This window comes from Mytilus californianus, unplaced genomic scaffold (assembly GCF_021869535.1).
Source record: "Mytilus californianus isolate M0D057914Y unplaced genomic scaffold, xbMytCali1.0.p SCAF_4, whole genome shotgun sequence".
Lineage (NCBI taxonomy): Eukaryota > Metazoa > Mollusca > Bivalvia > Mytilida > Mytilidae > Mytilus > Mytilus californianus.
This window is the reverse complement of record NW_026262690.1, coordinates 102,712,444-102,770,649: the sequence shown is the minus strand read 5'-3', so window position 1 is coordinate 102,770,649 and position 58,206 is coordinate 102,712,444. Positions and strand designations below refer to the sequence as shown.

The 58,206-nt window shown below is 32.4% G+C and overlaps 1 protein-coding gene across 3 annotated transcripts; it reads left to right on the top strand.

The window, feature by feature from the left end:
• Positions 1-24,632: 24,632 nt before the first annotated feature.
• LOC127698959 (kielin/chordin-like protein) lies at positions 24,633-55,837 on the top strand. Of its 3 annotated transcripts, XM_052202739.1 has the most exons (12): positions 24,633-24,650; positions 33,810-33,873; positions 45,184-45,284; positions 46,320-46,413; positions 46,767-46,939; positions 47,698-47,794; positions 48,086-48,130; positions 49,235-49,329; positions 51,174-51,381; positions 52,179-52,445; positions 53,099-53,215; positions 55,243-55,837. In XM_052202739.1, exons 2-12 carry the CDS (start codon positions 33,813-33,815, stop codon positions 55,395-55,397), a joined length of 1,413 nt encoding a protein of 470 aa, XP_052058699.1. In that variant the 5' UTR covers positions 24,633-24,650; positions 33,810-33,812; the 3' UTR covers positions 55,398-55,837. The 3 variants fall into 3 exon arrangements, with proteins under 3 accessions (XP_052058699.1, XP_052058700.1, XP_052058701.1); XM_052202740.1 differs by lacking the exon at positions 24,633-24,650 and having other exon boundaries at positions 33,562-33,873; positions 46,791-46,939; XM_052202741.1 differs by lacking the exons at positions 24,633-24,650; positions 48,086-48,130 and having other exon boundaries at positions 33,562-33,873.
• Positions 55,838-58,206: the final 2,369 nt, after the last annotated feature.

Sequence of the window (58,206 nt, the reverse complement as noted above, 5' to 3'; positions counted from 1 at the left end):
TCCTTGCCGATTCATAAGAAGGGTTTAGTCAGTGCGGATAATAACCCTACACATAACTCGTTAATACATGCGTAATCAGTGGCAGCAGCTAATATAAAATCGAGGGAATAAGTGAGATAACGATATTTTAACAATTAAAATTAAAAATCAATACACGGTATCTTCAGTTTTGATATAAACTGCAGTTATTTTGGCCGAAAATTTTGGGGAAAGAGTGGGGGGGGGGGGGGGTCAAAATATAATCTTTGGTCAATCTTCGAGAGTTTGATCAATAGTCGCCTTATTGCCGTAACCGCTCCTATCTCACTTATTGATCTCTTTATTTTTACTTTTGTAGGAGAACTTTGCACTTTCACCCCTGTTAATGGCCAAATATGAATACAACCTGTATTTTATTCTATTTTAAGGATAATTAAAAAAAAGATCAGCATACAATTGGTGTTGGACTTATCTGAATATTCTTACCTTTGTGTTATATAACATGTTTACTGTTTAGCCTTGTGATAACATGTATAATTCATATGTACTTTTATTCCTATCAAAATATAGTTGTATCCATAAGCGACGGAACGAAAAATAAAGGGACTTTGAGGGTTTGGGGAGCAGAAACTATGTTTGGGTCACATGTTACAGCCATAAAGTAAAAAATAGTTGTGTTGATAAGTTACCCTTCCCTTTTTCAAACCGAAAAACTGACTATCCATTGTATGACCCGCAACATATGTCTACATTCAATGTTAAACGTGATTGGTATAAATGTCTTGGCATATTTATAGTCTGGAGTTGTCTCGCTTCTCTCTTCCGCTTCACAATTTTTTAACAGTAATTACTTCTCTCTTATTTGAAGTTTTCTATGTATTTGATCCTTTCCATGTTTTTGTTCATTGTGCCGCCAGTAAGCATACTATATGTAGCCAATTCGTCCCTCTGATTATTTATATATCAAAGTTAACAAACAAACTAAATAATAAAACCTACCATAATATTGTAATTAAAAGTAAAGAGTCATCACCCGTTACTAAGTACTGTAACTATTTCTAAAAATGACGATAGGAAGGTGTCAAATTGAAATTTTGGTCCCTCTCTCTATCGGCGACAGACTGATTGTAGAGTTTATTGGTACTTATATGTATATAGCTGCTTAATCAAATAACCATGATAAAAAAAGTTCTATACAAAATTTTTACGTATGTTTAATTCTTCCGTATACTATAGAATTTATTGTATCTTTAAAACAAATAAAATTGTAAATTGTAATCCATATAACATATGAAAAAAATTCAAAAGAAATAATTGTCTCTGACTTAAAAAGTAAAATAAGTTCAAAGTGTGATGCTAATCACCTTCGTATATACTTTCAATACTTACCTTTATTTTACAAAGCTGTTTTTAAGGTATCTTGGCTGATATGCATAAAACTACTTTAGTTAAGATTTGTTCCGAACGAACGGATTTTTCTACATGTCCTACGATAAATTAGTACTACGATTGGATATCTTTACTTAAGTGGTTTTATGCATATCAGCCCAGATACCATTTATCATTGATTTATCAACGTTTCTGGGTATTCCTCAAAATATCTTAAATTGCGCTGTTAATGTCTATAGCGTTTGTTATTATGTAAATTCCACGTAAACGTCTTGATCTTAAAAAAGGATATCTTAAAACATATAATGTATCTTATTATTTTTATTTTAAAGATATCTTTATAAACTTAATAAGATATCTTAAAAATCTAAGTAAGATATCTTATAAACTAATTCAGATATCTGATATATTAAATAAGATATCTTATAAACTAATTCAGATATCTGATATATTAATTTAAAATAAGATATCTTATAAACTAATTCAGATATCTGATATATTACATAAGATATCTTATTAAGTAAGTGAAATCCATTTTAAACTATAAGCTATTTAATAAACTAATAGCCTTTTATAGCTGACTATGCGGTATGGGGTTTGCTCATTGTTGAAAGTTGTACGGTGATCTATAGTTGTTAACTTCTATGTCATTTGGTCTTTGTTGGAGAGTTGTCTCAATGGTAGTCATACCACATCTTCTTGTTTTCATAATAGAAATATCTTTAAATTTATCAGATATTGTATAAACTAATAGAGATATCTTATAATGTATTAGATACCGCATACATTAAAAGAGATATCTTATAAACCAAATAAGATATCTGATATATTGAATCAGATATCTTATAAGTAAGATGTCGTATAAACTAATAGAGATATCTTAATTACTTAACAAGATATCTTAATCTATTAAGTCAGATATCTTATAAAACTAATTAAGTTTATAAAATATATTATATATTAACAAAGATATTTTATAAGCTAAATAAGATATATATGGCAAGCCAGCCGTCTTTATATTTATTCAATTTCAAGAAATCTTAGAAAGTAAAAAGATATATGATGAAGTATATAAGATATCTTGTATTCTACATGAGACATCTTATTTGATTTGAAGTTAATAAGTTATTAACCTCATAAGATATCTCATTAACTTAAAAAGATATCTTTTAAACTAAACAACTATCTTGTATAGTTTATACAATGTCTACAAAAGTATATAAAATATCATATTTACTTTATAAGATATCTTATAAGCAATACGAGATATCTTATATAATTGATTTATAAGATATCTAATAAGGTTTATAAGATATCTTATTTAATTATAAATATATCTCATTTAGCTTTTAAGATATCTCTATCATTTTTATAAGATATCTTATTTGATGTGTAGTGATATGTAGTGATGTCTTATATATCATATATATGTATATATCATATAAGATATCTTATTCAATACCTCAGATATCTTATTCAATATATAAGATATCGTATTCAATATACAAGATATCTTATTCAAAACATCAGATATCGTATTCAATATATAAGATATCTGATAAAGTATGTAATATATCTTTTAAACTTCAAATATATATAAGATATCTTAAAAGAATACAAGATATTTATAAGATATCTTATTTAGTTTATAAGAAATCTTATTCAATTACAAAAAATGTCTTATTTAGTTTATAAGCTATCTTATCAAGTTAATAAGATTTTCATTAAGTGGTCAAGATCTCTTTAAAAGAACAAATATATAAGATATCTTATATAGTTTATTAGATATCATTTTAACTTGATAAGATATCTTATAACCATAATAAGATATCTTATTAACTAAATATGATATCTTTATAGACTGTTTAGTAAAATATCTTATTTAATATACAAGATATCTTATTTAATTTATAAGATATCTTATTTAATTTATAAGACATCTTATTTTATTATCAAATATCTTATTTACTCATAAGACATCTTATTCAATTTATAAGATATCACTATTACTTTATAAGCTGTCTTATTTAGTTTTAAAGATATCTTGAAAATGGAATAAATATAAAAACGGCTTACCATAGATATACGATAAATTAATCCTATAAGATATCATGTACAGCTTAAAAGATATTTTTTAAGGATAATAAGATAGCTAATTAAGTAAATAAGATATCTTATAAACTTTAAAAAGATATCTTGTAAACTGTAAAAAGATATCTTATATACTTTTAAAGATATTTTTTAAATTACACGATATATCTCATAAAAAGTATTTGTTTAAAAGATATCTTTAAAAATATAGAATATATCTTATTAACCTCATAATACGTCTTATTTAGTTTAAAATTAAAAGATATCTTATAAAGTTAATTAGACATCTTATAAAGTTAATAAGATATCTTAGAAAGTATATAAGACATCATATTAACATTCAAATAAGATATCTCATTGAGAATACAAGATATATTTTATACCTTATAAGATACCTTTTTAACTTAAGACATCTTGTTAACTTTATATTGATTGATTGATTGGTGATTGCTTTATGCCTCATCAGCATATCAACGTTATAAAATATCTTATTAACTTTACAAGATAATTTGAAATTGAATAAATTGAAAAATGGCTTGCCGTACCTTTCAATCATGGAACATGTAAAATTGACTCCTTTTTAAAAACAGTCATTAAAGATCATTAGTTAGTTTTCTCGATTGAATTGTTTTACATTTGTCATTTCGGGGCCTTTCATAGCTTACTATGCGGTATGCGTTTTGTTCATCGTTGAAGGCCGTACAGTGACCTATAGTTGTTATCGTCTATGTCATTTGGTCTCTGGTGGAGAGTTGTCTCATTGGCAGTCATATCATATCCATCTTCTTATTTTTGTATTACAACTGAGAGCAGAAGTCTATTAATTTTAATGTGTTCATTTATTATCAATTGAAATATTAATATATTTTGTAAAATTTTGTTGTTTTAATTTTTGTCACAAAAATATTATGTTTATATGACAATAAAGTTTATAATGATTAATCCGATTTGAGTGACTTTTTTATGTCTCTAGATTTTAATATTTCGAGCAACGAAGTGGTAGAGGGGCTATTGTTACGAGGCTGTCCGAACGGCCGTTACACGCTTGTTAAAGCTTGTGTTGCGTTTCTCAACAAATATTCACCACATTTGATGTACACATTCAATATAGGGAGGACTAGAAGCCTATCAGTTTTAAAAGTCAAAGGACAAGGTCACAATGGTATTTTTAGATACGAGAGGGGAATGCTCCTCTAAATGGTGCCCATGTAAATGAGTTTCCTGAATGGATCGGAAACAATTTGGAATTATATTCCCGTTCCTGTGTAGCAATACTCAATCAATACATGTGAATGGAGTTTATATCTCTCACTTCATACTGTACTGGAGATCTTGTTGCCATTGTAGAGTCTTCAATAGGGCCACACTGCTGACTCAAACAGTGGTTTGTAGTTCCACAATTGAGGTTATTTCTTGGTAAGTGTTCTTATCACGAACAGATTGACCGTTTATCGGAATGATGCCCAACAATTCGCACTACTTCTATAATTGGTAGCGATAGTCCACTATATCTCACAGAAGACTGTGTTTTCCCTGGGAAATAAAACAGATCCAAATGGCCACCCTTTGATGATCTTTGGTAACACCATTTATAATAATTCATATCAATCGTAAACTGCAAACTTGAAACGTAACTGTCAAAAATTTTATCGTATTGCTACTATCCGAATACGGAAATATTTTGATCATCAAAATAGGTTAAGTAAAAATCTATAAGGTAATGAGTACAATCAGAGACATATATATGTATATTTGTATATATGTCTCTGGTACAATACGGAGACATCCAAAGCCAAAATTAACAGACTTTGTAGTAGAGACAAGTGCCGCTCGTGTCAATAGACACAAAACATTGTTTGGTTAAACATTTACTGCCAATTTTTTCTTTCGGTTTCTGAATTAAATCACGGAAGCTAACCGCTCAAAAAAGACGAAACAAATACTGAGGCCCATTTTTTTCTTCATATTCAATTCAAAAATTAAAGTTACTTTTTATCAGCAAAATACTTTACAACCAAAACAAGGAAAAGGCACTTGTGGTAAGTATAACAGACATGCAGATAAACGTTTTATCAAACCATTAAACCAGCCATATTATTCATTTACAATAATTACTATTTTTGAGAGGACCCCCTTACTTTTTACCTGTCGTTGTCAACTGCAGGTTTAGACAGTTATTGAAAAGGTCGTAGTTGTTTCCTTCGTTTACATGTATTTGTAACAATTTAACCTTCATACCATTAAGAATAATGCTATCACATGCCTTATGAAAATCTATAAATTAAGGCGACAGTAGTTTACATATGTTTAAAACTCGTAAATCGATTAAGAAGAGATAAATAAATCAAGGAAACAAACAAAAACCGAGGGAATCGCATGAACTCCAAAAAGAACGTCACTTTTCTTCACAATTTGGGGTTCGTTAAGGTATGGAAAATACGTTTTATTTTTATGTTAACATTTTCATAACTATAATAGCTGCAGTATAAAAACAATAATATGTAAATGTAAATAAAATATCAACTTTTTTTGTATTCGGCACAAATCAGTTAAAGATCTCGATAAACCTCGCCCTTCCCGAGTTTCTATGCCTCATACAAAAAAACTTGATATTTTTTTACATTGACTTAATATTGTATATATATATGCATCACCCGCCATGCAAATCCACACTCAGTCGAAATATCACGATCCGGAATTGTACACAATCAGTTATATTGCTGATCAGACGATAGTAGTGGTATCTAAAGATCTAAGATTGCGAAAACTTATCGATAGTGAATTGAGACACGTTACATAGTATCGGTCAACAAATTCGTAACGATATCCATAAAACTTATGTAGTGTCGATTTCAGTCGTTATTCCTCATAACTTTGTTGAAACAGTTTTTGTGTAAGGAGCACACATCTGCTTACGAAGTCCGCATAGCATGAACATGCACGAGCGTAACGGCTTAACATAGACATTTTAAAGCCATACGACGGAGCAGAGAATATTTTACTGCTTAGAAATGGGAAGTTGACATTTGAAAAGTTGAAATCATCACTTTTGTCATAAACTATAGTTGGAAGTCGTCCGTCTGTGTCAATATTGAGGATAAGCCAAGATATGAAAAAAATAAAATCACAAAAATACTGAACTCCGAGGAAAATTCAATCGGAAAGTTCCTAATCACATGGCAAAATCAAATGACAAAACACATCAAACGAATGGACAACTGACATATTCCTGACTTGGTACAGGCATTTTCTACTTTTCTAGTATCCTTAATATCAAGTTCAATGCTTCGGCTGTGAGCGTTCCTGATGAAGGTAAATCCAGAAAAGCGCTTCGGACGCCGAAATTTATAAATTGTTGGTTTCATTTTTTTTAATGGGATATATGAGATGTAAGCACTCAAGGTCAATGAACAGTAAATTGGCAGCGCTATGTCACAATGTTGGCAAATTTTGCATACAACTTTGGCTCGTTCAACTATACTGACTGAAAATCTTTTATTTTCTGAAATTTCTTTCAAAACAGGTGAACACAAAATCAGCGAGAAATGTTCTTAAACTTGTCTTAAAATCATCAAATCTCTAATTTCAAATCCATAATTTTTTCTTAAAAAATTATATGTTGTTGATACATAAATAATCAAAATGGTCACCGACTTCGTTTTTTTATGTATTAACTAATCTGTTATCTAGTTGGTAGTGAAAAACCTAAAAAGAAAAATCCACGTTCAACGGCCTACAACACGATGACGTTCTGCTTATTTCAACCAATCGTATCCCCCTTAAAACATCACTTTGAATGATAGAACCCGTTCACACTTGGACATTTATATCGATTTAAACTGAACGGTTCACTTTAGATCGATTTAAGGGCCAATGTGAACGCGTTGAATCGATCTTGAATCGGTCTAAACTAAAACACCAAAATAGGTAGTTTAGTTTGAATCGATCTAAAGTGAACCGATCTTACTTTGAATGTGAACGCAGAGATCGGTTTAAACTAGTACGATTGAATCGAAAATAATGTATGCGCATGTATAGCGGCACAACTATATCAATGGTTTGTTGTTTAACCCATATTTCTCTGTTAACAGACCTTTGTGTAAATGCACGTAAAAACAAACTGAAAACAACGTTGTCTTCGCCGTAGCATAAATTTGCGAAATCTGTGTCTTCTTTTTTTAGTTGATTTTTTCTTTTCAGGAACCTCAGTATTTCGTCGTGTTGTAACTTTGTTGCTACAGTTTTTTGTTTCAAAATCAAAGAAAACTGCAAGAACACCAGTATCAAAATTTGAACTAGTGATTCAAGAGAAACAATAACTTCATCCATTTTTTTTTCAAGTGTGTTTAACAGTGTATCAACACATCAATTTGATAAATTAGTTCTATTTATACACAATGTTTTCAGTTTTACGGGTAATAATTAAGGTCAGATCAATTGCATTTTTAATAGTAGTGTGAACGCACTGGTTCAGATTAGACCGATAGAGATCGTTATGATTAAAGATAATGTGAACGCTAACTGGTTTTATTTAGATCGATTCAAATTAGATCGATAAAAGAAAAATGCTAGTGTGAACGGGGTCTTATATACCGAAAAAACGAAGTCGGTGCCCCTTTTATTATTCCATATCATCAAAACGGAAATGTATGTACCGACATCCGAATTAGTTCATTTACTGTAACTTGACCTTAAGCCTATTATTCAAAATGCTATTGAATAATTTTCCTACATTACATGTCGTCGTTATACCTCTGTTATTTTTTTAATCACAAGGTACATTTCTTTTAAATTAGGATAATGTAAATAAAGGCAACAGTAGTATACCGCTGTAACCCTCATCCCGTGTTCGGGGTAAATACCATTAGAGAGAATCAATAATAAGGTAAAAGTTGGGTCAATCCCGAGCACTTCATTAGATATTAGACCTAGGATTTACATGATTTAAGTTAGAATATTGCATTTGATGTCTCCTTTTTAGTCAATATTAAGTCAACAAATATTTAGACTACAAAAACACTTGTCCATTGTCGAAGACCGAACGTTTGATCTGTAGATAATATTATTGTTTTTTTTGTTTGATCGTTGTTACATAAATATAAAAAAGCCCTCCGTTTTAAGTCTTGTTTCAAGTGCATTAGACTATGCATAAACTACATAAGGTATACGTCAATGAGACAGCAACCCGACGACTTGAATAATCAAAAGACACCTGGAGTCTATTCTGGCATTTATTTATGTATTTCCGATTTCCGCAATACTTTCACAAATTTATGTTTGGTAATTTATGGTAAAGCATTAAATGATTTGGCAAACAAACTGTTTGCATGTCCAATCATTCATTCGCTTTTTGTCAATTATTTGCAAATATCATTCCCATCCTAGCTTTAATAATTCCAATGTTTCACCTTAATATATTACTACTATAATGACAATGCAATTTTATGAAGTACTGCTTGGCAACATGTCATAAATAACTACTAGCATATTGACAACCAATTGTGTCTGTTTCAAGAGTGTACTTATGTCATCTAAAGAATTTGTACAAACATAAATGCATTAATACTTTATTAGACATTCTACACTTTAGTCAAGTGTTTAGAATAATGTTTATCCGTGTTTCACTTACTTTAGGTAAACAAAAATGCCATAGAAGTGTTAAAATGATAAACTATTACCTCCGTTTGTACTATTTTGTGTTTGTTTTGCATAATAACATGTCTGTCAAATTGGTAACAACCTTTCATTGGCGGCATGTCAAATCCAATCAGTCGGCAGCCATCTTCACCAGGGAGGTTTGTTTGTTACTTACAAAATGTCACATAGATCACGAACAAGATCCTTTAAGAGGCAAAACAGATAATACATTTTGATAGAAATGAGATTTTTATGGAAAACATTTTGTTCATACTCGAAAATTTTGCAAAATGTTAACAAAACAATTTTGAGAGAGCGTAAGTTCATTATCAACAGTTTAATAAACTACTATCAAATAAAACTATTTATGGTATTATGATTGATCAAATGTTTTATATAATTAATATATTGTACCATGATATTTAATGATTTCCTATGGAATTGTTCTTCCTGCAGCAATGTTATAAAAGGGTCATTTCCCGAAAAAAAAAATAAAAAAAAATTAAAAGTTATCTTTTTGATATTTCTGTTTTGCTAAGGATCAGTACACCAACTGGTTAAGAATTTAAGCGCAACTCAGAAATGTTCTTTTTTGCATGCTCCAAGGAAAAGGCGAAACAAAATCCTACGAGAAACAAATAAAATTTGTGGTGTCTATCCAGCCAACAATAAAACTTTATCAATTAAAGGAAAAGTTATGTACATCACAGTGGGACAGCAAGCAAACAGCAAAATCTCATAAAAGCACCAAGAGTCAAAATACTGTTTCATCAAAAGACAAAGTATATATACCTTATAGCAAACAGCAGTAAATCTCCCAGAGTCTATACATGTATAAGTTGTGTATAAGTTTAACAGACCTTGATTTGTGATCAATAGCAAATTCTTCAAAGTATAAAACACTAGAAAAATAAACAAATAAATATAAGAAGATGTGATATGAGTGCCAATGAGACAACTCTCCATCCAAGTCACAATTTGTAAACGTAAATCATTATAGGTAAAAGTACGGCTTTCAACACGGAGCCTTGGTTCACACCGAACAGCAAGCTATAAAGGGACCCAAAAATTGACAAGTGTAAAACCATTCAGACAACTAAGACCAGTTTAAAGAAATGCACATTAACGTGTTTCGTGATTAAAGGAGTAGTTTTAGCATTCAGAAAAACAGTGAGCTCTGTTATACCGACATTAGAGGATTGCTTGCTCCATCTGAAAGCAAACTTGATTCCTTAAATTGCTAATATAGAGAGCATAACTTCCGTTGTACTTTCGAGGATATTTCGTATAAAGAAACTTCGTGATCAGTGCAGAAAACTTGTACGACTAGTGTTGCACAATTTACTTTGACAAACAGAAAAGAAATGAAATTAAATATTTTAATTTATTTTTTGTTGTTGTTTTGTTTAACATTTAAAATATAAAAATGAACAATGGACGTATTTCTTCGTGGTGTAAATAAGTGATTTCTAAAGTCCAAGGGCAATGAATTCACAACAACTGTGTATTTATAACCTACAATAGGTATATCAAAAAACCTACAAAAGTATATTAAACAAAAAAAAGGATAATTGAAGACCGTTTCATATACTTCCATGCTTTATAGGAAATTACCTAAAGCCGGATGCAGAATACTGCTCTCCATCAACTTTCCGCTTGTGGAACCATATTTCATCGAAGAATCCCTATATATTTTTAATAGAACTTAGTAAATGTTTTGACCAATTTATGGTATCCGTATTCCTGTTACAAGAGAAATGTTGCGTTATTGAAATCTGATTCGTCACAGCAAACATATCGCATATGAGAAATACACAATGTTTAAAACTGATTCATTGAGGGGCAAATTTATATCAGAAATAACAAGTTTATTGTTGTCTATTTCAGTTTGAAATGATCACAAAAAATATCTATATCATTGTTAAAAAAGGACAACGATCACGTTAAATGTTGGATTTAGTAAGTAAGAGTAAATTCACACGGATAATTTTGAAAGGTATATTTTTTTCAAAATATGGATTATTTACAGAGAATAAGACGTTTAATTATCTGCAGATTTTGTTGAAAGTAGTAATTATTTACTGTTTCATAGGATTTTAATGAAATCTAGAGAAAGACAGTAACTCATATTATTATTTAAACAAGAATGTGTCCATAGTACACGCATGCCAACTCGCACTATCATTTTCTATGTTCAGTGGACCGTGAAATTGGGGTCAAAACTCTAATTTGGTATTAAAATTAGAAAGATCATATCATAGGGAACATGTGTACTAAGTTTCAAGTTGATTTGACTTTAACTTCATCAAAAACTACCTTGACCAAAAACTTTAACCTAAAGCGGGACAGACGAACAGACGGACGAACGGACGGACGCACAGACCAGAAAACATAATGCCCCTACTACTATCGTAGGTGGGACATAAAAAAAAAAACCGTGATAAGAGGGCACACAAAGTGCCTATTTGAATACCAATAATATGACGGTATACCAAACACCAACACCTGATGCGATACAATGTTATCCAGGGAAAGACTACTTACCTCTTCAAAAACAACATCGGGAAGTTTGGTGACATAATTATATATTGTAGGAAGTCTAAATAGTATATACTTAAAACTTTTATCAACAAACTTATATTTATCCATAAAGCCAAGATATTATTCAGCGCTATTAATTGATGCGTCTTCAAGATAGATTTGATACAATGTTGCAACGTTAAACCTGTTTTGCACAGTTTTGCATCAGTGGACACCAGAACAATAATCTGGCATAGTTTATTTGAAAAGATAATGGGTTTATAATGACCGTATTCATGCTTTTGGATAAATAACCAGAGTTTCCCCAAAAAGTATGTGAAAATTTAGATTTTAGGCATCTGAAAGTATTCATCTTTTGGTTACTTGAATTAAAGTACAAGAAATAAGAAATGATGTTATAGGTCAAAGTATACACACCTGAAACTGCAATACTGTGAATTTTAGTATGATTAAAGGACGATTTAAAAATCATCCTGGTGTGAAATTAATTTATTAAAATAACCCTATCCCTTTCTTGTGGTAGTATCTCTTGGAGAAGAGACAAAAAGACAATGTGTTCAAAGCAGACAAACTTGTCCTCAAAGGAATACTGGCAGAGAATCTTTCGTCTTCCTGAAATAGTTAATACTGCTATTTACATTATCTTTGTCACAAAATGATAAGGCGTTCCACAGCAGAAAATTGGTCAGCAAAACAAACATACGAGTGATTGAGCATGTACTGGATACAGTACCAAAGAGAATCTTGCAAGGTTTATTACATATCATTTAGCTTTTATGTCCAGTCTTTGTCAAGACTTGTTCATCTTTAATTATTTTCTTCAGTAGAGATAGATCGAATTTCACTAAGGATAGAGATTACCATCTACTCGTAGAATTTTTCGAAGTGAACTGAAATTTGTTTTCTTACGTCACAATGCATATTTACATCTCCTGAAGTACTGCACGCGGGTGATCCAAAGATCGGATAAAGATTACCATATACACGTCGGATTTCTCGGAGTGAACTGGAATTTGTTTTCGGACGTAAAATATCAAACACTCAATGCATACTTCGTTGATAAAATTGTCTTTGTCTGATACGATGTCACTGTGTAAAAGTGGTTAAAAAGACACCCCGTCTTGCTGTCCTTTCAGGGATTCATAAACGCAGTCACAATCTGCGATGCACAATGAGCACACTGGTTTCTAACCCTTTCAATAAGACAGGGGTTGTGGATGACTTATCTTGTCTTAATGAAAATACGTTGTTGTACTAGTAGACACACCATTAAACAAAGCAGATTTTATTTGCAAATTTCATTACCTGGAATGTCTAACTAAAAAACTTGGACTTAACAGAAACACTAGGAATCCCATATTTACCCTACACCATTCACGAAAGAGGAGATTTTAGAAAATTACAAATCACATCTTTTTCCTATCGTATTTACATTAGAAAGGACGATGAAAGTCTCCCCTCTCGTCTTTATACTGGGTATGTTTAATTCACAAATCATAAAGAACGATTTAATGCCGGGTTGTCAAGATGTTCGAGTAAACATCTTTCTAAAACAGAGGCGAAATATACCAAAGGGATATTTAAACTCATAAGTAGAAATAAACTGACAACGCTGTGGCTAAAAATAGAAAAAGGCCCCAACAGACAAACAACAGTACACAAAACACAACATAGAAAACTAAAGACTGAGCAACACGATAAAGGCAACAGTCACATACCGCTGTTCAAAAGTCATAAATCGATTGAGGGAAAACAAATCCGGGCTACAAACTAAATCCGATGGAAACACATCAACTGTAAGAGGAAAACAACGGAACAACAGAAACACTGAAGTGCAACAAAAACAAACGCCAACATACATAGAAACGAACTATTTGATAACAACTGCCATATTCCTGACTTGGTACAGGATATTTTAAGAAAAAATGGTGGGTTGAACCTGGTTTTATAGCTAGCCAAACCTCCCACTTGTTAAAAAATATCGCTAAAATGAGGACACTACGTGGCTGAAATACAACACAAACAAACACAAGAACACTGATAAAATATATAAAAACTAGGGGTGATCTCAGGTGCTCCGGAATGGTAAGCAGATCCTGCTCTACATTTCGCATCAGTCGTGTTGCTCATGTTAGTACAAACCCGGTAATAAGTCTAATTCGGTAGGTCACATTTGGGGAAAAGGGGACGGGATTGTAGGTACGATAATTGGAACATATCCGCTGTCATCAGTGAAACGGATATTCCATAACGGTCAACCAACTAGTGATGGCGTCCGTAAAATTTTTGAAGTGATGATTTCAACTTCACCACTTGGAACTCTTGGTTTAATAGCTTCCTTGTCAGCACCAACCCTCTATCAAGGAAATCATGATAGGAAATACAAGCCCTGGAATGTTACACTTTTCACAACTAGTACACTTGCTCAATTGAAAAATCAGCTATATCGTCTAAATAGACAAGGGTTTTTTTCTACAAAAATTGGAATCATAGATTCAAATTCCTTTAAAAATCTTACTTTGTGAAGAACCACATTCTTCCAATAATAAATACACCGAAGATGATATCATCAAAATGCTGGACTTCTTGATCGACAACATGTTTGTAGAGTTTGTTGGATGACGACTTCAAACTAGAATCTATGACACACTGATGATTTCAACTTTGCAATTACCAACCTCCCATTTCTCAGCAGTTTGAACCATCGTAGGGTGTTTACATATCTCAATATATACGCTACGCTCGTGTATATTCATACTATACGGATTTCATTATCAGGGATGTGCTCTTAACACAAAACTGCGTCAACAAAGTTATGAGGAAGAACTACTAATATCGACATTACATAAGTTTATCGGTCACCCACACGTTTTGGTTAACCGATACGATCGGTCTCTGTTCAATTCATTATGGACATGTTTTCGTGGTATTTGATCTTCAAATATCAGAATATTGGTCTAATCTGTTATTTTCCGATTGCAACTTTTAGACTGAGTGTGGATTCACATCTCGGTTTATACATGCATATCAGGAACCGCTTATCCTGTCCACGCGCTCCTTTTTGAGTTCATGCGATTCCCTCAGTATTTGTTACCTTCATTTATATCTTCGTAACACTACTGTTGCCTATATTTAGACTGGATAATTTGAAAGCCAGCTGACTATATTTTATGCTTAACTAATCATTGTTGCTGTCTGCAGTATGAGTAGGTTTTCCATACACCTATGCTTTAAAAAAGTTCCAAAATATTATTCTCTTTTCCTCCAAAAAAATCTTTAGCTATGTTTCATACTTTCAAGGCTGTCTCTGAAATCTGTTTGCTAAGTGCTGAATATTTTCCGTTCTTGACACAACCCTTAATTGCTTCATAAATGGTAATATTTCACCGGAATTCATTTATTATTTTTATTTTTTGCCAAGTTTTCTCGACCCCCTCCCCCCCCCCCCCCCCCCCTATTATATCCATCCATATAGAATAAAAAATATCAAGTTTGTGTTCAATCTCTGTTTCATTCTAGTATCAGTATACAGGGCTTCTATATGGTTGAGTTTTTACTTTCTCATGTTCTAAGTACTAACGATAATTTAAATTAAAAGAGTGCAAAACTGGCTTTAAAATTCAAGAACATTGTTTGTTTTCATGGATGCTCACTGTAAAAGAGATGATTATTTCATAAAAAATCTATGTAAAAATGATAAAATGATAATACATGTTACATGTATATAGAAATGCATCATTATCTACTGGTAATTTCCCGATACCAATGATTCTTGATTAAACCGATAGTGTTACATGCAAATTGCAGTAGGGGTATATTCGCTTTCAAACGCATGCTTTGGCCTTTGTTTATGGTCATTTTCAATAATTTATTACATTTTATTAAAATATAAGCCCTGAACAGTATTTTCATAGAAATGTTAAAAAATAGGGTAAACAATAAAAACAAAAATAACATAGATACTATTTAGAACATATAAGACAAACAATAAACATCATACACAATGACGATACATCCCTACATACATAAATACTACACAAAAAAACGGTAAAAAAAATAATATCACTATAATACAGCAGTTATAAAAGCATACATCCATCAGCATACTTTCACAAAATTTACAAAATTAAAGCACAAAATAAAGCACTAAAACAATCTGCATGTACAGGATTGTAATTAACTACAATTCTAAGGAGCAATTAATTTTGTAAACTGTTCCAAATTGGTGTCTGATCTAAAGTTTGACAGCTCATTCCTGAAGTTTGAAGCAAATAGAATGGATATAAACTCATCAAAGATGGTGTACGCCATACCTTGTATATCTCACACGAGGTATACCTACTGTTTGAAAATAACTGAAAGAATAATAATGTTTTATGATATTTCCAAGACTATGTAGAAGCTCTCCGTACTTTCAATGACGACTGACATTATAGACAGAATGTTTTCATATGCATAGGTGTATACAGTACAATATTGTCAACTTTGATAATCTGTTATCTTAATTCTGAATAACTTTTTCATAAAAAAATAGATTTGGTTGTTTGTAACTTCAGATATTCATCTAGCAAATATTTAGGTGGGGTTCTTTGTTGTTAGTACGCACAAGACTTACTTTAAGACGACCCCTAGCTGAATTCGAATTGTCGATAGCGCAACATGTATGCACTGAAGAACACAATAACCAACTATAGAGGACAAAGAAATCTAACAAATACTGTGATAAGTTACTCGAACATCTCAGTGCAATATACAGAAAAATTAGAAAACCACAGTGCACATCAAGTTGAATGTTAGATAAGTTGGCAGGAACTACTGTATGAATAGGTTATATAATTCGAGAAGACTGCATGAAAATTTCAATAAACAAACCGGCCGAAAAAGAGAAAATGAAGTAGTACACATACGAGAAGATACCTCAAAAATAAGTACGCCACAACTGCGGTTAAAAATAAAGAGCTATGACATGGGTTCCCTATACACATCGGGTAGTTAAGGGGTCATAATGCAAATACAAATTGATAACTATGACCATAATGTGTTGTTTGTAAATATTTGTGTTGAAAAACGCATGAACCCCTTTCACATTGAAACCAGAAACAAAAATAACAATAATTATGCATGTCAAGGAATTGAAACCACTCACTATACAATTAATTACAAATCGAGAGTTGCAGATCACGCGTTTAAGCTAAAAACAAAGCAGGAAATTTCTTCATAGAGGTCTGACAAAAAAAAAACGCAATTGGGTTAATAGTGGTGATAATGGTTGGTTGGTGGGATTATCAGATGCAAATTCTAAACTGGATACTATAACAGTAATTTTGATTCTTTTAAACATTCGGACGTAAGACGGACGCAAAATTACCCTTTAGGTCAGGTGAGATAATAAATGGCTACGAATACGCCGAGTGAATCATGATACAACTGTATCATGTCAACAGCGGAACGTTAAATTAAAAGCAACTGTGGATACAGTTTTATGCTTGACACAGTGTTTTATGAAAATAATCGATTTTTGTTCCCTTTTGAGAGAGTTTTGAAAAGTTAGTTGGAAGGTCCTAAGAGCCCTGGTTAAGATGAAGCTAAGAAATGAAATCAACCCAACTGGATAAAAGATGAAATTTTATGTAAAAGTGCATGTGTTCCCTTTTGGTCTTGTATAACTACGAAAACGTTAAACGTAGAGTTTCCACAGATCTATAAAAAATGTAAGATAAGACTAAAAATGAAAAAAATCGACATTTTGGGACTCATCCAAATCGGAACAGTTGTGTCAAAAACGTCGTAAAAGCTACTTTAAATTTGTTTATTTGTCTCAGATATGAATTTTTATAATAAAGAATCAAATTCTGTTGAAATATGCATTACGTACATCCAAATTAGTTAAAACATTGTTTCAGCCCCTTTCAGCCTTTTCGCAATCAATTAAAAAAAAACATGCCTTTGTGTTATGCCAAAGTGCATTCCCTTGTATAATATTATAAGTTCACAGCGCGGTTGTATGTAAATAAAAAGGCATCTTAACTGTAATAGCTTTTATATTCACAAAAAAAATAGCAAGAAAGTAAAGCAATACAATTTATTGTCCATGAGAATGATAATAAAAGAGATACTAGAATTGTTACATGCATTTTCGATATGATTGCATGGGTTTATCGTTACTTCTTTCAAACCACAGACGTTTTGTCTGTTTGTTTAATTCATAATCCACTGAAATGTTATCAATTCAACAAGGACTACTAAAGAAAAAGGCACGATTCTAAGACTGCTAATGATAATCTGTGTTCTAACCATTATTAAATTCACCATTTGATAGTTGATATCGGAATCAAAACATACAATCTTTGCCAATTAGGACAGTTCATTTCTTTGATGAAAACCTTCAAGAGTACAACTAACTTTACTGCTCCAATTTACACGAACAACGTGTTACAATGAATGGTAATGATTTAATTGTTAGGTTTTTTTTTGTTTCCAGTTGTATGAAAGTCGACATTAACAATACTTTGCATAAAATCGGGCAACAACGATGTACCTTGATATAGATTGGACCAAGTTAGTGTGATACAAACTGATAATATATAGATTCTTCTATCGAGTGTGATACGATATTTCTCCATTCGAGACAGTAAAATTGTCAAATTTAAAATGCCAGGCTCGCCGAAAGCTTTGAATATTTGAAATTTGAAAGTTAACTGTTGAAGGTGAAGAAATTTCGTATCCAGATATCATCTAGCAAAATTGAGAATGAAAAGTTAAAATAAATTGTTGACACAGAGATATTTCTCGCCTTTATTTGATTTTGATAGTATAAGGTAAATGTTGAAACTAAAACGGTAACACTTTAATAAGTATATTATGCAAAACATTCAAAGTCAATGAATCATATCTGAAGGTATAGGGCCAAAAAACCTCTATGGAAATGCTTATGCATATAAAACTGCATACCAAATAACATTGACTTAACATAAGTGGTTCCTTTTAACTAACCTAAACACAAACTTTAACATTTAAACTATGCAAAAGTGTCAAAGTCAATGAACCATGATGAAGGGACGGGGTCATATAATCTCCATGAAAATAAGACTTACAAATGCTAATACAACTATATATCAAATATCATTGAATTAACATTTGTAGTTCATCTTAAACTGGCCTAATCACACATTTTAACATGTAATCTATTCAAAACATTCAAAGTCAATAGACCATGACCGAGGAGGGGGGGGGGGGGGGGGGGGGGGCAATATTCTCCATGGAAATTAGCCAATGATGTGCAATGCTAATACACCTGCATACCAAATATCATTGATCTACCACTAGCGGTTCCCCGACAACTGACCTAATCACAAACTAATACATTGTTGACGCTGACGCTGTCGCCGCCGGAAACAGCACATCTAAGTCTCGCTTTTTCGACTTCGGCGAGGAGAGACATAAACGCTAAAATCCAAATAGTCACTTTTCTCTGATTAGAAGATGTCTTTTCAATCATTTAAAGTATTAAAAAAAATATGCACCCAATCTTTGGTGCAAGTTATACATGATAATATCCCCAGTCAAAAGAACTACAGAATGAAATCAAACATAAAGTACTGTCACAGAGTAATACGTTTATCACAATATTTCATTATGTTTTAAATATCAGCAGCCGCGCTATAAATCACTTCATATCTTGAAAGAAAGTTTTTATTTTATTTATGAATACAGTAATAAATATGTTATATAAAGTACAACATACCGAATCAAAATTGTTACGTTTACCAGTTCATCGTGTCATTTTAACGAAATTCAACTATCGACAATTGCTTTGACATCTTACTAATAAAACAGTTTTGATATCTGGGTAATATAAGGTGTGTCGCCCGAGGAGCATGACTGTTTGTTATGTTTTCCTTTCTAATACATACCTGGTTTAGAATATATTCACGATGAATTCTATATGGTCCAAAGGAAACAAAATAAACAAAATGCGTATTAAGTATAAAAAAGAAGATGTGGTATGATTGCCAATGAGACAACTCTCTACAAGAGACCAAATGACACAGAAATTAACAACTATAGGTCACCGTACGGCCTTCAACAATGAGCAAAGCCCATACCGCACAGTCAGCTATGAAAGGCCCCGAAATGACAATGTAAAACAATTCAAACGAGAAAACTAACGGCCTAATTTATGTACAAAAAATGAACGAAAAACAAATATGTAACACATAAACAAACGACAACCGCTGAATTACAGGCTCCTGACTTGGGACAGGCACATACATACAGAATGTGGCGGGGTTAAACATGTTAGCGGGTTCAGTACAATGGCAAACATATGATAATTACGGTACTGCTGTATAGATAAACATAACGAACTCTTTGTCGGTATATGCATCTATCTTTAATTAGAAACTGGATACAATCCACATAAAATACTAAATGTTAAAAGATCATTTATCATATTATAGTATGCATAAAACCTCTTTATTCAGAAGATTCTGAAGATTTAAACAAAAGGAAACACCAGAAGTAAATATGATATATGGTTTGGAAAGTCAGAAAGAACTATGAATATCCCATGGTCTGATACTAGTATTACCAAAAAAAGGAACTGTCCAATACAATTTTGCATTGGTCAGAAATAGACAGTACACAAGAGAAACAAATTGAAAACAACGTGATAGCGCATAGCAAAAAAGATTAGATGAATATACGAACGGCGAAATCTTCGAACAAATATTGAAAATAAAGATCACAACCAGAACATGAAAAGGCTTCACATATCAATATATCAAAAATAAATGTATAGTACTGTCAAATTCTTGACTCGATAGAGGCATATCGCATCTCGTTCGCTATGTCCGCGTCTGTAGAGACGTTTTGGATTTCAATGAGAGTGATCTATGTATTACTGGTAAATTAAATTATTATGTCAGGGATTTCGTTCCCACAAACTACTTAAAACCATTTACTAAATTTTCATAGATACAAAGATTTGGTTTGGAAGTTTGGCTGTACCTGTAGAAGACTTATTTCAAAACGGACTAGCACATCCTAATTTTTACGGTAATGTTATTTACCGAGCCCGGAAATTTAGATACAATCCTTTAAATAAACTTATTCTAAAAGGTTTACCAATTCAACACTGTAATTGGATCTTTGAATATTTTTTTTATTTGGTATAAATATTGATTTTGTTATCAGTAAATTAAAACCATACTATAAGTTATATGGTTCTCTACTGACCCCCTACGGATCCATAGAGGGTTAGTAAAATCCATAGGGAGTGAGGCCGAAGGCCGAATCTCCTATGGATTTTATTCACCCTCTATGGTCCGTAGGGGGTCAGTAGTGAACCGTATAACGAATTTATCGCCCGCGAGACTTTTTCCGCTGCGTTTTGTAGAGAAATAAACAATGAAACACAACAACATTAATAGATGACGTCACCATTAACATTATCGCACCGCGGGTAAATTATCACGTTGTGATTGGTTTAACGCCGTCACGTGGTGACCCCCTATGGATCCGTAGGGGGTTAGTAAATTCCATAGTGGGTTCATGACGTCACGTCTACTGTTAATGGTGACGTCATCTATTGATGTTTTTGTATTTCATTGTTTATTTTTCTACAAAACGCTGCAGAAAAAGTATCGCGTTCGATAAATTCGTTATACGGTTAACTACTGACCCCCTACGGACCATAGAGGGTGAATAAAATCATAGGAGATTCGGCCTCCGGCCTCACCCCCTATGGATTTTACTAACCCTCTATGGATCCGTAGGGGGTCAGTAGCGAACCATATAACTTATAGTAGACGTGACGTCATGAACCCCCTATGAAATTTACTAACCCCCTACGGCTCCATAGGGGGTCACCACGTGACGGCGTTAAACCAATCACAACGTGATAATTTACCCGCGGTGCGATAATAATTATTATTGATATGCACATTCACGGTACTACAATATGTCGATACCTATGATTAGGCATTGCACAAGGTCATGATTTTCTCTGACGTCTTTACTATTCCATTGGATGTCGGATGTATTGATTGATATTTGTCTTAGATACATGATTTTTTTTATTAGTTGTTATTGGCTTTAAACTAGCTGTCAGTAACCGCGAGTACTCTCAGATCTCTACTTTGTGTCTATGTTGTCTTCCGGGGTGTATGAATACCCTGCTACGTCCGGTCAGTGTTTTGGTTAGATATTTCTGCTTTGTGTTGATCTAATGAGTTAAACCCTTTTCAACTGATTTTTATAGTTTGTTCTTGTGTTGTACTGTTACACCACTGTCCCAGGTTAGAGGGGTTGGGGGTTGGTTGGCGCTTCCAAACATTCCTATCCCCGCAACATTCTTTATGTGCCTGTCCCAAGTCAGAAGCTTGTAGTTAAGTGGTTGTCATTGGTTCATGTCTGTCATATATGTTTTGCGTAAATTGTTTTGTTATGAATTAGGCCGTTAGTTTTCTCAATTGAATTGTTTCATATTTTTCATGTCGGGGCCTTTTATAGCCGACTCTATATGGTATGGGGTTTTCTCATTGTTGAAGGCCGTACGGTTGCTTTATAATTGCTTACATCTACTTCATTTGAACTTTGGTGGATGGTTGTTTCATTGTAAATCATACCACATCTCCTTATTTTTATAATGTTTCATTAAACTAGGTTTTGTGACGCCTAAACATAGAAACTCCTGTATGATCTGATATTACAGTCTTTTAATGTTTGACCAGTTATAGCAGATAACATCATCCATTATAATTGGATAAGACAAAGGGACATCAACTTAAGTAAATATAAACACCAAAGCTCCATTAAACAGGGTGTAACGTATACTATAGTAAGTCTGCCTAATATTATTGTTACTAGTATTACAATGTATTGGAGTACGAATACGTCACCAATGGCAGACTAATCTTCCCACAAAACGGATAATTTCATTACTTTCATGAAGAAACTAATAAAATCCAATTACGGGATGTATGAAACATATTTCCGTCAAGTAAAGTATCCATTTAGAATACCAATAATCTTTAATACTCTAAAACAATGATCAGCTTTGATTACATAACATGAATATGCGAGGGTGGTGAGCAATTAACATCAAACGCAAGCTGACGTAAAATACTGACTTTCTTGATTTCTAACTTTGTAATGTTACAATTATCAGTAAATTATCTACTACTTTATCATCAATTAAACGCCAATAGTTACCATTGTGTGAAATACTTCCGCAAAATTTCACTTGAAATTTACATTTTATTGAATAAAGTCATTTGAAAAGGTTTTAAAGTAAACAATAAATTGTTATAATGTGGTTACCTAAATAATTATTATATATTTTTTAAAGAACAAAGGAACTTAAACAACAGAACAATTTAAAATGTAAATTTCATATTGTATAATTTCTATCTGACGTATTTTCTACAAGCTAGAGAAAGTATTGAGTTGAAAATGTTTCTCTTTTCGTGCCTTCTGACATACCATTAAAGAAATATAACAAGTTTAAGTTTAACAAAGATATGGGGGAAAAAGAAATTGAAAACAAAGAATTTAGGCTATTTGTTTAGCGACAGCAGCACTTATACCGAAAAGAATATTTGGTCTAAGAATCTTGAACAGTTCAATAGCTGGTCTACATCGAAATTTGGTTGTAATTCAACTAAAATCATTCAACATTGGTACATTTGTAGCACTGATACTGAAATGCTCGAAAGAATTCCAGATCACCTGAGTGAAATCATTCTTAGTTACTGGTTAGTTTATCTTTTAAATTGTAAATTTGAATCAAGAGCAATACAGCTTGGTCGTAGAAGTTATCAAGGGGGGGAGGGGGGATTCAAACGACTTGAGAAAATTATTTACTAAAAGAGATAAACAACTCAGAACGAATACTAAAATATGAATACTCCATTAATGCTCTTTACGCATTTTAATGAAATATAAATAGTGTTTTGATATCCTAGAACTTCATTAGGTATGGTAAGGAATAGAGAACTGAAAGACGGGTTACAAGCACAGTAAAATATATATTTTTTTTTTAGCTTTGTGCAAGGATCGTTCCTTCCGGTACTTTAAATGAAATTGCTGTATGAAATCTAATGTATAAAAGAGAGGCGAAAGATACCAGAGGGACATTCAAACTCATAAGTCGAAAATAAACTGACAACGCCATTGCTAAAAAAGAAAAAGACCAACAGCCAAACAATAGTACACAAAACACAACATAGCATATCTATAAAGCATATCGATAGTGCAGGGTGGCATGATTTTTATATCAACAGTTTAAGTACGGTTGACTCAGTGTTTAATGCTTGTGAATGAAGTTTTGTTGTCTTATTTATCGGAGCATAAATTATTTAGTTATAAGTGCATTTTCTCAACTTATATTAGTGTAGCTCGTCCATGAACCTTTTGTTATTCTATTCATTGACATATATAGGGGTTAAGGTTGGGTACTTTTTTTATTGGCCCCTTGGTACCTCCTCTACCTTTTTAACGATTGGAATAGCCTGTGAATATCAAAATTTGAGACTCCTTCTTTAATATAACAATAAAGAAGTTGTTATTTAGATGTAATTGCGTATTATCGATACCAGCTGTTACAGACTATTGGTCATCTATAATTAGGTGAATCACACTCCCCTGATGACTTCACAAAATAAATCTTTCTTCACTAGATAATTACTGTTGGGACAGGGAATTAAGTTCAGGAAAAAGTGAATTTCAACATTTGATTATGAATTGATCACTAGAGTATTCAAAATATTTATTACAAATGTTATTTTTGTTGCAGATTAGGATGACTAAACATATAATTTTTTATAGCCATTATGCATGCTTCTTGTACAAAATATTTGTATTATTTAAATCTGATAAAATCTGATATAAATACTGATACATCCTATCAAAATCAAAATTTATGATCTGAAACATGAGTGGGCATTTAAGAATGAATGGAAAATTATACGAAATATTAGATATTGCTTATTGCTGATGTTAAGTACTTTCAGGTAAATAAAACAATTTTGCTATTTATTGCACTTGTAAATTATTTCGTCTTATATTTTTATACTTAAATATGATATTCTAATAGAAATAATGTCTTGTCTTTTATATTCTGATTAACACATTAAACCTTTTGGATGGCATTCGCTCGCGCCGTTCATTTGCACTTAGGTATGTAAAGATATGTTGAACAAATGTTTCAACAACCTCAGGCAAAGTTGAACTTAGATGCCTTTGGCTATTATGTTTAGGTTCCGTTTGGTCATATAGCTTATACCGTTTATTAGTATTTAGAATATACATCCCTGGCTTTCAAATTGGTGAGTTAGGGCGTTCCTGCTGAAGTTAAATGAGGAGAAGCCTTTCGGACACACGACATATATAAAGCGCTACGATGTTAAGCGACAAATTTTGAATAGTTCATTATTTCGAAACTCAAATTAACTTTCATTCTGATATATTTTTAGATACTGGAAACATTACATAACCAAACGGTAATTGATTCCTGCTTATCATGCAGGCCTACGACCGAGGAGGAGCCAAATAGATGATAAATTTAATAATCAATTTCGCATACTTTCTTATGAATAATATTTAAATATATATATATGCAATACACCAAGCATTATCCTAATTTGAACCTTGCCCTATAGGAGTAATCTGCATATTTTTTTCAGATCATTTTGATTGCTTCTAACTGTGTCTCGTCCTTTTAATTTCTAAAAAAGTTCATCGGAAGATACTAAGACCTTGATATATATTCCGTATCAACTTCACAAATAATACATGATGGAATTGATGTATAGATTCTAGGTACTGACGTTGTTTATCATCTTAATTACGTGTTATAGTGTTCTTTTATTTGTCTTTGTAAATTATTAACCTTTACTGTTTTGTACATTTTTGGTAATATCCTTTTGGCGTGGCTCGGTACTTATACATCCCGCCATTGCGTTATTGTGCTATGGTTATTTTTTGTATTCTTGTATTTCATTATGTGCTTTGTCTATATGCCTTTTTGTTTTTCTTTGTTGACATATTTGTTTGTTTTTATAGTGATTAAGATTATAACTCAATGTTGACTGCTGTACCCCTATTTTTGACATTTTTACCTATTATGTCTGTTTGTTATGTTCACACATTGTTTTCAATATAATGGAATTGTATGCGACTGTCATACAAGTGAGAGGTTTAGCTAGCTTTAAAACCAGGTTTAACCCACCATTTTCTACATAAGGAAACGCCTGTACCAAGTCAGGAATATGACAGTTGTTTTCCAGTCGTTTGATATGTTAGAGCTTTTGATTTTGACAATTGTTAAGGGACTTTCCGTTTTGAATTTTCCTTGGAGTTCGGTATTTTTGTTGTTTTACTTTTTTCATTACTCGCCTAGTATTCATTCTGATGTTTATCATCACTCGCATAGTGTTCAACCTGATGTCTGTAATAACTCGCCTAGTATTCAACCTAATGTCTACAATAACTCACCTAGTATTCAACTTCATGTCTATCATCAATCGCCTAGTATTCACCCTGATACCCGAAATAACTCGCCTAGTATTCAACCTAATGTCTATAATAACTCGCCTAGTATGCAACTTGATGTCTACCATCACTCGCCTAGTGTTCACCCTGATGCCTACAATAACTCGCCTAGTATTCAACCTGATGTCTGTAATAACTCGCCTAGTATTCACCCTGGTGTCTATCATCCCTCGCCTAGTTTTCCCTCTGGTGTCTATCATCACTCGCCTAGTATTCACCATGATGGCTATCATAACTTGCCTAGTATTCAACCTGGTGTCTACCATTACTCGCTTAGTTTTCCCTCTGGCGTCTATCATAACTCTTCTAGTATTCACCATGATTGCTATCATAACTTGCCTAGTATTCACCTTAATGTTTATTATCAGTTGCCTAATATTTACCCTGATGACTACCATCACATCTCTAGTATTCAACCTGATGCCTATAATAACTCGCCGAATTCTCACCATGGTGTACACCATCCCTCGCCTAGTATTCACCCTGATGTCTACAATCACTCGCCTAGTATTCAACCTGATGGCTACCATTACTAGCCCAGTATTCATGCACCCTGATGCCTATCATCACGTGTCTAGTCTTTCCCATGATGTATATCATCCCTCGCCTAGTATTCACCCTGATGTCTACCATCACTTGCCTAGTATTCACCCTGATGTCTATCATAACTCGCCTAGTATTCACTGTGATATCTATCTTCACTTGCTTAGTACTTACCCTAATGTCTACCATCACTCGCCTAGTATTCACCCGATTGCTATCGTCACTCACCTAGTTTTTACCCTGATGCCTACGATCGCTTGCTTAGTATTCACCATGATGGCTATCATAACTTGCCTAGTATTCACCTTTAAACTGAGTTTTACTGTGCGTGTTGCTATGTGTTTCTTTATTCTACATTGGCTAGAGGTATAGGGGGAGGGTTGAGATCTCACAAATTATGTTTAACCCCGCCGCATTTTTGCGCCTGTCCCAAGTCAGGAGCCTCTGGCCTTTGTTAGTCTTGTATGTTTTTTTAATTTTAGTTCATTTATATGTTTTGGAGTTTAGTATGACGTCCATGTTCACTGAACTAGTACACAATTTTATATAGGGGCCAGCTGAGGACAACCTCCGGGTGCGGGATTTTCTCGCTGCGTTGAAGACCCATTGGTGGCCTTCGGCTGTTGTCTGCTCTTTGGTCGGGTTGCTGTCTCTTTGACATATTCCCCATTTCCATTCTCAATTTTACCTTGATGTCTATCATCACTCCCCTAGTATTCACCCTGATGGTCTAGAATCCACCTTGATTGTCTATCATTACTCGCCTAGTATTCACCGTGATGTCTAACACCACTCGTCTAGTATTTACTATGATGGCTATCATCACTTGCCTAGTTTTCATCCTGATGTATGCCATCACTTGTCTAGATTCACCCTGACGGCTACAATCACTTGTTCAGTATTCATCATGATATCGACCATCACTTGCCTAGTATTCACCCTGATGTCTACCATCACTTGCCTAGTATCTATGCATGCTTTTGAATCGTTGTGCGATATGCTTCTTAAAAGAACAGTTGTTAGGCCACGAGTTTACTCTGACAAAGATCTTTTTTTTTATTTTCTGATGCATTTTAAATATAATTCATCAGTTGATTAATTGCTGTAAAATTATAGGATGAAAAGTATTTAAGGAAAAAGTAAAACTAGACCTTATTGAAAATAATACTATTAGATATAATGGCAAGCTGTTTTACTATTTATTCTAACTTCAAGATATCTCATAACAAATATAAGATATCTCATATAATATATAAGATAAATCTATTTTTATAAGATATCTTATATACTTTATAAAATATCTTATAAACTTTATAAGATCTTATAAACTTTATAAGATCTTATATACTTTATAAGATATCTTATATACTTTAAAAGATATCTTATATACTTTATAAGATATCTTGTAAAGTTTAGAAGATATTTTATAAATTATATTTTTAATATAAGATATCTTATATACTTTACAAGATATCTTATAAAGTATATTGTATAAGATATCTTAAATAGTTTATAAGATATCTCATATAGTTTAAAAGATATCTCACATATTTTATAAGATATCTTGTAAAGAAAATTATATGAGATATCTTATAAATTATATGAGATATCGTATAAATTATATGAGATATCTTATCTTATAAACTATATAAGATATCTTATTAACTGTATGAGATATCTTATAAACTATATGAGATATCTGAGATATTTCATTTAATATATAAGATATATCATATAATATATAAGATATCTCATATAATATATAAGATATATCATATAATATAAGATATATATTATCTAGAATTTATGAGATATCTTATAAACTTTATAAGATATCTTACAAACTTTATTAGATATCTTATAAACTTTATAAGATATTTTATATACATTTTAAGATATCTGATATAGTTTATAAGATATCTTATATAGTTTATAAGATATCTGATATAGTTTATAATATATCTTATATGGTTTATGAGATCTTGAAGTTAAAATAAATAGCAAAACGGCTTGCCATAAAATATATTAATGACATGGTCACAACATCAGCATGAACGAAGTGCACTTTTTATTTCCAATTATTTAATCAATTAGAGCTTAAACTTTTTGAGACAATAATTGTACCTGGGCATGGTCAATAATAAATTTCTTTCAGATTCACATTGACTTATTTAATATTCATAATTTGGTATCAAGTTCCAGTTTAACGAATGATCAGAACTTGTCTCTTCGGCTCCACGTGAATCTTCAAAACTTTTTATGATAGAAAATATCAGTCTATGAAAGTTACCTGATAACCTACGATCACAAAGGAAAACAATAAAATGCTAATCAAACATCAAAGAAATTAGGAGGGGCTTAAAGAGACAGTATTCTGAACAATTTTGTTCATTAAAACTTACATATATGGAATAATCGTAATGTTTATATTGGTATAATTGTTTACAAGCTATAATCATGATCGCCTTTAACCATTTCAAATACTTTGTATAAAACGTACTGCACCCTGTGAACGTTTTACTAACTTTGGCGTCAAAATATATTTTTTACATTATTAATTAACAAGAAATAAAAGTTTGGCGCCAGTTTTAGAGTTAAAATTTAAAACACCTACACATGATAGATTTTTCTTTTAAATTTTACGGATAAAGGAATTTACCTAAATTTCATTTATCCTATTAAGTACAAAACACATATATTTATTTACAAATCAGGACACTATACAAACCTTTTGTCTTTGAAGTACGGTTCATTAGTTATCCTTAATTTATATGTATGTTAAGTTTAATTATATTGTGAAATATGAGTAAAAAATATTGAATTAAAGAATTGCAATGAATTTAAAACTTAGATTTCTTTTACATAACTGAGAAAATAATTTTGAATCGTGTTTACTTTGCCATTTTATAAATATAAACGCATGCTCTCTGTCTGCATTATATACAGTTATACTTGTGAAAATTGTCCCAAGCTTTAATTTCTCAAGTGCATTTGATTTAAGGAGATATGCAACATCAACCCAACTTCACAATAATACCAGTTCGACAGATCATCTTCGTTAATAAAATTTACACAATGACGATCGGGTTTAGACAAGCTGTCAGTAACTCTAACTTAGTCGATAAACAATATTTAATATTTAAAATATTATAACATCGGTTCCGTAAAGCAAAACATCAAGCAATCTATCTACGGTCGAGAGCGTTTAAGTTATTGACCATAGCAGTTTGGATCATATAATAGCATTTGCTACTTTTTTGTAATCATCTTTTACATTTACAGTCCATATAAGCTGATATGTACTTCAATTCATCAACCAAGTTTAGGGTAATTAAACTATCATAGCCGTATTATCTGCATTTTCTCTGGTTAATCCTCGGCCATGGGCGATTCCCGGATTTTCAAAAATAATGGAGCTGCACTTAAAGATTAGAAACATGTACTCAAAATACAAGGGTAGAGGGTAAATACAAGGTTAGGGAGTCTAATCACCCTGCCCATCCTGGATCTGCCCCTGTCAGCACTTTCGGGTTAAAGCTGTTTACTTGTTGTACCATAAATAAGCTGTTACCGATTTTACCATGAAATTTTTTTCCGAGTGTACCATAAAAAGCTGATTGTACCATAACATTATGTAAACAGCTTTTACGGATTATACCTTAAAAAGGTTGTTTACCGATTGTACCTTAAAAAGCTGTTTACTGATTGTACCATAATAAGCTGTTTACTCACTCTACCATAAAAAGCAGTTTACTGACTGTACCATAAAAAGCTGTTTACTTACTCTACCATAAAAAGTTGTTTACTGACTCTACCATAAAAAGCTGTTTCCTGACTGTACCATAAAAAAGCTTATACATACTCTACCATAAAAAAATTGTTTACTGACTGTACCATAAAAAACTGTTTAATGACTGTACAATAAAAGCTGTTTACCAACTCTGTCATAAACAAGATGTTTACTGACTGTACCATAAAAAGCTGTTTACTGAATGTATCATACAAAACTGTTTACGGACAGTTCCATAATGATATTCGCTTCAATATCATGTTTGTCTACTTTTCCTGAACATTTTGTATGTTTTAAAGGTTTTCTAGTTTTTTCCTAGACTATATGGATAATTATATAGCAACCCATATGTTTCTCAATATCGTTTATTACTTCAATTTTAGGATTTCTATTTCGTGAATTTGTAACTATATATATATAAATTTGTTTGATTACCTTTCCATCTAGGGGAGCAAAGTACACATTTGTGAAATGCAGCAAAAAAAGGTCAAAATAGAGTAGCTTAATTTTACCGTCTAATGCTTACCTTTGCTAAAGGATGAGTTAGAACTAAAGTTTTAGTGTAATTACATAATCTATTAACTAAATTTCTATCCTGTAACTAATTATCCTGTCAGCAGCAGTGATAAGTGATTGGATGGGCAGAATTTTACCGTTATGACTTCCGGAAATGGAGTGTTACATTCTTTCTCAATAATTACTGTATGCTAAAAAGAAAGAAATTCGGTTTACAAATGCATGTTATAAAATTCTTATAAGCTTGGACTAAGTCTTCATATACAAAAGCAAAACAGTTTTCCAACTGATTTTCAACTCATAGTCACAGTAATGCTTTTAATAAGGGACAGAAGTTCAGGACGGTTCATAACACACGCTTGATCAGAAGCTCACACATCACTGCAAGTTCATGACGGTTCCTAACACATGTTTGAGCAGAAGCTCACATATCACTGCAAGTTCAGGACGGTCACTAACACACGTTTGAGCAGAAGCTCACACACCACTGCAGGTTCAGGACGTTCATAACACGCGCTTGAGCAAAAGCTCATATATCACTATAAGTTCAGGACGATTTTTAACACATCACTGCAAGTTCAAGACGGTTCCTTACACATGCTTAAGTGGAGTTCTTTGAATAATTTTTATAACACTACATACATGTATATGCATTGAAACATTAATTGAGCTATGGGTTTAATTTTATATTGTATTTTGATTAATTACGGCATATCTACAAAATGCCATTTATATCGGGTACATTAGAGTTATGATTTATTACGGCCAGTCGTCAATACTTATTCACGTTACAAGTAACCTATTCGAATAGCATCCCATCATGAAAGAAATCCTAAGAATTTTCAAACTCACAGATATTTTTACCAATGGAAAAAAGGCAACTCAAAGATGTGATTCTGTTCAGGATTGAAAGTTTGTTTCCGTCATTGATACCTTGATTATTGATCACAGCCAATTATCCTACAAAGTCTGATACAGCATCATACTTCGTAAAATATAGCGTTATAAAACTTAATATATCGCTTAGCATTAGACCTACAGCAGTATCACTGTCTAACGATTTTATTGCACAAACTATAAACTTTTTTAATACCAGCAATTGTTGTCAAAAATGTTACTCAACATTTAAGCTTGACGTTTACTATTATAAGATACTTAAACATTAAATAAAAGGTATATTCGATTTGATACAATGAAATAATTTAGATACGTCATTAAAACCTGGAAGGATGAAATAATTATATCACTTAGGTGACGACCATTTAATATTCTGGGAGGAATTTTTTCCAGATTAACAATATTCATCTGTTGCTAAGCACCTTTATTTCATTTTTATATTAGTTCTAAAAGTTATTCATTTACCCCCCCCCCCCCCCCCCCCCGAAAATCAAAGGTCGTCCCCTTACGAGTGAAATGGGGAAATGATTGAAAACCGCTGTCGTGAGACAACTTAACTTCATCAAAATAAACGAATTGTGCATTGTAATTTTTCTTTTTTTATTACCAGTATTAATTGATAATGTAAGGGAAGTCATTAAGTTATTTTTAAATATGTTCGAAAAAACACTTATACATCATTACTTAAATAGTAAACATTCAACTATATCGAACCTTATCAGTTATTTGGTACTCGGCTTGAAAACCAGAACCCTTCTATCGAAACGTTTGTTTTTTTAACTTCATTTAGGAATTAACCCTCAACATCCTTTGCATTATGATCTTTCGTGTATATTATAACTCTGATACAGAGTAAAAAAGATTCTGTTATATTTGAATAAAAAGACTCTCCTAATTGAAACCTCGATCATGCATATTTTTAGTTAAATCTTTGTTATATGCTTTGTGTTAATGGTAGATCTTTGATAGTTTCTGTTATTTCATTCACGACTTACCTCGACTTAAGGCGATTTAGCGCGTAATTTATATGTTAGATACATAGACAAATGTCTATCGTTGAAGACCGCAAGTTAATCTATAGATATCTTCTATAATATATTCGTGTTGTTGGATTGCTTCCTCTTGACATATAACCCACATCTACTTTGATTTATATTTATATAAGTCCTTGAGATTATAGTTTAAAGATGAGCTGTTGTTTTACCTTAAGAGGGGGCTTTCTATACAAACAGGTAAGTCTCGGATATCCAACAATGTTAAACAGTTAAAAGAAGACAGGTTTCTGCCAATAGTTCATTTATTATAGATCCGATCAGTTTATGTCCATTTTATCATAACTACCCCCAGTAGAGAAACAATTACATGTATAATATCTGTAATAAACCTATCATGACAGTAGTCTGTCAACATGTATAATACTATAAATCGACAGTCTTCTAAAATCATATCGGTGCCGTTTCAATGCTTGTCTGTCTGATGTACAAACAAACGTATGTTTGCATTTTTTTGCAATTGACAAATTAAGTTTAATACACCTTTAAAATAGTAAATTTAAGATGTTTAAGGGACCTCCCCAGGTGAATGAAAGTGTCACGTGGTTTTAGGTGATTGGCCGTTTACAATAATAATGCATTTTCAATTATCGCTAGAGTTTTTCGGATAGATGGGTGACTCCACATTTTCGGACTTTAATCAGTTCGAAGACGCCGGCATACGTATATTATAATCGTGTAGAAGACACTCTCTATTTAAAGTAGAGTTAATAAACAATTTTCCACAATCTAACATGTACACATTAGTGATCAAAGCAAAATGTGAACTGTAACAGCGAACTCTGAGAAAAATTAAACTTTTCACTTTTTCTCTTTTTAAGACCATGATCTGGATGCTTACTGTTTTAATTCTGCTTATATCTGGAAAATTTCTCGAAACAGTTGGTAAGTATTAAATAATTTTATTCCAAAAAGATATTTTACCTCGCTCACAGGTTTATATCGAGATTTACACCATATTTTATTAATACAAAAGAGTCATAGATTTATACTCAATGAATTTTATTATCAAGATTTGATAAAATAAATCAAATACATATAGACTAATTTTTTATATGTTTTATGTTCTATATCCGATTTCATTATTTCGCTTTTATTTACAAAACATGGAAAATGATACTTTTTACCTACAAAGAAGTTTACATTTAAATTGAAATATTTATACTTTGATTAAACTGTTAAAACTCGTACCGACAACGTAATATTCAGGAAATAAAATAAATGTCAATCTACAATCGAGTAACGGATATTATTATTGGTATGATAACAAGTTTTCGTCTTTTTTTCTACATGAACCACATCACAGTAGGTTTACACTACATGTACGTTGCACATTTAAATGAAACTTAAAAAAAAATTGTAACTAGCATGTTTTGAAGTACTAGTATCGTGTTATAATTATTCTTGTATTTAAACAAGGACATTCCTCTCTGTTTTCAAACCGAGTAAAGATTTTGTCGGAATATAAAATGTGTATACTTGTACGATAAAAAAACAGAAATTGCAGTGTTACGAATTTTGTTTTTTTTGGAGACCTGAAAGAAGCGCAAGTTCGTTACGTTCATTGTAAATAAAAGGAGAAGGGTGGTAATTGTCAATGAGGCAATAATCCAGCAACACAAGTTAACCAAAATAGACAAAACATGCGGCTTTCACCAATGAATAACTGCACATTCAAAGAGACAACGGAAAACCAGTGTCACTATCTAATAACCTTAATTACGTACTCCGAACTAAAAAAGTTGCAAAAGTCAAAATAGAAAACCTTTGAGAGCATAAAAAGCAAAACAGAATGATCAGAACAGCCAAAACTGACCAAGGTTAACTTCACCAGAGGTAGTTGCAACCTTAGTTTTAGAACATTTGCATATTATTGAAAAAAAAACTTGCAGTTCTACAAATAGTTTGATAAATTGCTGGTTGTTTGTGTACAGAGGTCAATATTACATTCGTATTAGGCAAGATCGTACTAAAAAGAACAAACTCGCTGCTATTGTGAAAACGAAGATGCTTAATGATTGCAATTACATTGTACTTTTTCTTAAATCGATTACGGTAAAAGTGCTACTAGTTGTGATAGCCAATGAAGCGAATGGGAAAGGTAACGTGGTAACTTACATTTATGTATGATTGAATTAGTGTTGCTAGCTTAGATGTCAGTGACAAATATTTCATGCATACTCAGGACGAGAAAACATTGGCAATAATCACAAAAGATGTGTTCTGCAAGGAAGGACGGCCGGGTTAAAGGACTGGAAATTTTGACTGAAATTGTAAAAGGAAGGAATGTATGATAAGGGCAGAAATTTTACCTTCAAACAGGCAACATACGGAACAATCAGAAAGCTTCAGAAAAATTGACACACCTTCCTTTTTTAAGTCATCTGATTTAACATCCCCATTTAGATGTATTTAAACACCCCGGGCTGTACAATGGACGTCCCACTTTAGCAAGTCTATATACTGCCGGACTGGAGGAATACAGGGATGACCATCTACATGAACATAAGTGATACTCATAGTATACCTCATCGTGTGAAGATAGATACGTCGGTTATCGTTAATACCGAAATGTATAAAAGCAGTAAATTGTTTGGGTTTTTTGTGGATATTTTTTAAAAGTTTTTGTTTTTTCTTTTCAAAATCGTTGTAATGATTGACTACAAAGAAACATAAAACTTCTCAACGAAATTCCAGTCTATGTCTGAAATCGTCAAAATATTGTCCGTGGTCTGGTGATGCCACATAGAGGTTGTCGTTTTCGAAGTGCATTTTACATTCTTTTCTGATAAGTCATGGTGACTATTTTGTAAGTGTAATAGTTGTTTTGGATAATCTATCAGATGTATATTTATAGAGTTGTGTTAATTACTGTGTTTTATCTATCATTATTTTTTACTTGGTCATACTGTTGTCGTTTTATTGAACGAATGTTGTATGATTCATTCTTGTACTTTTTAACATTTTTTTATGTCAAAACTAATGACGTTAAATATAGACGAGAATAAAACCAAATGAACAGCGCACGTAGCCCGCTAGCTCAGTATTATAATGATGACGTGTTAAGTAGGATACTGTTTAAAGAAACTTGTAGTAATTAAATTGAGATCATGCGTGATTCCATTGGGTTTGGGTATTTTTTTTTGTCCTTTATAGTTATTTCAGCTTAAGGCTTTGCATATTTTGGCATCGAGACATTATTGCATTAAAATTTTAAAATTGGTACTATATTTACTTCTATCGACAACATTAAAAGCAATGTATATTTTTTACAAGTACGATTTTAACATTCTGTTTCAAGTACAGGACTTCTGTTAGTATCTAGTTTGGGTCACTAGCACGGAACATGAAAGCTCTCTTTCTTTGTCTGGAATCAAGAGAAAGCAACCACTGGACAGAGCTTGCCGTTCTTATATAATCGTCGATACTACGAATTTTTGTTTATAATCAGTGTAATATTTTGCGAAACACAGGCCTGCAGTTTTCACGCTATATAGATTTTGATTGATTTTTGATTTTTGGTGTTTTAACGCCACTTTTAAGCACCGCTTTTGGGCTATTTCGTGGCAGCCAGTTTTTATTGGTGGAGGAAGCCGAAGTGCCCGGAGAAAACCACCGACCTTCGATAGGAAAACTGACAATCCTAGTCAATTAAGATTGGAGTCGAGTGCACCCGCACGAGCGGGGTTCGAACTCACAACCTCAGTGTTGACTGGCTAACAATTACAGTAGTAAATACTTAGACCACTCGGCCACCGAGGCCCCACACGCTATATAGATATTAACTTTTTAAAAACATGGCTTCAATAATCAAGGGTCAACCCCATGCCATATATATATATATATTTCTTTTCACTGGATTACACGTTATCGCATTTGCAACAACTTAATTTGACGCATGCCGCACAGTAAGCTGGACTACAATTGATGTGGTTTTACTTTTCTTAAATTGGCTTATCGTAGTTAAAGTTTTTTCTTTAATTGCGTTTTTGGTATTCTTTTCTAGGTCTGATCTTTTTAAACCGCTCGAATTTCTCTTCATGCGCTCTCTTTAACCGATGGCTTTAATACTTTTCTTACAGGTATTTAATGAATACAAGTATGCTCATGTCACAAAGCATACACTTGACAATTTATGAAATGGGGTGTTTATAAAACCTGTATTATACATTTTGAAATCGATGCAAATGAGAAAAAAAAATATGACTACGCTAAAGGATTATACTATATAGATGAAAGCTTTCAAATCATATATCTTACGCAACCATTCCAGCACAATTTAATTAAAATGAATTCATATTGGAAAGAATTTGAAATTTTAGCTGACAGTGCTGATTCTTTTAGTAAAAATCTTGATCTAAAACTCTGGAATTCGATTGCTCCTTGTTTTAACGGGTGTTCTATACATCCGACAAGCGGAGACGAATACCTCGTCAGGTATGACGTTCTCCTGTCAAGCACAGAGGAAATCAGAAGTGAAATATCAGATCTAGTACCTTACAGGCAACATCTAGACTAATTCAAAATTTAGTTTATAGTTGTTTGATCGTGTCAATAGGAAGTGTGTTCCATGTATACTTAATTATGTAGATAGTGATTGTAGTGTGTGAACCACCAACGCAATGTGCACTTAACAATTACTTATCTTATGAAGGAAGTGACATTGTGTTAATAATTTATATATAGATGTGTGTGTTTTTGTGAACGATTACATTAACTATTAAAATTACTTTTGAAAATGAAAAAGGGGACATTAATAAACTTTCTCTAACGTAATGGTTATATCAGACTGAATGTTCAAAACTAAAATAAAAGTACACGGAAAGAAGTCCAAATGGCACGTGAACAGGAGCCTATCAAACATTAAAAAATATAGAAAAGATGTTAAATTCGTTTTATGTTCAGGAAAAGTAACTTCCTTGGCAATTCACGAAAAATTATCCCATTTATCTGATGTCTTTTGTATAGACTTTTCTACCTTTTTAATGCTATTAAGATTAATATCGGGATGATTTAAAGGCGAACACTAGTCTAATTAATAGCAAAATTTTATTGTTATGGCTTCAAATGCAACATTAACAGAACGTTTATATAAAACAAGTAGGAAAACTTGTGGGTTAAAATTTTCCGCTATTTTTTGTCGATTTCACACATAAAATGATTTAATAACCTTTTATATAATAATCGAATGGTACAAATATAACAGAGTCAAGCAATCAGTAATGACTTCCGAACTATATTAAGAACATTATGACACATTTTACGCCAGCCTGCTATACGACTTCCTATGACTTCAGGGACATAATATATTGCGGAGCAAATGAGAAAATGACACGGAAAACTGAAGACTTATATCTGATTATTATAGCTTTCAATTTGTTTGACGCTATGGTTTGTCTTGGCCTTGCTTGGGCTTTGTGCATCAAATAAAGAGCTTCCATGATAGTGTCGCAGCAATGATTAATACGAGGAAAGCAATTAAACTACTGTTCCTTTAATACATAATTGTTTCGCAGAAATTTCTTCATATTTTGTGCGCATCATTTCATTTTGTATCCATTTCAAAAACTGTCCTTACATGATAACTTGTTGGTATATTATTTTCATTTCTATTTTAACGTGTTCTACTCATTCATCGAAACATGCGTGAGACTGAAACTAAAATGGTGGCATTTTTAAAATGTCATTGGCGCGGCATCAGAAACATAAAATGTTTAACAATTCTTTCAATTAAAGCAAATTTGGGTATATTTAATTTATTGATTTCCGTATATTTAAAATTTCTACAACATCGTTATACTTTATCGTTATGAATGTTAGATGATACCTTCAATTTAGAAAATGGGTCCTGTCACCGTCATCGCGGGTCTGCTCACGTGGTACCATCATGAATTTGCAAAAATATGCTTGTCTGCTAGTAATAGAATAAAGGCTACACAGAAAGAAACAGTTGGTGCAATTACCTTAATGGGGTTGTCTCTTCGGTAGATACTAATTATCTATTCTAATTACATAGCTGTTTACAAACTTAAAGGTAATTTTTGCATTTCATTGTTGTTTAGGATTGGAAATTGATCTGGGCGCCTGAAAGTATGAGAGCCCATACTTAGTAGGAGACCGTCTACTTGTTTGTAAATGTCCCCCCTGGTCTAAGTTCAACAAACTACCCGCATGTATATGATATCTTGTCCATTTCAAATAATTTCTGGCATTAATTAAAGATTGTACAAACTATCTCTATATTTATATTTTCTTTGATCCCTTTTCATTTACAGAATTGCAATTCATCATGCGCGTGTTTGCGGAAACATGCGATAATAATCGTTTGTAGTATATCTTTACCACAAAAACAGGGGAGGAGTTAAATTAACAACAGTTAAAGAAGTAAAATAGGTAGCGAAGTCTATCATTTTAATCTTGTGTCTCTAGTTTCCCACAGTTAATTACCATGACAGAGTAAACCACAAAATGGTTTATTTTTCAGTGAATTTACTTCAACTTTAATATCTTATCTGATAAAAAAGTGTTATTTACTAGATAAATTTGTATATTAATTGTCAAATTAACCTGCAGTAACAAGGCGATTTATTATATGAGCAACTAATAAATTTATATTTTTACAATTGAAACCTTAAACGATATAATGGCTTATATAGATAGCACCTTACAGGTTCGCTAAGGTCATTTGTTCTCATATAGAATGTTTGGGCTGATTTGTATAAGTTTAACGTGCTAATATGGAAATTTACAAAATTAAACTTTTTAAGTACAATATTTAAAAAAATAATAATGGGAGAAATGAACTAAAATGTGAAATACAACCATAATCGCATGCATGACATGTAAACACTAATGTTTGCTAATACAAAAATATAAATGTATTGCACGTCGCCACAAAACTTCAAGGATCTATATGTATAAGGGATTCTATTCGTCTGGATTTTTAAGTCAAACATTTAATTTACTTATCCATAATTAAACATGTTTGTAACATGCCTTGACGTCGATGAGGGACGGCAATTTGATGTTATCATTAATATAAGGACTTTCATCTCGCCAATGGCTAGTCCTTCTGACCAGCTAAAGGGCTAATCTTCTCACCTGCTTTCATCTTAATGGAGTCGCGTGCAACCTGTCGTCTGCTTAAGGCGATATTACATACGACTCTCCCATATTTGTCTACAAAGGTGTAAAACAAATCCTCTTGTCATGTTAAACAAACGACAATTATGTACTTATTACAATCTTATATCCTGATAAAATTATCGAAGTAGGTAGCAAAAGAATTTCATTAAATCCGTTTCGTCTTTCCAATTATTGATTGTTTGAATGATCTGTTGATCTGAGAACAATGTAAATCCATTATCTGCAGACGAAATCTCGATTTACGAGGGCGTATTATGAAAACAAAATATTTATTAATAATAATAAGTATAATTGTAATGTATTTATCAAAAATATCATTTCATTTTTGGTTTGCTTATCACAAAGACATCAAATTTGGCGACAACAGATAAAAGATTCACTAGTCCATAGTAGATCAAGTATCCATACAAGTTCACGCCTTTTAATTTAATACATATTAAGTAAACTAGTTGAGAACAAAAATAACAGTAAAACATTCCGTTAAAATACACACAAAAAAAACTTATTGGTGTTTGTTTTGAATTTGGTTCATGTAAGAATTTTGGTTTAAAATCCTGGTCAAATGTATTTTGTTTCCAGCCATTTACTTTGTACACCTTTGTTAATCAATACACTATCTGTAAAACTGAAATTTAAAGATGCAAAGTCCATCTGTTTTTCACGAATATATTCTATTCCGTCAAATGACCTTGTCTTTTAATGACTTCAATGTTACCAAAGGATAGATATCCTTCAGAAAATACAATCTTATATTCTTCGATAAAGATAAATTGATAATTTTTTTACCCCTACCTCCCCCCCCCCCCCCCCCCCCCCCCGTATCATTAACATCCCATGCAATCAAACGGACATCCCTTTGATTTTGCTCGACTCAAGGGCAGGAATAAATTAAATTTCTTTAGGGTCCATCCATAATACAAAATACCTGAAACGGAGTTGGCGTTCGAGAACTTAGTATTTTTATACACCAGGCGCTAGTAATGAATTATAAACATTTACATAATAATTTGTTTATATCATTTATAAATCATGTAGTGAAACTGAAAACGATCACATAGCTTTGTTTCACATTTAGGAATACAAGAAGGGTTTACGCCCGAAACAGATACGCCTTTTATGGTTCCACCTTCTATTGTTAGACGCCTGATAATATTCTAAGATAACTTTCATTTTAAGCAACAAACATTGTAAAGCATTTCACAGAATATATTACCATATTAAATAATTCGAAAGACTTTGTCAAATTGTTTTATTTTAACATATTTAGTACCTATTATAGTGTTATTATTATACGCGTTGACATTAAATATCATGGATACTTTCCTTTTCTGTACATTTACTGTATATACAATATTGAATTATCCGAAATACTAAGGTGTTTATTAATCTCAGGTTTAGATAGCCGTAACCGTATTTGGCATAACTTTTCAGAGTTTTTTGGTTTTTAATGCTCTTCACTTCGTACTTGATTTGTATTTTCATCTTTTTGATTCGAGCTCCATTGATGGGTCTTATGTAGAGGACACGCGTATTTGGGTGATGAAGATGAGTTTTTCTGTCGCTTTAATTCGGCGTTTTGTAGATAGCATTATTTTTTAAAGATTCATCCAAATCACTTGAGATGAAGGAAACATTGAATAGCTATTATAAAAAGATATATATGCGTACTCCCCGTACAAATATAAATGCATATCTTGAGATCGGTATTAAAGGAAACTTGTTTTTCTATAACCCTTCAAAAAATAATTCTGGAACTGCTTGCCCTTTCGGAACACCTGGTTCATATTGTTCATTCCTTGATTTTTCCCGTACTGTGCATGCGTCTTTTATAAAAAAATATATTCTGATATCCTTGCTTTTGATATACACTTTTCTAATTACCACTTTCTTTCTCGTTAAACTTCTTTACTACATATATATACTTGATGGTATAAAGGATGTGTTCAATCGATCACTACACTCATACCAAATCAATCAAACAATTCATTATTACATACTAAGACCGATTGCATAAGAATTTCAAATATGTTGAACTAACTATAGTCAAAGATCTAGATTGAAGACTTTCGATTTTTTAAGTGTTTTAACTAATCTATGCACTTTCTTGTTATCCAAAAGAAAATTTAAAAGTTTATAACATGCAAATCAAAACCGTTATAACTTGTTAATTTACATTGCATTAAAACAATTTGAATTCGTATAACAACAGAACATGATTAAAAGCTTCCACCAATTTCATTTTGAATTAAAAACTAAACATTAAGAGCAAAGGTTGCTACAAAATTGCGTTTCATGCTTCAAATTACCATAGAAAACGCATGAAAACTAAACAATTAATTTAACATTCTGAACAATTGACTAAATGTACTCTTCAACAAATGATGGAATTATTCAGAATAGAATTTAACATTATAAAACGATAAACCAACTAGTTTCGGATCTATTTTTGGTAAATTGTCTCTTATCTGTTGACCATGGTGTAGTCGGGTCCTTATTCATTTTGTGATTTTGGCTGCTTCTTGCTTTTATTATCATACTAAGGAGGTTGTATTAGATAATATAACCTCATTGATTATGGCAATAAATCTAAAGTATTCATGATCGGTAAAATTCAGATTTTTTTCGTGGCAAATATATGCACACAACAATTTTTTTTATAAAAATATTATTTAATAACTTTAAAAGACATATAACATTTAAATAACTGCATGCAACTTTTTCTGGAAAAGTAATATGCAGAAGAGTGTCCACGTTAAGACCTAAATTGATGGTTGTCTCGCCACCATAAATTTTACATGGCCGATCGAGTTAGTCATTATATCATAAAACATAAAACTTATTGAACTGCTGTGTTAGAATTAACATAGAAACAACATCCTCATTTACATTTATTTAATTGCCTATTCTAGCTAAGATACGATGTTTTCGGGCATAATTTGCATGCGTAATATATATAATACTGAAATAAAAGAATGCTCGACATTACATATAATCATAGATATATTGGATGTTATGGAGTTAATGTTGATAAGTTGTGAAGAAAGATAAAAATAGAATTGAGAATGGAAATGGGGAATGTGTCAAAGAGACAATAACCCGACCATAGAGCAGACAACACTCTACAACTGTTATGCATTTCCCTCAAGATTATGACGTGAATATAGACTCTACAACTGTTCTGCATTTGCCCCAAGCTTATGACCTGAAGAAAGACTCTACAACTGTTCTGCATTTCCCCCAAGCTTATGACGTGAAGAAAGACTCTACAATTGTTATGCATTTCCCCTACCAAGCTTATGATGTGAAGAAAGACTACAACTGTTATGCATTTCCCCAAGCTTATGACGTGAATATAGACTATACAACTGTTTTGCATTTCCCCAAGCTTATGACGTGAATATAGCTTTTCTCGTTTGAATTGTTTTACATTTGTCATTTCGGGGCCTTTAATAGCTGACTATGCGGTATGGGCTTTGCTCATTGTTGAAGGCCGTACGGTGATCTATATTTGTTAATTTCTGTGTCATGTGGTCTCTTGTGAAGAGTTGTCTCATTGGCAATCATACCACATCTTCCTTTTTATATCTACAACTGTTATGCATTCCCCCCACGGTAATAATCGTTCAAACTCTCTTCGAAACCGCCTCTGTGGTCTCGTGGTAGCGTGTTCGCCTCGAGCGCGGGAGGTCATGAGTTCGAACCCCGGCTCGGTCAAACCAAAAGCTTTAAAAATTGGTATGTCTTGCTTCTCCGCTGATCAAGCGGCATTTAGGAGTAAGAGCAAAGACTGGTCCGCTCTGAGTCAGAAAAATGTGTCCGGGTAAGGTGACATGTCTTCCTGTGGACTAGCACGTTAAAAATCCGGCTCAGTGTGTCGGTATAGTATAAAGCAGGATAAATATTCTTCTCTTATGCCGTTGTGGCCTGCTATCTATTTCTTGCATCCATATTTATTTCTCGTATCACACTGCACGGAGTGTGATACGAAAAAGTGATACGAAAATCTGCGTTAATTTGATTGGCTTATTCAGCATCACAAGACGATATTACGGCATTTCCATTGGTTATTCGTAAGGTCAATGATGAATTTCAAAGGTTAAGACGATGTACATTTCGTCCATGGCAACGGCCATTGTGATTTCTTCAATAATATACAAAACACTCGCACACTTCACCTGACAATCTTCTTTTTGTCAAACTTTACTACATTCTGACGCGAACAAAAAGTCTTAAAATGTCTGATGTTAAAGTTTGACACCGGAGAAGGACATATGACGTCATACTGGAATGTGCAAAAGACTAGATCAATATTTCGCGAAATGTTTAATTTTACACATTGGGAGTGTTGACTATAAGAGAAATAGGTTTAACAACTTGTGAAAATTGGATATCACTTGATATCAACTCTCGTTATTTAATTTAAATAGTAATAATAAACTCGCCGAAGGCTCGTTTATTATTATATTGAAATTACATAACTCGAGTTGATATCAAGCGATATCCCATTCTCACTCGTTATAAAACCTATAATATTACATTAACAGGTTCTCGTCCTGAATATGTATATTAATTTGTCGCTGGACATTAAGCAGCCATCCATCATCATCATAAACATCATCATCATCATCATCATCATCATCATCATCATCATCATCATCATCATCAACATCATCATCATCATCATCATCATCATCAACTCTCTTCACATTAGCAAGTTATTGATCGATTGACTGGATGTCTGATTTACGTCCAGTGGCAAATATTTTGATTGTCAGTTACGACCAGTGGCAAATATTAAAATGTCATTTAATATATATAAATACTAGATGTAAGGTTTTCTTTGAGATATTTGATAGGTGCATACGTACTGAGTGTTAAGTGATGAAATAGTCGTCATTGTTATTTTAATTGATGTATTTTGGTTTGTTTTATATTATGTTGTAAATAAAGGCACGGTTAGTCTTACTTAAACGATAAAAATATACAAATTTTGCATACTTGAACAGGTTACTACTTTCACCAATATTAAGAATTCTTTTCTAATTTCAGAATCCTCCTGTACATTGAACAATCAGCATTATTCTGAAGGGGAGAAGTGGAATCCTAAATTACAAATTGGATCAAATTGTGTTGAGTGTACTTGTATTAAGGTACTAACAATTTATATTAATTACATATTCCATCTGAATCAGTTTTTTGTAGTTTGCCTTTTGTTGGCATTTTTATTTCAAGGTCGAGAAATCAATATGATCATTTTATTTTGTTTGTTGTAATTTAACCAAAGCAAAGATGTCCATTAATTAAACTTTAATATGTATACAGAGATCCTAGTAAATAGACGGAATTATTAAGTTTAAATAAATATATAATGATGTGTGTAGAACATATAAAAATCAGAAAATATAAAAGAAGATATGAACAAAAGAAGTCGTTAAGATATTTGTCATTGCTATTGTGTTTCACTTTATCTTTTAATCTGCGTTCTCCCTAAAAAGGTTTGGACTTTTAAGACAGATTTTGGATAATATCTTCGGACGTATGAATACGGAATATCCTTTTTACATCTGTATATACGTATCAAAATTTAATAAAAAAAAAAAGACCTGCGTTTATATGAAGACAAATCCTGAAATGTGCCTTTTACGCTTTACTTTGTTTTCCAGTAAATGTATACATTGATTTGTGGTATCTTTGATGTCAAAGGACTCGTATTTGACTACGCTTTGATTAAAGAATATTTCGCAGATATTGAACTGTCTCGAGTAAATAACCCAAAAAACTAAAATTTTAATATGCACGACAAGTTTTCCAGGTTTAAACTTTGGAGTATAATTTAAGATTAAAGTTTGAAATACCTTACACAATTCATGATGAATGAAATCACGGATAAAAGCGTCATATATACATAAGCCTAAAATGCTTCCGTGGTGACCTATAGTTGCTTAAAACCACGTCATTTGGAGTTTGGAATCTAATGGATAGTTGTTTCATTGGGTGTCATGCCACGTCTCCTTATTGTATACTCTCGGTGCATTGTAAGCTCCAAAGTCATCACATCAGAACCAGTGCTTTTGCATAATATGATTCAGGCCCATACGCATGAACGTTTTTCAAATGTCAATTCATTTCAGTACTCTATAAACAGAACAATTACTGATGGGCATGATTTAACATTATTTTTACAGGAAGAAGTAAAGTGTGTAACAACAGTACAGTGTCCCCCTGTGGAATGCGAGAATCCTAAAACTGATCCCCGAATGTGTTGCCCAGTTTGTGAAGGTGGGTATAAATTCTCCAGAATATGAATTACATTGCACGTGGATGCATCTTTATGGATAGATATGTTCTGCTACTATAAATTAAGTAAATAGATATATCTAATTATTATGAATTTGCTCTTTTTTAAATCTTGTTAACATGCGAATTATGATTAGATAACGTTGGGCAATATAAGAATCATACACTTTCAAAGTAAATATTACAATGTCCATTTTACGGATAGCATTGTACGTTTTAAAGAGATTTGTAATATTTTTACAAGCTCGTGATAGAAATAGATAAAAACTTTAACGTAAATACATGAAATATAAAGTATTGACAAAAGAGGTGAGATAGGGCCTATTTTCACGTAGATTTTGACAACATTCCTCCTACAGTCGACATCGACATCCAGAACACAGGTGGCAAGAACGGCAAAGAATGTTCATATCACGGCAAGAAGTATTCACATGGTGACATCTTTCCATCAAATTCATCAGGAATAATACCAACCTCAAAGAAACAATGTGTTAACTGTGCCTGTACTGTAAGTACTATTTTTTTATCTGCAAATTTAATAATAAGGTTGAGCTTAGAGTTACTGAATTAATCGACTATAGTACTAGGTTATCAATCGAAGAGACACTAGAGCAATCGATCGCGACAAGATATTCGAGCAGACTGCAATATCAATCGACCAGACACTCGAACAGTAATATCAATCGATCACGACAAGACACTCGAGCAGACTGCAATATTAATCGACTAGACACTAGAGAGTAGTTATAACAATCAATAGCGACAAGACACTCGAGCAGACTGTAATATCAATCGACTAGACACTAGAACAGTTAAAACAATCGATCACGACAAGACACTCGAGCAGACTGCAATATCAATCGACTAAACACCCGAAAAATATTATCAATCTATCGCGACAAGACACTCGATCAGACTGTAATATCAATCGCCTAGACACTCCAGCAGTAATATCAATCGATAACACAATCTAGTTTTTCTTCGATCGAATGAAACAGTTAAAATGGAGTTACAAATCATCAACAGAGGTCAAGTTCTAGTATACACAGCTCTAGATCTCACATCTTTGTTTCGCGCTTATTTATAAGAACGATAGGCTATTACATAGATGGAGAATTTTCTAAATGATTCACGGAGTGGCAATCCATGTAAACATATATAAAAAAACTCAATCTAAAAAATCTTTAGTTTTTGCACAATGTTAATAATCGAAACAATGATTATTCATATTCAGTTTTATATATTTTTTAAATTAACTTTCTACAGAATGGAAATGTTTTGTGTCATCTGAAGACTTGCGATATACCTAAAGGATGTTCAAGATTAATTCCAGAAAAGTATGACTGTTGTCCAAAATGTGCCGGTTAGTGTATACATATTTTCGTGATTCTTCACACGTATATTGAACATTTAAAATGAAATACTAGTGCATATTTATTTTCCAAACTAAAAAACACGAGTATCAGGAAAGTTCTCCGGGCTTTGTTAAATACACTTTGCATACTGTTTTCCCATTTTGTTTTTAAACGCAACTGCATTTTTGTACGTTTGGACTATTTTTTTTAAATCAAATATTATATGGGTCAAGCAGCTGGATAAGCAGTATTAATACCAGGCTACGAATTTATAACTGTGCAATAATTGGCAATTGCAGATCCACCACCAGACCACACTACTACAAATAAAAAGGACCCATTCGGTAAGATATTCACACTGATTCAGTCATTTCTGTCTTCTTTTTTTCAATAAGTACACATGTTTTTCACTTTTTAACAAGACGATTTAAATATAATGTATCATCCATTAACCAATATTAATTGTAAATGCGGCAGTCTTTAGCGGCTTAATTTCATTTGATTCCCCCTACATGGAAAAAAAAATAAGACGGATCAAATATGGTGGTGGGAAGTCATCATTTCAACTTAAAACTACTCATGTCATTATTGCCTCCTAATTAACACATTACAGTTTGAAACTTCCCGCTAATACCGTTCACATCTTACCAGTCGTTCTGACTAGCCTAATCATTCACTCTGAGTGAAGTCAATTTTCCAAATGACACTTTTACAATAAAAGTTTACAAATGTTATTTAAATTTTCATTTATTTACTTCAGACGGTTATAAAAACGTAGCCTTTTTATTCAAGGGCAAGGATGTCATCCTTTTATCCTCGTATATAATACAGTCGCCTGTCAATTAAATTATTGTCGACAAAGTTTATCCAACCCCATAACTACCTATGATCTCTTGCAGTGATCACCTGATTGAGTTTCAAACGTCCAAACTTCTTTTCCGAACATCTAAGGAATGTGTTTATATTACAATTTAAATGTTTAAATGTTATTGTACCCTACTAATTATTCCTTTTGGTAGTAATCCCATAACATCTTATTGTCGCCATACTTGATCACGTGTTTGACAAGTTCTCACTACGTATTATTGCGCTTATGCACAGAGGAACATCTTGCGAAATGATGGGAAAATGCTTGCATTGCATGCTGTTTATTGTTTATTTTTACATAAGTTATATCCAGTGCTTTGATGTAGCCTCTAATGAAGGAGAAGGTAGGACATTTAAAAAGCTACAGCGCTTGTTTCTAGGTTATTTTTATCAATTATCATTGAAAAATAATGTATTGGTTGAAATGTTTGTCATAATCCAGTTATCATTTTCATTCATTTCGACACATGATAGATGCGAACAAAGTTTTAGTGAGTTTGATTTTTATTTAATTTTGAATAAAAAGCAATTAATAATGCAGCAAGTTTTTCATGTATTTCATTTCATTTTATTGTTTATAGATTGTGTGGCACACGATGGACTACATAAAAACAGTACAGAATGGAAGCCTATTGTAAATGGTGCTCGTATGCCTTGTGTAACATGCAAATGTTTAGTAAGTAATTGAACTATTGCACTAAGCTGTATATAATGCTAGAAGTACATTCTATTATTATTACAACATTCTGTCAATGAAACATCTAAACATCTAAGTCAAGTGGAAACTATAACGTGCATATTCAGGACGAGCGCATCTTAATGTAAATATGAACCAAGCTAGACATACACGCTGTGTATATGATTTTAACATGCTAGGTCTAGTTGTATTAGTATTTGTCACCTAACTATGACACATTATTCCGTATCTGATCGGAGCAGTCTTTTTTCTTGCATTTATATGTTACGTCCTTGGAGGAGAAGCAAATACCTCATTTTTCAACTTTATGGTTTGACCTGATCGGGGGTTGAACTACAACCTCCCACACGCGAGTCAAGCATGTTACCACGAAACCGCCATTCTTTTGGATGAAAAAGTTATCTATAGTACAAGTTTTGGTCCATTTTAAGTATTTGCCGAAGATTTATTGAATGCGGACTTAATAACTAATTGCTTCCGAAAAAAAGATGTAGCATCGGGTAAATCCGAATGAGAAGTAGTACAAAACAGTTCGGGAATCTCGAAGTTAAAAGTGGCAAAATAAAAGAGTAACAAACACGCGAGATAGTTCATGAACATTCCATTTATTAAGGGTCTAGAATTTAAATAAGATTATTTCAAGATAGGAATAGATGACTATTGATGCTGCTAGTCTTAAGCGTAAATTTTCTATAAACAGGACTGTCATAAGTTATTTGATAATATATATTTCTGCATCATTGACTTAAAATATATCTACAGGTCTGAGAAGAATTTTATTTTGATTTTTAAACGAAAAAAAGCATTATTGGTGATCTTTGGTGAAACTAAAGCGCTAAGAAAATTCAAAGCATCACTTAAATACGAGCAAAGCACACACTTGTCTAATTATACTCCAACGGCAGAAGCATGTAGAGTTATGAATCCTTAGATATTGGACTTTAAAGTGTTTGTTGTGGTTGTTATAATTTGATTGTTTGTTGCTTGATAACTGCTCTGTAGTAGTTATTTCGGGCACATTCAGGATGAGGACAATTAGAAATTTTTTTTAAATAGGTAGGTTCTAAGTGGATCGACCAGGACTGAGGGCGGGTAATTTGGAATGCACTGGATACTGAGGTTAAATTTTGGATAGGGGCAGAAATTTTACCCACATAAGATTTTTTGTGTGATTCTTTAACGTGCATAGAACGTGACACTCTCTGAAAACATAATATTTAACGTCCTCATTCCTACCCGACGTTATTGCGTATTTATACATCCGACGCAGCCAAACAGATGTCCCTCTACTGCGATGAGTTTTACTACCGGGAAAGAGAAGACCGGGTTACCATATTTCTATACTACACTCAACCCTTTGGGTGGATGTTATGATACATATTTTGTATTTAAATATAAATATAAACTTGCCAAAGCGTCCAAAAAGAGATGAAACTTGTCTATTGATGACACGATAAAACTCTCACGCTCCCTTTATATTGTTGGTTGCTTAATTGAAACTAGCACAAATGACAAATGACTCTGAGCCTTTTAACGTGACAGCAAGTTGCAACGGATGTGGTATAATTGCCACTATCTACCAGAGACCAAATGACGTAGATGTATAAGCAATTATAGGTCACCTTATGGGGCTTCAACAATGAGCAAAACCCATACGGTTACCGTATAAAAATTAAAAAAAAACAGTTCAAAATCAAAAGAAAAATATATATGTATTGAATGTAAATCAGTTTAATGCGGACAAATTAACATGAAATAAGTAGATATTATAAATAAGTATAATTAAATTCAAAACATTGTGCTTAATTCATTACAATTTTTAGAATGGGGAAGTAATTTGTGAGAGAAAAGATTGTCCAAAGTTAAAATGCAAGAGAAAAAGAAAGCCTAAAGGTGAATGTTGTCCAGTATGTAGACCAAAAAGGAGGAAGGGTTCGAAAAAAAAGAATAGGAAACAAAAAGATGATGGAAAATGTAACAGCTCCAAAAATAGAAAGAAACAAAGACGAAGAGGCAGAAAGGGTAAAAAAGGTATTCAAATTTTATAATAATGATAATGCATTAGAGATAAAAAAAAAAAAAAATATATATAAATATTGGTGACTTTTCACAATGATTTTTACAAGTTAAACGTCACCCCCCTTAAAAAAAACCAACAACAAAAATAAATAATAAAATATCAAACACTAAAAAACTCCCCCCTCCATGTATAAAACAGAACACGTGAATGTAGTTATTTTACTAGATGAACAACTTACTATATACTTTTTGAAAAGGGAGGTGAATGACTATCAGTTCATCCTTCCGTCTCACTTTTTTTTATCCTTTTTATCCGCTCTGCTCCTATACTTCATGGCAGAACTTGATGAAAATTCCACAGAGTCTGACTCGCATGTTGTTCTTTTGTACTCCATATATAATTTCTTCATCGAATGATTTCTTTAAGTTTTATATTGACAAGAAACTGACTTCGTCATACCTGCATACTACTGTACACATTTGTAATATGTATCATCTCTTCCTGTTTATTATAAATTATTGAAACTTTCTAAAAAAATAAAATGCCATTGTACACCTTCTATATTTGTTTTAATAATTTATTCAAATAATTTTATTTAGTTTTCTAGGCAATCAGTGCATTGCCATAGTTTAATGTTGGGCGGGATATCATTTTGATACCATTGTTCGCAGTATCTTCAGTTTGTACTGCTATCTGGCGTTTGCAAATCACATGAAAAAACTAATTTATTTGAGCTGTATGATATTTTTCTGATTTAAGAATATCCGTTATCCAGATTTTCCATTTAATTTGTATTTTGTCATTTCAGAAAGGAGACGAAAAGTGAATAGTAAAGGTTATTGTTTAAAAACAGACACAAAAGATAGTTCATCAATAATAAATCCTGAGTTGCCAGTTTTATTTTCTAAAACTAACAAATCACAAAGCTGCATTTTCGAAGGCTTTTGCCTTCCAAGAAAGACAAAATATTTAGTGTATAGATATTTTGAAGAAAACTCAAAGACATTTTTTGCATTTGATGACTTAAAGTCTGATACAGTGGAAGTTTGGTTTTGGAAGGTGAACCACACTGCAGGTATGACAATTATTTGTATCTGTTAATTAATTGCTAAACATTTGGGTGTATAGTCGGAGCATAACATTTTATATGTGTGCAATAGTTATATTGAAACTAACTGGTCACTAGTTTTGTAATTTGTGACATTAGTCGATTAGTTGACAATATAAATCTTGAAATAGATAGTGAACAATTTTGATTTCATGCAAACAAGCAAATTTGTTTTACCAAAAAAATAATGCTGTAAATTACGATACAGGTATGGTAGCGTGTATGGCCTCATTTTTAAACCAGAAAATACGTTTCGAACATGCTACAGCATATTCGATAAACTTGCAACTTGATCTATTTCAGCCGAGGCCACTTAAGTTTTCCACATATGACACACTTTTGTGCAATTACTAGTTTTTTGTTTTTGTCCCGTCTGTAAAAGTTTGACTTTAGGCCTTTCTTTCATCTATGTTTCTCCTGTCTGTATGCTAGTTATAAATTTTTATGGTCCCGCTTTATTGCTTTCAAGAGTTTTCGTAATTTACATTTTTTTTCATGTTTCTTCCGAAACATAAAATACATGAGCACAGTTGTATATATAAAGATTTTGATTCGAACATCAAAATTATTTCAATCAATTGTTTTAAAACTCGATTTAAAGGGAAAACTTTACTTTGCAGATGCAAAAAGCGAATTTAAAGACTCTTTAAGTGAATTCCAAATAAACAGTTATCCAGCAAACTGGTTCAGACAACAAATAACTGATGATAAAATAATTTATGGGGCTGCACGGAAAAGTAAGTATAATGTTTATTAACAGTACACTGTAATTACGACAATTTACAAGGGAGACTCAAGATACCAAAGGGAGACAAGATACCAAAGGGAGAGACAAGATACCAAAGGGAGACACAAGATACCAAAGGGAGAGACAAGATACCAAAGGGAGACACAAGATACCAAAGGGAGACTCAAGATACCAAAGGGAGACACAATATACCAAAGAGAGAGACAAGATACCAAAAGGAGAGACAAGATACCAAAGAGAGACACAATATACCAAAGGGAGACTCAAGATACCAAAGGGAGACACAAGATACCAAAGGGAGACACAAGATACCAAAGGGAGACAAGATACCAAAGGGAGACACAAGATACCAAAGGGAGAGACAAGATACCAAAGGGATATTCAAACTCACAAGTCTCACAAGATACCAAAAGGATGTTCAAACTCACAAGTCTGACAAACTGACAACACAATGGCAAAAAAAAAGAAAACCACTAAAAGACAAACATGCCCACAAAACATAACACAAAAAATAAAGACTGATCAACGCGAATCCCACCAAAAACTAGGAGTGACTTCAAGTGCTCTGAGAGGGTAATATGATCCTGCTCTACATGTGGCATCCGTCCTGTTGCTCATATAAGTACACATTCGATAATGTTACATTCGAGGTAAAATGGACGAAAATGTGGTTACTACAATTGGAACAAATCCGTCGTCACAGATTCATCTGTGAAACAGATACTCTATAACGTCAACCAACTCGTGATAGCACACGTAAAATATTCGAAAGGGATGACTTTAACTTTCCTTCTTGGAGCCTTGATTTTAAAGCCTCCTTGTAAGTAGCAACCCTCTTTCAAGGAAATTAATATAGGAAACACAAGCTCTGGATTATTGTATTAGCCGGGAGATGTATACCCCATACACAGGCAGTGCTGGAACGTTGCTACATGAAAATGGAAACTTCACAATTGAGAAGCTGAAATCATATCTTTTATCCTAAAGTTTGGTTTTCAACCTACCGTCATTGTCAATTTCTAGATGTAAGTCAAGATATGAAACATACTTGATTGTGCCTATGGTATCTTTTATTTCAAGTTCGATGGGACAGATGCCTTCAACCAAACTTTGAATTATTCAGTGAAGGATAATGCTAACTTCTTCTATTCTTTCTGCATAAGTCAAAAGTTGACAGTTGAAAGGAATGGCGAATGTTTTGTGAAAAAAACCACGTTCTCCAAACGTTACAAATATGTTATCAATCAAGAAGTCAAGCATCTTAACAATGTCAGTTTTAGGGAATTATTTGTTTGAATCAGAGTGGATTTTTGACAAAGTATGATTTATCCGCCCAGAAGCAAGATATGTGGGTCTACGTTGGCCGTTCATTTTTATTAAACAAAGATGGACCAATTCTTTTAATCTGGCTTTAAGTCGGAAATGGGGAATATTTGTATAGAAGGTAGAAAGGTCAGATGTTTTGTACTTTTGCAAGATGAAAGAGACTTGGATTGTATGTACTCTAAAAACTACAAGTAAACAAAATAGAGCACATTTAAGATATCGGCAAATAGTGTATCAATATAAGCATTGCATTGGTTGGTACTGAAGTACGGATTGTTTTGGTGTTAACATTTGTTTAGAGTAACCCGTACTTTGAATAAAATTGACCAAAATCTTTATAGACAAAAAGTAGATAGAATTTGTGACGATACATGTGTCAATGTTGACAAAACAAATAAACAACCAGGATAATTTACCAATCATTATGTTGTCATTGACTTTTCAAAATTAGTAATCACTGTTATAAATAGTGTTGCCCCATAAAAATGTTATATTCCAAAGATGTTTACTGTTTGAAAACAACGATTAAGCACAATCAGATATACAATACGCGTAAGTAATTGCTTTTCTTTGATACCACCACTGTATGAGGTTACGATACATTTCCTAGTAATTTTGATTTTATAGACTTTACACTAAATTGTATAGCTATATTGCTTTTGTAAATAATGTTTTTATCTTTATTTTCAGAAAAATTAAATACATTCAAAAGAAGACTCAAGCGAACGTACCAAAGGTGTATTAAAAAGTCAGACAAACGCTGTTCTACAAAAATATTAATGCAAGAAATATTATGTGCGGATTTCGAAGAAATTGTGCGAAAAAAATGTGAGAAAAAATCGTAGTTGAAAACTACTAAAGGCCCAGACCAATATTTTCGTTAAATTTGTCATGTTGTTGTCTTTGTATATGACTGACTATTTCGGTCAATTAGTTCCACATGAATTTGGAATCGTTTTTGTTGTTGTTTTGCGAACTTATGTACACTTGAACATATCTTAAATGTAAAAAAAATGGCCTTTCTGCTTTAGTTACATATCATTGCTGTATATTTTTCAACTTGGCTTGATTCAATATAAACTCCGAACAAAAATACATACTGTCTTTCAGATACATCATATTTTGCATTCTCTCTTTCATTATATCTTTGTGGTGATTAATTTGCTTGCAAGTTGACAAAAATGTTACTAAGTTTATTTTTATACTTGTTATTGCTATTTGTTTTATGCATATAGATCATTTTTCTAAACTCTAATGTTGGAAATTAAATTATATAAAGAACAAATTGTTTTACTTTGATGTGACCCTGGCATGGATTTGTGTACAATACTGGTAATAGTTTATTGAAATGCGGAGTGGAATGGAAAAAAGGAAAAAGATCTTCCATACGTTCTACATTGCAATGTCACTTATCAACAATTTAGACTACTATATATTACAACTTTGGAAGCTACTTAAACCGAAACGAAAAGGATAGTGCATGACAAGGCTACTCTGGTGCATGACAAGGCTACTCTGGTGCATGACAAGGCTACTCTGGTGCATGACAAGGCTACTCTGGCCCTTTTTATTTGACTTTTGTTTCACATATCACATAAAAGCCGTCAGATATCACTATCTATATTTTAAAATTCTGCTTTAGGGCTTCACTTTTCATTCATTAAAATAGTTGCCATTCAGGAATGTTGAGCATATGGGTTTACTTAAACATTTCAATCAAAGTGAACTTTTTTCAATGAACGTCCTCCAACATAACTTCAATTTTTCCAACATTATTATTGAAAGTAAAAATAGAATAAAAACACAAAAGACAACAAGTCCAAGAACTAGAGGCTGTAAAGAACTTTTGTCGCTCAGCCGGATCTATGTGCCTCTTCAACAATGGATACAAATCCTCATTTAAGGGGAATTACTCTTCAAGGAGTCATCAAATGATTTGGTCAAAATTGGCAAAATTATAAACAAATATTCAAAAATTGTCAGATAAGGTGAATAACTCATCGAACAAGTCATCCAATGGTTTCAGTTATTATGGTAGTTTGTAGATCTTGTACTATTGTTCCTTTTTGTCGAGCCTGCGAAATTTATTTCGCGAAAGCGAGACAAAGCATTACTAGATTCCGTTGTAGGCGTCGGCGGCGTCAACATTAAGTTTCAGTCTGTGGTTAAAGTTTTTTTGGACATCAATAACTTTGTCAAACCTGCATGGAATTAGATGAAATTTGGACAGAAGCTTGTTTATGACCAAAATACAGTATCCAGAACAAAATTTTGAAAATATTTATTTTCATTTTTCCGTATTTCACTGATAAATGGACTTAGTTTTTTTTACAATTAACATTCATATTCCGTCTAAGGTTAAAGTTTTTCAGTCATCAATAACTTTGTCAAACCTTCACGGAATTTTATGAAATTTGAACAGAAGCTTCTTTTATGACCAAAATACAGTATCCAGAGCAAAATTTTGAAAATATTTATTTTCATTTTTCCGTTTTTTGCTGATAAATGGACTTAGTGTTTTTTTTTAATTTAACAAATAGATCCAGTCTGGGGTTAAAGTTTGTTACACATCAAATACTTTGTCAAACCTTCATAGAATTTTATGAAACTGTTTCTTGATTAAGAGATAATGTCTGAAGCACACTTATGAAATATATTTTCATTTCAGTATTTTTCTGATAGATGGGCTTTTTTTTTTACAGTTAACATTTACTGACAGTCTGGGATTAATTTTTTTTGACATGATAAGTTTGTTAACCTTCATGGATTGTTATGAAACTTGGACAGAAGCTAACTTTCTAGACCAAGAAAAAGCATCTAAAGAGAAAGTTTGAATCTTTTTTAACATTCTGTATTTTACTGATAAATGGACTCGCTTTTAAGTCAACATTACACTTTTACACTGACAGCAGCAATTGTAGGCGATGCACAGGATTCATCGGAACCCCTTACAAATTTTTGTTGTTTACAGTTTCTTCATATCTAGTATAATTTTCGAGATAATTGGTAAACAAACAAATGTAAATCAAAAATCGTCATTACTACCAGTCCCTGAGGATATCGTCAGCTCAGTTGTCAGTACTTCGGTACTGACATGATTTATACCAAACTTTTCTGAAATTGTCTTTTTATAAATTTGAAAATTATTAAAAAAAACACTAAGATTTCAACTCCCGCAGGTATGGATTTGGCTATTTGTTTTAGGTCAAATAGATCTTCAACTGCTCTTATACATCCTTGCCTTCAAATAATCGGCTTTGAGCGTCCCCGATGAAGGTAAATCCACAAAAGCGCATGATAAAAAGTGTTTTCATTTTTAATGGCAATAACTCCTAATGGGTCATCCTATTGTTTTGGCCAATTTAGCATTTTTAGAGGTGTTGTATGTTGGATCATGTTAGTTGTTTTACAGTCGCACTTTTTCGAAATAATTGTCAAAAATACAGCATTTGTCTAAAATCGTTAAGGAGTATTCCTATGGGTTTGGTCATTTTAAATTTTTACAGAACTTGTTTTGCTGATTATTTTTGCTCTTTTACAGTAAAGCTACTATTGTAACTTTCAGACAAACATGAAAATTAGTAAAAAGGATTGTCAATTAAAGGTAATAACTCAAGAAGGTAACATTCAATGGTATCAGTTGCATTGACGTTC

Coding starts and splice junctions, on each gene's coding strand:
- LOC127698959 (XM_052202739.1), top strand. CDS start 33,813: ATGATCTGGATGCTTACTGTTTTAATTCTGCTTATATCTGGAAAATTT. Junction 48,131..49,234: donor AAATAAAAAGGACCCATTCG/GTAAGATATTCA, acceptor TATTGTTTATAG/ATTGTGTGGCACACGATGGA. Junction 53,216..55,242: donor TTATGGGGCTGCACGGAAAA/GTAAGTATAATG, acceptor CTTTATTTTCAG/AAAAATTAAATACATTCAAA.